This window comes from Indicator indicator, chromosome 21 (genome assembly GCF_027791375.1).
Source record: "Indicator indicator isolate 239-I01 chromosome 21, UM_Iind_1.1, whole genome shotgun sequence".
NCBI classification, from domain to species: Eukaryota; Metazoa; Chordata; class Aves; order Piciformes; family Indicatoridae; genus Indicator; species Indicator indicator.
The window spans coordinates 10,810,027-10,882,115 of NC_072030.1; the positions used below are offsets into that span (position 1 = coordinate 10,810,027).

Genomic DNA, 72,089 nt, shown 5'->3' on the forward strand with positions numbered 1-72,089 from the left:
TAATCAAGATGAGTTTCCAATTATCAGCAGTGTCTCTACGGCCCCTGAACAGGCCACGCCACAAAAAGAAGATCAAATTTTAGAGCTGATGATGTAATACTTCAGGAAAGTCTCTTCGTCTGTCTATGTTAGTTAGCATGTGAGTACTGATGTAGCAGAGAAATCAAATAAAGAGCAGGCATAAAGAACTACACTGTACTTTGATGGAAGTAACTCTTCCTCAATTCTGAACCACCAAGAAAACTTCACTAATTGCAAAAAAAAAAAAAAAAAAAAAGAATGTGCCCTTGAATTCAAGTAACTATGACATAAGCCACAGATTTTTATCTGGTAGAAAAAAATGCTTAAAGTCATAATGAACTTTCTCTCTGGCTGTCTCACTGCTCTCCTACAGCAAAGGTGCAAGGTTGTAAATTCACAAATAATCCAAGGCCTGTAAGTATGGGCTACTACTTCTGAGAAGACTGTCAAGGTCCTTCTTGTGCTTTGCAAGCTCCACACTAGAGTCAAAAGTGCCACTTTTCACTCTCACCTTAGGTATAAGAACTAGAAAAGCAAATCACAGAACTACCTTAAGCTGTTTCACACTCATGATCAACACTGAACAAAAATCATTGGACACAAGTACTGAACAAAAAACTGTAATGTTACTTTTCTAAATACTTACTTCAAGCCTATAAAGCAGGATCAAAATGTCACCATTTTAACAGCTCCTTGAAGTACCACGTAGGAACCAGCCTCAGAAAGAGACCATAATGCTGCATGAGGTGCATTCCCTGCACCTCCTCTCCAGCAGAAGCCCTAAAAACATGGGCATGTTCTTATTTAATAAACTTAGGCCAAGCATCCATAGCAGCAGCTGGTGGTCCCACTTCTCTTCAACTTGTTTGTAAATTTATCATGTTTACAATGTGGGGTTAGCAGACAGGAGTAGGTTGCTTAGCATCAACCACCTCAAAGCTATTCTGCTTTTCAAATGAGGAAAAGCAAGGGTGTGGTGCTCTCTACCTTCTCGGTGACTTAAGAGAGTTAGATATTAAAAAAGCCCTAACAGCCTACTATTTTTAAACCAATCTACCATGAAGTGAAAGGTTTTAAAAGGGAGAATACTGATGAAGCTTAAAGGTATCTGCACCTCACAATCTCAGTCTCAACACATATGCTGTAATTGTTGTCTTAGCTCATTCCAATGCCATACACTCAGTGACTTAACTCCAGGGAGAGCTTTACATATTTCAGAAAACATGTGGTGTTTGCTACAGACTGCAATTTCTTACATTTGACTTGAAAAATGTAGTCCACCTCCCAAATGTACTTCCACTGTAAGTTCTCGTTTGAATCTTCTACACATTATTCATAAGTAGCCTTTCATCAAGCAGTAGCTTTATTTAAGGGAGGAGAAGCTACACTCCCTCAAAACAGTGTTACACAGCCTAACCTAAATTACACAGAAAACCCTCAAATCCCTCTGCCATGCATGGCACTAGTGTCACTTGTAGGTTTAATGTTTTGCTGCTGTAAAGGTAAGTGGAATTTGAAGCACTGCTTCCTCAGCAGACACTTACAGACTTGTGGCAGAGCACCTGAGAGTGAACAGCCCAAAAGCACAAGAATTGCTGATTGGACCACTGCCTACATACCTCATCAAAACAAACATCAGCTTTTATCATCTATTATTTCAACTGAAAGCTTTTCTTTACTCCCAAGCTTGAAAAAGGGTCATGCAGACATGCATGTCTATCTCCTAACCAGGTCACATCACCCTCTCTTTTCCCCCCACCCCCAAAAAAATTCTGGGTTTGGAATAGAGTCAGAAAGAGGCAATGTGCTTCCCCCCTGATAATGGTTAGATCATCTTTAATTCTAGCACCTGAAGTTATACAAGGGTTTGCTTAATAATCAAGTTTCAAAGAACTGTTGGACATTCAGTAAGGTGACAACTGTGCAATACCACTCAGTATTTCAATATCAGGGACCATACTCTTGAATTGTTTAAACACAATCCACAGAACTCAAACAACCATCCACAGTTTAACTAAACAATCAGTTAAAAGTCTTACAGTTTAATAATTCACATAATGGTCAGTCTTTAGTACGGGATACTGAAATCCATTAAACACAACACTAGATTTTACTCTATGGGTGTGTTGGGCAGGCACATAATTTGCCATTCTTGGGTATCATCAGAAGAGTAAGGAGAAGTTTACCACAGTTTGGCAAATCCCACATTTTGTCAGTTAAAAGTGAACTGTGAGAATTAAATACTCATCTTTACATATACACAAGTTATGCTGTGAAAGCATATTTGCTTACAAACATATAAAAATACTTGTTAACTAGTTTGATAAGAAAATAATGTATAAAAGTATATAGCAAAAACATTTAATCATCTCTGACAATGGAAAGATCAAATTCATTTTTATATCACATGAAACAAAAACAGCTACAATTTTAGTTTTCCTTAATCCCTTACCCAGAAATACAAAGGAAGACAATTTGTTTCCAAACAAATGATGTGAAATTTCTTAATAAGCTGAAATGCCTCAATCCAGAATGAGCTCAGGTATTTGGCCATATCCTAATAGTAGTAGTAATCATCCTGTAGCTGTTCTGGATTCATAAAAATAAATACAGTAGACTGTTTTGGCCACTGAAATAAAACTGCAGCATAAATGAGAGATGAAAACTTTTGCTGACAATGAAATTCAGTGTAGGTTTAAGGCTAGCTGAACACTCAAGTCTAATTTAACTGAGGGCAAAAAAACAAAACAAAAAAGCCAATCCACCCCTTTTTTAAAAAGTATTCTCTGTACTTCAATATAGGTCTTTGTAATAGCTAATGAAATGTCAGAAGTAAAAATAAATTAATTCATGAGATACAACTTATGCATGACTTCAACACCTTGTCCTACACGGGTTTGTTTCATCTCCATCGCGAATAAAACTCCACAAGGTGCAAGCTCTTAAGGGAGAGAAGGAAGGAACTGTGGTATTAAAGAAGCAGCCTTAGTGTTTTGTTTTGAAGTCTGCCCCAGGATGACTGAGTCTTCTTCAAGGACTATTCTGCCAGCTTCTTGGACTAAGGCTATTCTGGTGACCACTTTTAGGACATGCACATATAAGGCTAGACCAATACCAGAAGTGATGTAAAATGATGGAAAGAGGAAAAAAAATTAAATCTGGCAGTTGATAGCTTGGTTCTTGGGATTCTCAGAAAATAACACAATGGCAGCCTTTCTTGTCTTTTTCTTTCCGTGTTGGCTCTGGTGAAGGAGGGCACTCTTGTTCTTGAAATTTCCTGGAAACAAATAATGCAAGTTAAGTTCATAGTATCATTTTCAGCCAAATAAAAATAAACATTATACAGTCACTATTTTTACACTTTTGACATTCAAAAGTACTGGCTAAATGAGTGCTAATTTGGGGGGCAGTTGCCTTTTTTTTTTTTAATTAAAGGAATACCATTTTTTACCAAAGGCCAGTCTCAGATTTAATTTTTCAGGTTTGTTTACTGGGCCATCATTAAACCTGAGAGATTAAAGCAAAGAAATTCTCTCTCAAGTACTTATTACATTCATGTAAACCTCTCTCCTAATAGACAGGAATATTTCATAAATGAGAGCACTAGCCAAAGATTTCAGTTAACAGCAGGCAGAACTTTCTCAGGGCTTTTCCGCTATGTTTCAATGCATTTGCTCTAGCTACCCATTAAGGCAGGGATGTTAATTATCAGGTCTCAAGTTGTCATACCTTATAACTCTAACAAGTTCATGAAAAGCTTGGTCTACATTCAATCTGATTTTTGCTGAGGCTTCCATGTATGTGACTTTAAGTTGCCGTGCTAGCTGCTGACCTTCCTCTTGTGTCACCTGTAACAGACATCGGTCAGTGAGTTCCAGTGCAGGCACACCCCCAGCAGGAGATGCATTTGCATGTTAGGGATCTTTATCCCTCAAACAATAATGATCATTTAGTCACAGAGTAGTTTCCATACTGTCCTCATAATACAACTGGAAAACAAATTCACATAACATCATTTAATGAAAGTCTTCACCTGCATTTGAAAAGTTTCTGTAACAAAGACTGCCCCCCTCCTGCCCTCATGGCAGCTGCCTCCTCTTCAGTTCTGCATAACAAGACCAAGTTTTCCTTCACAGGCAGACAAGAGTCCTTCCTCCTCAAAGCAAGTGCTTCAGTCAACATCTGCTGCATTACTACCAGAACTGTGACTACTATTGCTAAACTCACCTTCTCCCTGTTTCAGCTAAATTTAGAGGCTCAGCTTCTGAAACTTTGTAAGTCATGGTGGGGAAAAAAAAAAAAAAAAAAAATCTATGACATAGCAAGATATTAATACAGCCAGTTTTTAGTGTACTCTAAGCTACAAGAGACCTAAAATTCCGTGAGGCCTTCAGGCTATCCAGAGATATTAAAGAAACCCTGTCTACCTCTTGACTCCTTGGGACAAGAGAAGAAAGGGAGATGAAAAGGAATCAATGAGCACCACCATCATTCAAGTGATGATGCAGAAGGCAGGAAGCTAGTGGAACATTATAGGAAGGAGGAGTAAGTCGGTCACAGGACAAACCAAAGGAGATCACTGCATGTTTTTGGACAAAGCAGAAAGTAGCAAGGTCAGACAACAAAAGGCCCCCTGAGCAGTGCCAGGCATGCAGTGCTTCGACAAGAAGGTCGATCACAGGGCTGAGGAGGAAAGGACAGGTTTCAGAGATAAAAGGAAGTACAACAGATCTTGCCAAGACAATGGCTAGTGGAAGAAATGTCAAAGATTACACTGCTTTCACAGAAAAATGTTAAACCAGAGTGTACAGGACTGATATGATGAGAACAAAAAAATAAGGGTTTATTTTTCATTTAGTTCTGAAAAGGCACCCAGGTATTCACATGGATGAAGAAGCTACACAGAAATAGAAATAGGTGAGAACAGAACAGCACCACTGGTAGCACTCACCACAGTGCAGGATACAGAAGTACCTTTTAGTTTGCAGAATACTTTCCTAACAGCTACACACACGGTTTGAGAGCCTTCCTGCACAGCATCTCAATGACTCCTCTATCCTTAGCACCCCCACCGCTACTACATTCACACATTTAGTGCTAATTAAGGGCTGCTTCCACTAAACTATCACTGAGCACTACAAGTTGCTCCCAGCACCTTGTAGCTGGAGTAACTTGGGATGCACTGGCAGATCTCAAACTCACAGAATTAATTTCAGTGCTATTACTCTCAGCTAAAGCAAAAAAAAATACTCTCAAACCAAACTCACACCTAAATCAACTACTGGAGCTGCATTTTTCACTTGCAGGACACCAACAAGAATGACTGGGATCCCTCAGTCTTCCACTTGTCTGAAAACTGAGTGATACTCAAGATTTTTGCTCCACTAGGTAGAACAAATCCACTTTCACCCTCCTCTCTAGTCCCAGATGTGGAAATATCCTCATCCCAAAGGTTCTGAAGGCTGCACTTGGAGAAACACTTGTAGCAGTTCTCTGGCACATGGATGATGTTGCAGAGTCCCCTTAGTTTGCATCAGAGCTTCCAAAACCTTTTCTGTGTCTCTACCTCAGTCACCAGACAAAAGTGAGTTAAAGTACAGATATGTCAGTTGTTGTAACACTCACCCCCTTTATTTTATATCCACCTTCCACAGTCTAATGTAAACCCAGAAACTCTAAGAAAAATAACTAATTGGGAAGGAATGTACAACCCTGAGGAGAAACTGAACCCAGCCAGTGGGTTCACATACCTGATTACTACAGTCCTCACTGTTGTATCTAGAGCACCTCAGAGGTACAAGTCAAACTAATACCACAATAAAGTCATGCAACACTTCCGTAATATTCTGCATTTAAACTATTAGATGCAATATTGAAGCCAGTTACTACATCAACTGTAATTGCTTAATTCCAAATTAATCTGTCAATCTTACAAGCATTTTGTCAAGTAGCTAGTGGTCAATTTTAGTGACCCCAGACAAAAAAAAAAAAACAACAAAAAAAACAAACAAAAAAAAACCCCTCAATTAAAAAAATTAAAAATTGTGTTTGGGCACACTACAGAAGCACCTGCAGTGCCCAATCTGTAAATTAGAGCCCAGAATATATTAGTTTAATTATTGAAGGTGAAGGAAATGTAGTAAATCGGAACACAGAAATATTTGAAAACAAAAATATGAATTTATATCCTATCCTTCCTTCTCGAGTACTACAAACCTTTGTTATGACAGGCTTTTCACTAAGTGTCATGAGACAGCTCGTTAGAAATTACCAGCATTAGAAATTACCAAAACTAAACCCTTTTCCTTGCAAGACCACTGCATTTTGACAGAAATAAAGAGAAGCACAGATATTTCTGGAAGTAACTGTGTGTGTACACATGCATGTGGTGGTTCTGCAGGAAAAAGCTCTTGGGTTTGGTAAGCTTAAGCCTGACTACAAATGGGAACTGTTTAGGACACTTGTCCTTTGTTAGAGGGTATTCTATGATCTTACTGTTTGTTTTGTCTATCATTCATTCACACTGTTTAGACATTTGGTAAAAGTTCCTCAAATTAAACACCATTGTAGGAGAAGTGAGCAAGTCAAACATGGAAAAGCTTATTCCCCAGCTCCCCAGGCTAATAGTCTTATAGTGAAAGTTTCTGTTTGAGTATCTGTGCAAGAATTCTGTGAACATCTCTCACACTTCCCTCTTCCCTCACATCCCTCTTCCCCACACATCCTTCTCAGCCCTCCCTCTTCACTGTTGTATCTGAGAACTGTCAGAAATTTATTAATTTCTCAAGTTTCTATGCTTTCCCCTACCTAGAGCAACTCTACAAGGCTGCCTAACCCAGCACTGTATTGGTATTATTGCCTGGACACTTACACGAGACTAAGGGTCACGTTGTACTCGTGTCAGCAGTTTAACAGTGAAATGTTTCAAGTTTGAGAGAAATTCCACCTCCTTCTGGTCACCCCATAGAGCTCCCTGCACAGAAGCACTGCCCCTTACTGCTGAAATCCCCATTACTCCCAAAGAGTGCATCTCTCAGCCTGATTTTCTGTCTCACGAAGTGCTGCCTGTTTGTGCTTACAGCAGGCTACCACAGGCTTTCCTGTAGGGCTACTTCATTATCCACTAACTCTATTCTGCCTGCTTCTCATAAAACATCACTATGGTACACAAAAACTGTGGTTCTGAAGCACTGACACACAAACAGCCTGACTCACTGTGTTCAAAAGCTGCACCAGATGCCTGATTGCTAGCCACTTCTAGAGCTCAGAATCAGGCAAGCCATGGGAAGACCTGAAGGAAAAATCCACCTGCCAGAGCAGAGGCATCACTGTACTTGCCCATTAATTCTACCACCTCAAGAAGTTATTGCCATACTTTCATAGAAGTTTACAACAGCTAAGAGAAAGGGCAAAATAAAACATTAAATAATTTGGGTAGGCCACCTCCCAGGTCCCTGTACCCATCCACACCCTGGAACAAGCCACCTCAGGCCAAGCTATTAGTGAAGCAGTGAGTCTGGAAGTGTAACTGCTCTTTTGGTAGCTGATCAAGGGGAAAGCATGAGGTTGTATGCCTAGGATCATCAGCTTTGCTCATCAACTCCCTATACATAACCTGAAGTCACATGGGCCTCTCTTTAAAACCTTGCCTTCAAGGTATCTAGCAGCACAGATGATCTTAGCACTAGGTCATTGTATTACTTCAGTCATAATGCAAAAGCAAAAACAAGCACTTCATGAAACCCAAGCACTTTCCGGTTGCAACTTTGATTTTCCTTGAAACCCTGCCATCTGGGGAATGATCAGACTTGACCCAGTTTAAGCTAGTAGTTATCTCCATAAAGTGTTACACAGCCTGCTTTGATAAGTCTGTTCCTCCATCAGTAGTGGTTATTACTAAAACATCTGGTGCTCGATTGAACTGTCTTACTGTAGAAACACCCCATGGTGTTGGAGTTGTAGGGAATTGACCCAGTTAAGAGAAAAACTGCTGCAGAACATCTGCCCAAGGGAAAGAACAATGAGAGGTGGTGCTTCAGTTCTGACTTCACAATCTGTGGTTGACTGGGGAATCCAGAAATGTTGGTAACCTCATTTAATATCATCCAAGGATATTCTAATAATTCATGATTGTCCTCTAGTAACTCATTTTCCTTTATCAACCTAACCTGTGGATACTGAGGACTTTGCCTCCCATACCACAAAGGAGACAAAATTACAAGTCTGCTCAACTCCATTTATCTTTGCAGTTATTACCATAGCAAACCACCATTTCAAACTTCCTCTTTGCCTCTCTTCTTCCAAAGACACCTGTGAGTCCACCTACAGTCTATTACAGCCACCACTGTTTTAGACTACACCACTGGTACGCTCCAATGCTTCACTAAGATCATGCTGTGTCCTTCTCCACATAACAGCTCATGCATATCACCAAAAACAACCTGCCACCACACAAAGATTAGCAGTTGTGCATCATCTGCTGCCAAATTTATGGTATCACAATGAGAGTGTGCTGTAGTGTGCTCAGCTAGAACACAGTTACTTGCATAAAGGTGTGGTCAGACCTTTGAGATACCCAAAAGGTTTGTAAATGTTTAACTCTTTTGGGCTCCAGGAAGATTTCTGTGCTAACTCTATTAAGTATCACTTGCTGATCCAAACAGAGTAAATTAGTTACTTTTAGTTTTACACTCTCAGAAGTAGCAAAGGTATTCTCCATTATGGCAGTGCTTTGCCTTCTGTCTTTCAGAAAGAGATGGCAGATACCTATCACAAGTAGTTTTGCTCTAAAGACTCACACCCAGCTTCATGACTTCCTAAAAATGCTACTTAAATTCTGAAGCTGAATTTGTGATTAAACAGGTTAAGGAGCAAGACAACTTCGTGTGGAGCTGCCAGATAGTAAAAGGACTGCAGAGTGACTCTGTAGCCTGGCTGACTACATTCTTCATATAACCAAAGTGAGGCCTGATACACCAGCATTTTCAAAGCCTGGCGATACCTCACACTTTCCACTCTCCCCAGCACTTCTCACCAAAATGAGGGAGTTCTCTGACTTTGCCCCCACTCCTCCCCATTGCAGCTGCCTATGCAGCAAACCTGCAGCCAGAGCAGGATGACCTTTGCTTGTCAGGCTGAAGTTTTCCATACTTGAGACACAGGGTGGCAGGACTAGTTTTCAGCCAGACTGACAAGCTGATCCAGCCCCCTGACTGGGTATCTGCATTGAGAGTTCTCATGATGGAGCAGAAACAAACTCACCGATGAAGCAGAGACTTTGCCTGCAGTTTAACATCCATCTGATAACATCTGACTGCTTGCTGCTGCCAAAAGGCGAGGTCTCACTTTCTGCCCCCCACCCCAACTCCTCCCTGCTCTGCTTCAAGCCACAGTCCCACCCCTTCCCATGCTTTCAGCGCTGGCACTCAAAATCCTTCTGCAAGCTGATTTAACTCACAGAGGTCCCAGAAAGCCATTCTAGCTCATCTGGTTTTTTTCCCTGTCTAGAGAGATGATTCAACTCACCAAGTGCTTCAAATGAGAGCTAGGGCCAGCAAAGGAAAGAGCAGGAAGGTGAAGTCAAGAGGGAGGGGAGCCTCTCCCTTCTGGGGAATCAAATATGTCAGCTCAGCATCCCCAAACCATTCCTTCAGACTGACTTAAGGCCAACTGAAACACACCACGTGCGGGGGAAGGAGTAGGGAAGAGTTAAGAACACAAAGTAACTGTTTCAGCAAACCTAGAAATGCCTTTTCAACTACAGCTGCCTAAATCCCATCTTAGAAAGGAAGTCAATGATCCAGCAGTTTGCATGCAAATTGAGTGAATGACAGCACCTAGAGTTATGTTCATCATCATCCAAGCAATTAAGGCAATTAAAATAGCCATAAAAAGCAAAAGGAGCTTTGGGGGGGATACACTTTTTTCATGTTCAGATGTAAGCAGCAAAACTGCAAAGTTAAGCAATATGAAAACAGCTGCCTTGAGCCTGTATCAGTCCATCACCAGCTGAAAAAGCAGCCAGGAGTCATTGGTACAAAGGCACTAGGAGAAGAACAGGTGACAGCACCTCCTTCTTCCTTTAAAGGAGAAACAGCTGCAGTGTAATAACATTAGGAGGGTGGAGGAGAGAGAAAGTTGCTGTTTCTAGAAAAGTATCTACAAGATTATCAATTACATTGGCAGGGATCCTCTGAGAACTGAGGCTAATGGTGATGATGTTATTTCCCTCCCAAAGCAGCTGGATCTTTGTCCTTCAGCAATTAGTTCACAGAATGGCTTAGTTTCACCTACACGGTTTATATACCAGCATTTGTGCATAAGATAGAAGATGTTATGTTCCAAGATCTGCAAGGTTCAGTCTGGGAATTTTGATGGGGGCATGATGGTGACTGAGAAGGGAAAGAGCTTCACTTCTGTCTCAGGGCCAGGCTGATGGTTCTGGTCATGTGTATACACAGTGAAGTTACTTCTGATGAGTTGATAAACTCCTTCTATGAAAACTTTTCAACACAGTATGCTTCAGCACAGGTTTTAATTTTGTCATGATCTTTCTACACAGGTTCTAGGGTTAAGAGGCTGTGACAATCAAGGCAGTATACTCAGCAGGAACTTTATTACACTCAAGATTGTATGTAGCATTCACAAACCTCACTGAACAACAACATACTAATCCACTAAAATCTTTAATGTCATTTTAAGCCTAATTTTTCATTGTTCAAGCCACTTTTTTTTTTGGACAGAGAGAAAGATTTTATTAAGCAAAGAACAAAGCCCATGTAAGCACTTGTGGACAGAAACTAAGTCATGTCCTGATACACAAATCATAGCATCACTTACTGTTTAAATCTGTGTTTTCCTTGTCAAACTCTTAAAATAATTACAGCAGAAAAATATACCAATTACATGTTTGCTAGCAAGCTCTAAGAAACATCTTATTGTCTCCAGAGAAAACACTCAACTTCTGACATAAGGTTCTGAAGAACACAAGCTTGATGCCTGTTTCTTTTCTGCTGCTGTAAGATTATTTTCATTTCAGCACAAATCAGACTGATTCATGAAGTATCAAGAGTAAAACAGGAAAAGAAATCGAAATCTCCTTCTTTAAGTCATTCCAAACTAAACTGATAAAGTTTTTTTACAACTAGAGGTGAGGTTGAACTCTAGTTTCAGAACTCACAGTACATGAATACACCACTAATTGTGTTGCTGTACTCCCAACTTGTAATTCTCTAAGTCAGTTATACAGAAGATGAGTGGCCAAACAGAAAACAGTGAATGGCTACTCATTTGTACATAACTGCAGTGAAGGGTGAAAGCAACAGCACTGAAGCCTCAGGACCATTAGAGCTCGTGCTGGAATGCACTCTGCTTGGCACAGCACACTATGGTGAGTAACAGAACGGAGGAATTAGACACGTTCATGCCTGAGTAATCAAGTCATGACAGAAAGCTCTCAACTCTGTACATGAATAGATTTGGTCTCAACATAACTCCACTGAGTCAGGCAGAAGATGTGCTGTATGTGGAATACCATCATGCTTCTAAGATTCTTCATGTACAAAACTGAGTGTAGTTGTGATTCTTGGACTGGATTTAGTATCATAGGATTTTTTTTTTCCTCATTTGTTCCCACTATTTTAGGGAGAAAAACTGAAGAAGAAAGTCAGCAGTAACTAACAGCAAATTAATTACCTGTCTTTGGTGGTCCAGATCTGCTTTATTGCCAACTAGAATCATAGGAAACTCATCACGATCTTTCACTCTAAGAATCTGTCGCTGAAACTTATAGATTTCTTCAAAGCTGTAATGGAATAAAAGGAGAGCATCAGTGCATTAATTCACAGATTCTTGGGTTCTGCAGAAGTTCAGAAATGATGAGTCACCTATGTGAACTTGCCTACTCATGCCACAAACGCACAAACAGCTGCCAGCACTCCACCAGAGCCCACTGTCACTGCATGACCACTCAGAGAACCACTCAACACTCAAACTAAAAAAAATTCTCAAGCTAGCAGTGCACTACGCACAGGACTTAGATGGGATGCAGGGTGAGCAAAACACTGTCTCAACCTAGAAGGACCTGGGTGTCAATGTGCTACAGAGAATCAAGCAACCACAGTCCATTCTGTAAGTACTGACAACTCTGACTAGAATATTCAAACTACAGTCTAGAGACCCTGTGTTCAGAATTCCATCTAGCAATCTCCTCAGCTACTTCTAGGAATTTGAGGGGGAAGCTATCAAAGCTGGAATATTTTACTCCTTGAAGAACAGGAGTGATCAGAAAGCTTTCCAGTTATTAGCTAAGTTACACCAGCTCCTGATGCTGTTCAAGCAGTAAGGAATATTCCAGCAGAGCTTAAGGGAAGGTGAGCAAAGCAGAAAGCTTCTTCAAGGACAACATATTAAACAAGTTAATTCTGCCCTAAAGGAGTTTTGGATAAAATGAATAACTGTTTTCAAATAAACACTGTTTAAGCTGCATCACTACATAAGGAGTTTCAGCACAGATGCTTGCAGATAAATCACACGTCCTTTGGAGCACAGACTTCCCAAGCGCTATATTTACATTCCAGACATATAGCCTGAAGCCATTTACACTTAGATTTGCAACTTAAAATCATTGGTGAGAAAGTTGCCTTAAAAAAAAATAAATGCCATAGTCAGACTATGCCAATCCAGGCAATGCCAATCCACCTCGTCCCTACAAAGCAATCATAAGAAGAAAGGTGAAGGGTATCCCTGCCCACGGCAGGTGGGTTGGAATTAAATGATCTCGAGGTCCCTTCCAGCCCAGACCATTCTATGATTTGATGAATTCAAAGCAGGGTATGCCATTAAGCAGAGCTGGACCTCCATTAAGGTATATTGTTTTATTACTGTCCTCAGAAGTGTGTAGCAGCTGAAGGAAGAGTTGAAAGTTAGCAAGTCATCTAGATTTCTTCCTGCTTCAGAGTTACTTGCAACCACACAAGTGGGACAGACACCTTTAGCAGATAATTCATTGACAGGCAGGGTAAGTCTTGAATCAAATGGGTATCAGAAGAAATATGAAAACTCTGCTCTGAAGGACTTCAGAGAGGAAAATGATATGCATCTTAAATGTGTCAAGGCCTGCTTAAAGTCAAGGCAGCCCCTTAACCAGAAGAGCAAACAAAAACTTCATATTTTTTTAAACAAAACAGGGAGTTCACATGATGAATTGAAGACAAAAAATAGTAATACAAAAACCTACAGTTCTCTAGCAAAAATATTTATGTCAAAACACAAGCAAAGTCTCAAATCCATAGACCCTGATCTCTGAGAGAAGTGCAAGAGTCTCTTCTGGACAGTACATCAAGATAAATTCATACATTTAAGAGCTTTAAGTGTAAGATACAGATCCAAGAGAAACTTAAATATTTCACAGAGCAAGAGTTATTACCATTCTCATTAGGGAAAGAGCTGTGAAATCAGAGGTAACTTATTAGAGGACAGACTGAATTTGTAAAGGGGGGCAGGAGTCAAATCTTTGAATAATTTATTCTTTTTTTTTTTTTGGTCATTTTATTGCTCTTCTGCTGCAACTTGAAACAAGTGGAAGGACAGATCCCTGAGCGCTTCTCTTTAGTAATAAAAGACCAGATAAGCTCAATGGAGAGTTTGAGATTATTTCAATAAAGGACAAGCATCAATTTAAGATTAATTACAACTTACTTGTTTTAATCACTTGACATCAGGCTTACCTTCCTCTATCAGTGACTGAGAAAACAAGCAGAAAACCCTCCCCTGTCCTCATGTACTGCTCACGCATGGCTCCAAATTCTTCTTGTCCTGCTGTATCCAGAACTGAACACAAGCAAAATATTGATTACTACAGTTTATACTCTTATAGTCTGAGAAAGAAAATCCTTCATAACAGGATATTGTGAGAGCTTCTACTATAGATCATAGTTAAGCAGAAATCATTGCTAGGAGATACTATTGGACTTTTGCTAAGATTCCCAACAAGTTCTTGAACTGACCAAGCAATTCAAGACCTACCAAACAATCTGAACAACAAAGTTCGATGGACTTTTGTTAATTCAAACCCAACTGAAGCAGCTGGAAAACACTTAAAAGAGGCCTGGGGATGAGAGGGTTGCTGGTTTGTCCTTCAAAAAGCCACTGACAAGGGAGAACTGGAACTTTTAAAGCAAAGCATTTATATTGCACATGGGAGAGGCAGTACACAACAGCCAAGTGATGTGTTTTTCATTGCACCATGTCACCTAGGTAACTGTCAGGAGTTATATAAAATCTCCCAGCTTCATAGGCACTAAGGCTTCAGGAGTAATTCTTTTCCAAAAACGTCCAATTTAAAGAGAGACACACTAATATAAGGAGTAAGCACTTCAAATCCTGGCTATCATTTTACGCATGGGTGCTGGTGGATGAGCTCAACATGAGCCACGAGTGTGCACCTGCAGCCCAGAAAGCCAATCACATCCTGGGCTGCATCAAGAGAAGCATAGGCAGCAGGACAAAGGAAGTGATTTTCGTCCTCTACTCCTCTCTGGTGAGACCCCATGTGGAGCACTGCATCCAGTTCGGGAGCCCCTATTACAAGAAGGATCTGGATGTGCTAGAACATGTCCAGAGAAGGGCCATGAGGATGATCAGAGGGCTGGAGCACCTCTCCTATGAGAGAGACAGAGTTGGGGCTGCTCAGTCTGGAGAAGAGAAGGCTCTCAGGAAACCTTATTGTGGCCTTCCAATATCTTATGGGGACCTACAGGAAATCTGGTGAGGGACTTTTTAGGGTGTCAGGTAATGATAGGACTGGGGGAATGGAACAAAAATAGAAATGGGTAGATTCAGATTGGATGTTAGGAAGAAGTTCTTCACCATGAGGGTAGTGAGACACTGGAAAAGGTTGCCCAGGGAGGTGGTGGAAACCTCATCCCTGGAGGTTTTTAAGGCCAGGCTGGATGTGGCTCTGAGCAACCTGATGTAGTGTGAGGCGTCCCTACCCATGGCAGGGGGGTTGGAAGTGGATGATCCTTGAGGTCCCTTCCAACCCTAAGGATTATTCTATGTTCTATGAAGAGGGGGCAGGGCCAGCTCCAGGCTGCTGGCACCAGTCTCTAGCCAGGCTACTTACTGTCCAAGCGCGCCGCTCGTTCGTCTATCACACACTGCTTGGTGTAGGAGTCTTCGATCGTTGGGTCATAATCCGTAACAAAGTAGGACTGCAGGAAACAAAGACAAGGCTGTGTGTAAGACAAGCACATGCAGGATACTCACTGAGTAAGATTCTAAAACTGAACACTTGACAGCTTAGGGAAGATGAGCAGGTTTTACCTGCGTACTTGCCACTTCACCTGCAAAGACAGTGGATAACTGTTTAGCTACTCTAGTAAATGCTCATAAATTGCAGAACTTGCCAGCAGAGCCACTGAATTTCCTGGTTCCTACAGAATTTCTACCATTTTCTGGTAACTCCTAGGATGTTCCAGCAGGAAAACCTAGAAACTTTTCACTTCCAGCAGCTTTTAACATCTCTAGCAATTGCTACATTTCTCTGAACCTCTGATGGATTTTAGAAGTTTCTTGGAATTCTTAAAAGTTTCCAAGACTTCCTCTCCCGCTCTCAGAGCCAGTAATTTCTAGGAAGTGTCAGGAATTTCCCAGCTGCTTCTAGAATTCTCTTAACAGTTTTGTAACAATTTCTAGCAACAGCTCAATGCAGCACTAGCCATGCTTATTTTGTAAGCTGAATAAAGTTCAGCAGATCATCCTTGTTCCCAAGATTTCTCTCCTGGTTTTAATAACTTTAAGCATACACAGAAAAAGAGCCCTCCTGAAAGTACAGTAAGCCATGAAATGGCTGTGCTGCCCACTGCCTAAGCACAAGTGCTTCACCAGACACTGCCAGTCTGGTACTTCTCATCCAAAGTGCAGAGCAAAGCACATTCTGGTACATCTTTCTACAGACTGAGTGATCTGGTATTGAATACTGAGGTAACAACACTATCCAAAGATGACAAGGCTAGATTTCAAAGGATGGATTTTTAGCCTGCATGCAGTCACAGCAAACTTACTTTCACCCCAAACTAAAGCACACTGGCAGAACAAATCTGAGCTCTGATCAAATTCCTCCTTTCCTGTGCTCAGTGCAACAGGCACTGGGGATATGTCTACCCTGGCTGTTCAGAAATCAGGTACATCAGGGATGTGTGTACCCAGGTGAATGCCAGTCACTGAAGGAGTACCATCTGTGTGTAAGAGTCAGTCCTGCAAGCTAGCAAGGAAATAGGAATGTTTTTAAATTACATTTTGGCTCCTAGGAAGGAAAAAAACAACCAAAAAAAAAAAACAACCAAAAAAAAAAAAAGCCAACAAAACCAAAACACTTTTTTTTTTTTTTTAAAGAAGGTATCACCAAAAGTACAGCGCATCTCCTTACTGGTGTTATAATCACTAGTTCTTACTGAAGCATCTCTGCCAACACAAAAATTCAAAAGATACCAACAAGACACCACTCTGTTCCTCTAAACTCACTGAAGTCAAGTTAACAGATGTCATGGCAGCAAAAGCAAACTGAAAAAAAAGGAGGAATAAAAAGAACTGAGATTACAGCACTAGCCCACTAATCTCCAGACACATCACTGTCAGTGCAGAATATTTAACCCTGTTCTTGCAGACACAGTTTTGTCAATGAGGTTATCACAGAACCATAGAATGCTTTAGGTTAGAAGGGGTCTTTAAAGGTCATCTAGTCACTGCATTTGTTCTTGTCCAGTTTCAATGAGAGCTGCCTGCTGGCAGTACTTTGTCCTGACTGCTCTCAGCTAACTCCTACAATTTGGACATGGCCACACCAAGTTTCTGCTTTAACAGCATGGGCATGGGTTCCCCTGGAGAGCTCATCAACTGACCAGCAGTCACCTTACTGGAAGAAACACCACCAGTTGTAACACACTTTACCAGCTGAGTAGACTATATATAACCTATGCTCACACACTACAACCTGCTCATCGTGTGGATAGCTACAGGAGGAGCAGGTACAGGTTGCTGTTGATCTACTCATTTAGATCTGGCACCATACTGAAAAACTGCTGACCCCTAAAGCAGAGCCCCTGAACAGCTCTGCCCAGCTTTTTTGCATTTTAAGCAGACATCAGTAACTCATCCTCCCAGGATACACCTACGCAGTAGTCGCAGTCACTCTGCACCGACAGCACCACTGTGTAACCAGCCAGCTACCTTCAGGCAGCAATGCCATTAAAACAACCACGCTCCCCTGAGGAGGATCAAATCCCAGCAACCTGCCCCACCAGAGATAGCTGTGACAGGTGAGATGCTGTAATTCACTCATTTCTCATAGTGTTTCACGTAAGTGAAGTTGCTCATTTCTGGAAGAGAAATGGTTTCTCCCTTGTTTAGAACCCTCACCCATGCTAAGCAGTCTCTTCTCTCCAAACCCTCCCAGAACAAAAACCCCAAACATCAACCCCCTCCAAAAAAAACTCAAACAGACCAGCAGGCACAGGATATTAAATGGAACAAATTTGAAGAGTGCCTATTTGCAAACAGCAGATCAAGGCCACAGAAGATATTGTTCTGACTACAATCTCTTTACCTTGCTTCCTCTGAAGATTTAAAGAGGAAAAAAATATGGCCTTTGAAACTGCTTTTGCCTTTCTTTTTGCCTGCATCTGTGACTCAAGGAGTGCTATCCCGGAGCTTAAGAACAAACCTTTTAGGAATTAATTTATTCATAAAATATAAATTAGGTCTCAGGTCTTCTGTGGCCTTTAACAGTCTTTGAGAGATGGAAGAGACATTCACTTATGTGAACATACAAACATGTATTTAAAATGACTTGAAGAATCTGACTTTAGAAGGAAGGATTCACAAGGAAGGGAATTTAAGTCCTATGTTTCATAAGGAAAAAGTGGTATTAAAAATAATTTTTAAAAGGATGTCTAAAACAGTGTTGCTATCAGTGTATCTAGAATTTGGGGTGCTGCCCAGACTCCTACTCCCTGTGTCTATCCAGCTTCAACTTCCATTTCTCTGAAATTCAAACACACTGTCTTGATTCCTTAGACCTCTACACTGGTAAAATACACCAAGCTTTAAATAAAAGGGAGAATTTGGAATCAATTCATGATCAGATCACCTAAAGCAGCAAGTTTATAACCAAGGACAGTGGATTTTACTCAGAAAGGTCAGAAAACCATAACAATCTCAGAGGGATGCTTTATGTTTTCCCTATTATCTGTCCAAGGGCCAAGAACTGCAGCATGTTCTGTAGTCTCCAAGGCATTTCTGTGATTCCCTCCACCCTTTTTGGTTTGTTGTTGTTGGTTGTTTTTTTTCAAAAAGGAAATTACACACAGAGAGAGAATGCTAGACTAGGTACAGAGACATGGAACAGTTCCTCCCTCAAAAAGGGAACAATATCTAAGGCACCCTGATCCAAAGTCAGCCACATCTCCAATTCAGAACAAGGAGTAAATGCCAGAGCTCCCCCATTTAACAGGCCTCTCCAGAGCAACTTGTCACCTCCCATGAAGATGTGTTGCCAAATCTGCTGTCACAGCCTCTGCAGGAGAGGTTTGCAAGGCAGTTCGCATTGTGGTTTACCTCCAAGCACTGGACAAAACTAAGGTCCCTGAAATAGCTGCTGGTTTTGAAGAAGTCTTCCCAAACTGCACTAGGACTATTTGCAACAGGCAGCATGTCAACCACAGCTTGCAGGCCTTATTCACTTAGGAGTTGTTTAGAAAAATTATGAGGCAGACACAGTGTTTCTCCAGCTGAGCAGAAATGGACCTTACTGCTGCCATGCACGCTGTTTAAAGAACTAAAGGATGGCAGAGCACAACCCAGAACACACCACAAAGCTGTACCCTGACTTTTAAATGCTGTCCTGCAACAGTGGGAAGGTGTCTGCACACCCAGCAAGCCCAAGACCAAACACTAGCTTAAGAGCTTTGTAGAGGTCAAGGAGTTTGTGGCAGAACTGCTCAAAGACTAAGAAGAATGCAATTCCAGCAGATGCAGACCACTGCCAACCTACTGGGTTTAAACTGACACCAAGTCCAGACAAACTACAGGAACAGACACACACCAGGGTGTCTGAACACTGCAGGCTGCCCTTAGGAAAGCTGTCTGTGCAAGCCCGAACGCCTCAAAGCAGCTGACCTGCTCAGCTACAAAATCCACCAAAAGCTGCAGTGGGTGCCTGAGATGCCAGCTGGTACAAAACACACTGGGCCACTCTTGAGGGTGACCTGTTACAGACCAGGCTGCTGGATCTGCCCCTCCAGAAGCAGCTGAGTCTATGACGAATCAGAGGAGCTAAGCCTCATTCAGCTGGCTCCATCACAGTTGGCCATTGCCTGCAGGAAATAATTAGAAGAAACTACATTTCCTCTATGAAGATAGTAATTGAACATACTCTTCTGTTACACCACTCCTTTAATCACTAGTGAAATCAAGAATCTTTCCACCCACCTCCTAGAAGGGAAACAAGAAGCTGAGCCCAGCAGTCTCATCAACCATTCAATTTACCCAAAATATTATGCAATAAGTTTTCTAGGTTTCCTCTTTCTAAGGCTGCTGAGGCAATCAAGCCCAGAGATGGGAAAGCCTGCCAAGGCCACAAGCTCTTTTAAAGAGGCAAAAGAAACAGCCACCAAATCAAACACAACAACAAAAATTAATCATTCTTACACCACCTGCAGCTGGGCAATTCACCACCAAAATCCCTTCCCATACATACATCTGTCATCCTAAAATGTACTTCAAACACATTCCTCACTGGAGTTTCTACTTGCAGTGCTCAGGAGCGATGACACCACTACACTGAGTGCTGCTCCTAGCTGTCCTCCTCCATTTAAGGCAATTGCAATCCCTAAATCATTGTTCCAATCACTTGAGTCTTTTGGCAAGGAGAACATGTGAAAACCTGCCTTCAGTTCATCATCTCCCATCACTGTTATGCTGCCTGTAACATACATAAGGGAATTCCTCCATTAGCTGGACTCATTTACAAGCCCAGGAGTCCCACTCCATAAATTAATAAAAACAACTAAGTAAAGACATCTTACATGCAAAGATGGAGAACTCCAGGGCAGTTTCACAGCTCTTAGGCAGCTTTTATTGGTTACTCTTTGTAAGGTCACCAACAGTTCACAAGCTGAAAAACACCACTGGATTACTTTCTTTTGCACCAACAGGTCAGTTTTAAGACAAGAGAAGTCAGACTACCAACAGGGAGCTGCTATGACCTGCAGCCCAGAGGCTGGTTGCATAATGTGCTTACTTTCCTTTCCACAACACCTGAAGGACATGCAATGAAAAGCAGCCCAGCACAGAAAAAGCACACCACTATGAGTAATTTAAGGGAGTAGTACATGCCAAAATATATATTGATCCCTGCTGTGTCTATAATCTCCATTTGTATTTACTAAATATACACTTGATGTTTCAAAGAGCCACTAGTTGCTTATTTAAATTTTTTCCACGTTTACATTTTTGGTTGCAACCCAGTGAAGGCAATGAAATAAAAGGGTTTCCATCCTCCAGCTTAAGTTACAGACCAGCTCAGGATTTAAATAGAATCTACAATTTCAGCATTGCAAATAGCCCAAAAACCCTTCCTAGCTATAATTAAGTTAGAACTTAAGCCAAACACACCAAAGCTTCAGCTTCAGACTCAAGTACATTCCCAGATACCTGAAATACACGATCTCAAGACTATTTCTAACACTATCATCTCTTCCCTGGGTCTTTTCCTTCTTTCCTCTGCACTTCAAGAACATCTGTCTGTTCCTGTCCCACTCAGACATGAAATCCACTTCCTGACCTAGAGTGGTATGTCTTCACCATACCCATAGAACAAGTAACAGTACCATCTACAGTCTTACCATATGCCACATTGATCAGATCACAAACAAATTAACCCAGAAAAAGACAGAAGCCTGACCAAATTCTCTGCTAAATAGCTTGCTTTCTTGAAGTATTTCTGGCATTTGTTCTTCATAAAGTCAATCAGTGCCATAGTTAAAGACCAGAATTCTAGTGCCCTGGCCACTTAGTAGGACCGTAAGTGGACAGCTTTCTGTTTGAGATACACTGTAAATGCTTTCTCAGACCATGAATTAAGAACTAAATGACTGTCAGTCTGTAACCTTCACTGCTTTGCCACTCATGAAAACCTTACAGCCCCTGCCTTCAGCTCTCCTACCTAAGAAGAGTGACTTGGCAGCCAAGACTATACTAACATGACAGAGCATGACACTGTGCCTCTCCCAGGCTGAAGAGGAGGTTACTCAAGGAGTTTTAATCACCTTTTCCAGCTCTGTCCCTAGAGGGGCACAAACAGGTTCAATGTCACCACAGACATGTTCCTAGAGGATGGGTGTCTGTAACCTGCCTCTTCACTCAAGCACTGCACTGGCACCAATCCAGAACTAACCCACCTCATAGAACTGGTAATCAAGCAGAGCAGTCACTAGTATCTCCACATCTGTAGAGATTAACTGAAGAACCTTCTTTCACACCACACAGGAGGCTTCTCAAGTAATTTCTTTAGAAATATTTGAGTTGGCTGATGAGGGAACAAGGAAAACATGCAGGGAAAAAAACTTGAACTGACTTCTGGAAGCAAACTTAAACCCAGACTGCATTCCAGAATAAAGAAACAGACACAGTAAAATACACAAATTTAGTATTTTGCAGAGCCTCATGCACTTGGGCCACAGAAAAAAAACAACCACCACCAACAAAACAAAAACACACAAAAAGAACCCCAAAACAAAACAAAAAACCCCACAGCAGTGATTAGATAGCCTTTGACAAGCTTGTTAAATACTTAACATACAGAGAGACACTGGGGTGGTGGACTGTGTCCAGAAAAGGAGGGGTCTGCAGAACATCTCTTATGAGGAGAGGCTGAGGGAGCTGGGATTGTTCACAGAATCACACAACTGACAGGGTTGGAAGGGTCCTCAAGGATCACCTAGTTCCAACCCCTCTGCCATGGGCAGGGACACTTTCCACTCCATCAGTTTGCCAAGAGCCACATCCAGATAGTCTTGCAAAGAGAAGCCTGAGAGGAGACCTCCTTACTCTCCACAACTACCTGAAAGGAGGTTGGAGTGAGGTGGGTGTTGATCTCTTCTCTCAAGTAACTAACAACACGACAAGAGGAAATGGCCTCAAGTTGCACAAAGAGAGGTTTAGAGTGGATATTAGGAAAAAAACTATTTACTGAAAGGGTGGTCAGGCATCAGAACAGACTGCCCAGGGAGGTAATGGAGTCATCAGCTCTGGAGGTGCTCAAAAAAGATGCAGATGTGGCACTTGAGGACATACTGGTCACAGCAGTGTTGGGTTGATGGTTTGCCTTGATGACCTTAGAGGTCTTTTCCAAACTTAATTATGCTATGATTCTGTACACTGCCCCAAGAGCAGGTGTTCACTGGCTGGTGTTGGGGAGCAGGAGACTGATGCTGTTGGCACTCCCTGCAAAGGGCTGGACACTTCACAGAAGGACTGCAGGAGCTCCCTACAGCAACCCAGCATCATATTATACAGCAGAGCTTAAGACAGCATTGAACATGCTTTGCTGGCATAAACACTTTGTAGAACAAGGAGAAATACTCCAGTGTTGAGCAGCAGGGAGAGTGGGGGACCAAAGGTCTAGCATTATGCTGATAAACCCAGACTGCAGAGGTAACAAACAAAGCACTGGCCCATGCTACAGAAGGCCAGGTGTATTCTCCTCCAATTACCCCACATTCATACAAATCTCCAAGTGTTATTTTCTTTTTGCTACCTGAACAGTAAAACACCTTTTCCTTTCTTTCAAAAAATGTAAGTTAAAAGACAGTGAGGGCTGGTAAGCAATAGATGATGCCTCTCTCAATTTACCCCACTTCCCACTGTTCTAATGTATCCTGCCAGTGTTGTTATGGCTCTCCAGGGAAACAGATGGCACTTGTAACTACAATTACTGCAATTATCCAGTGATGTGAAACACTTGATAATTTCATGAATAGTGAAAACTGAGACACAAAGAGAGAAAAGGATTAAGCTGGAAAAAAAGTTACAGTGAAAGAAAGATGCTGTGAGCCATACACAAGCTACACCGTTTGGAAACTTGTACACAAGTTGCAAAGTTCTTTTATTTGTTCCTAAAGTCCTAGTGTTGGATATAATACTGGTATTTATGATTAAGTAGATGCTTAATCAAATTTTAATGGTTCTGTTAAAGAGTAATAATGAAGAATACAAAGTTCTTAATAACTCAAGGAAGCCTCAGAGTGCATCCACTAGATTATCCCCAACACATTAATTCCAAGACAGAAGAGATACAAATCTCAGATTCTGAATAAGATACGGCAAGATATTTAAAAAAAAAACAAAACACACAATAAACCAGAACTTACTTGGTTACATATTTCCCTTAATTTTTTATGCAATGCAATGATTGTCGAGAGCTTGTCCTTAATCTGGAAACGCTAAACAAAGTACCAGTTAGTCCTATTATACAGCCACATTCTCCTCTCCACTCCCTGCCTTTCACACACAGTGATCACTGAACAAGCACATCAAAACATGAATACTGTCACCTGTGTTCAATTCACAGACATATTTATTGGACATAGTCAAACATAACCCAGCTCTTTTCTTTATAGGCTTTGTTGTGGTCACTACCCAAAGCACCTAAAAACAAAACTAACTTCTTCCCTTCATATTGGGAAATATGAATTAGGATAGAATAAGCACGGGGAGAAACTGGATAGAGGGCAAAGTGTCTTCAATCTGAAAGCTAATACGCACATCTGAATTCTGTTGATACATCTTTAATTTTCCTGTTTCTTACACTTGAACTTTGTAACCTTATCCAATGATGTTCTCCTAGATAGCAATACACTGGGAAATTCCACAGATTTCACCCAGGGTTCAGCAGAAACCATTCACATTAGGGATTTAAGAGCCACAATGGTTCTGGACCATCAACTGAACTGTGCAGGTCACACAGTAAACTAAGATTAGGGCAGATGACAGATTGAAATCAAACTGACTTTTGTGCTCTGAAAGGAAACATACATCAGCTCTTTACAGATTTCAACACTTCCAAAAAGCTGCCTGGTAGTTTTTGGCCTTGCCGTAATTGCTACTTTTAATAATGCAGCCTTACCTTCTCCAACCCCACTTGAGCTGCAGCATTACAGAAAGAATCTCCCTTCTTTTACCCCTCATGCCCTTTTCACATCCTGCCAAGCAGTTAGGGTAACTCTTGTAAAGTGTTCATGCAGCCTCCACACTTGAGTTATGCACAGAGTGGGTACTGGTTACAGTCATGTAGCATCAACAGAGATGAGGAGTGGGGGATTTTAATATATATTTTGAAATGTATGTGAAGGTATTTTAAATACAATCTTCCTTAAAAAAAAACAGTAGATATCTTAAAAAAAAAAAAAAAAAAAACAGGTTTCACCTATTAAACCCAAACTGCATCTGCACTGTGCTTGTGCCTCCTTTCAGTTGCTATCTTACAGCTCTCCATGCTGGACATCAGCTCTGCATGAGCAGCTCAACAGCCCTTGAACATTTGAAAATTATAAATCAGAGGCAAAAGTCAAACCACCCCGAAACACTCACATGGAGACCTGTTTTAAGCAATATATGCATTAAACTTTGGCCTACTGAATACTTTCTGGTGATGCAGTTTTCATTACTCATGATCAGAGAATGTATGCTTTCACTGTCTGTTAAGACTTTGTAATGCCCCAAATTAATGCCTTTTGAATGCCAGTAAGCACCTACAAAATTCTTTGAAGGTGGCTACGCAATTTCTCAAGTCAAAACATGTCTGACTGTAAAATGTACTCTATACTGCAAGCACAGATGTGTCTTGATTTCTTTTTATTTCTTTTTCTTCATATGTACAAGATATATGAACTTACCAAGTATTTCATCACCCTGATCTTGGCCACTTGCCATTCAAGGAATGCTTAAAATATTCACTACATACTGTCTTTCTAGCCATAACTTTATCAGGTTCAGATAATTTTCAACATAGGAGCTCACACAAGCTCTTGAGGATGAACTTAGGTTTAAAGCTCAAGAAGCCCATGATATCTTTTTTAAAGTACGTATCTGATTTTAGGATCTGCATATAACCAGATAACAGGGAATACAGCTATGAGCAAAAAAAAATGTTTTTAAATCTACTCTCATACACATGAAATCATTAGATTATCTCAAGATATGTGGGGCAATGTAAAAGCTTTTGATTTATGTATCTAAAAACAGCAACAGAGTAAGACAACCAAATAGAATAGTTCTTTGCTTCAGGATCTTCACAGTGTCACAGTATAATAGAGGTTGGAAGGGACCTCAAGAGATCATCAGGTCCAACCCCGCTGCCAGAGCAGGATCACTTAGGATTGTCTGCACAGGATTGCATCCAGGTGGGTTTTGAAAGTCTCCAGAGAAGACGACTCCACAACCCCCCTGGGCAGCCTGTTCCAGTGCTCTGTCACCCTCACTGTAAAGAAGTTTCTCCTCAGGTTCAGGTAAAATCTTCGATGTTCTAGTTTGAACCCATTGTTCCTTGTCTTATCACTGTGAACCACTGAAAAGAGATTGGCCCCCTCCACTTGACACCCACCCCTCAGATATTTATAGACATGGATGAGATCCCCTCTCTTCAAGACTAAACAGCCCCAGGGCTCTCAGTCTCTCTTCACAGGGGAGATGCTCAAGTCCCCTAATCATCCTCGTGGCTCTCTGTTGGATTCTGTCCAGCAGGTCTCTGTCTCTCTTGAACTGGGGAGCCCAAAACTGGACACAGTATTCCAGGTGTGGTCTCACCAGGGCAAAGCAGAGAGCCACCTAAACCAGCCAGCAACACACGCCAGGTTAGAGGCTGTGAAGATACCCACAGCTTATTAAGAAAAAAGCCACTTCACAACTCCTAGAGGAACTAAAATGCAGATTGGGAAAGTTAATTCCATGGAAAAAAAAAAAAACACCAACTTGAGGAGAGAGTGCAAGTATTCAGGTCAAATCTGAACTTTTAACATAGGTTCCAGTTGCAAACAAATTGGACTTTTCAGACTGTCTAGCCTAGGTTATGGACATTTCAATCCATACAATCACATTAACTCAGTAAGAAGTTTTTCCAGCCCAAGCAAGCCAGTAAAACAAAGCCTCACTTCTGCAACCACAGTAAATTTTACTAATGTTAACTCCTACTCCAAATTTTAAGCACCTGAAAACATTCAAGCCCTAGGACTCCACAGGAAGGTAAGTACAAGCATTTCTGAAGTTAATGCCTGCCTTATTCTGAAAGTAGGATGTAAAGATCTGTGTTAGGTAGTAAAGAGACTTTTGCAACGTTTCAGTTCTCTACAAAGCCAAGTGCTATTGTATTTGTAAGAGCTTAGAAGTAGATGTGTGGCTTCAACCACAGTTAATCACAAAGAGCCAAGCAGAAAGCCTGAGGAAGGAAACCTACAACCTTTGTTTACCATAGAGGTAACAGCCAGGTTACCCAGTGTATTTCACCTAGAGCCTGTTTTCTAGAGTGATTTCTTAGGATTAAATATCTAAATAAATATATACAGATGGAGGACAGTATTTCACAATACAATTGACCTACATTGGCAACATCCTGCTGGTGGAAGAGGAATGTTTTTTACATCTCCACCCCTGACCTTCCACTATGGCTTCCTGCTGCTTGTAGCACAATTCAAATTGCCATCCCCCATCCAAATACCAGCCAACTGCAAACTGCCTTTAAATGTCCAGACACCTCAGGGAAGCTAACAGTGTATCAATAAAAGTTTTCCCAACCTAAAGTTTCCCCCTTAACTCTGATAGGTATATTTTTATAAATATTTTTAAGTGTATAATTTCCATATACATATGCAAAGTGACAGGCAGATTGAACCAAAAGAGCAAAAGCTTTCAGAAGTTTTCAGCATACCACTTGTTCTGTTAGAGACACACAGAACACAGGTAATTAAAGGTAATTAAAAGTTCAGATGACCCTTTTGGAGCTGGTAACACACCTCATTTATGGTGTGAGATCATTGTAGCCATAGACAGCAATACACTAGTTCCTGTCCATAGGTTTCTTTCTATTACCACAACTTGGACAACATCCAACATGAAAACATTCAGCTTCATTAGCAAAGTCTGAAGTACTTTATTTTTCAAAGATTTATTAACTGATCATTAGAAGCTAATTATTTATGAAAAGGCTATAAAATAGCACTTATATCTAATGAGAACTATTGTGTCAGAAGATAAGCATAGTTCCAATAGCTTTATTTGACCAAATTATGTATTTCTTCAACTCCAACCTTTTGGCCTGAGACTAGGCTGTCTAGACCCATTTTGCAGACTACAGGCAATTACCATAATCTGTAAGTTTTCAAAGTGCTATAATCAGAAGTGCCAAGAATGCTGGAATGACAGCTCTAAGTGTTATTTAGCCATCTATTTTCATTAGCAAGCACAATTATTACTAGCCTTTCCCCCAGATCCTTGCCCAACTAAGTAAGCTAGACAAAACAGCTACCTTTAAGACAGCTACCTTTTAAATGAGAATGAAATAATCTTCTGCCTACCGAGGACATAATTAACTTCTGCAAAGTGTGTTATTCATTCTGCAGTGCCAATACCTGAAGCTGCACAATGCACACCCAAATCAATCAAAAGGAAAACACACTAGGCACCTTCTCCTTAGAAAAGGGTATCTGAACAGCTTGCAGGTGGCAAGTTACCATCCTGCTAAAAAAATACACTAGTGATCACCTGCTAAACACATTTTTAATAAAGCTGTTTTTCTTCCCCACAAGACACAGCATGAAAGCCATTCCAAACGAGGCTGATCAACTCAACACCTGCTAGCCCCACATTGCAGTTTCAGCTGGCAGCTCAGTCAGGAGCACCCTCCATGCCAAGCACAGGTCTTTCTGCACATCTGTATCAGTCATCACACTGTATTCTAAGATAAAAATGTGCTTTCCCACCTTCTGAAACCATTTCTCAGAAGTTTGTGGCTAAGCAGTGAAACCTCAGGTAGGGGGGAAATTTGTACTGGTCAACAAGTGTTTGGTTTTTTTTTTTCCAACATCTGTACTTTCAGATCTGGCAGCTTCAGGCAGGCCCAGCACAGGGGCTCCCACAGGGACCAGGAAGGAGAAGAGAGCACCTACGTGCCAGTCACTCCTTTGTCCAGCAACAAGCTCTGTAAGCTTAAATGTCCCCTCTGCAAAGAAAAAAATTTCAAGAGATGCATATTTCAGCATCATATTTTTAACCAAGACCCACCAGTAACAAGTACTCATAACCTTAGCTTGGGATTTAGAGCCAAACAAGAAAAGCCTTAGAGTAATTTTTGCTTTGTCTCTAACTCAGGTGTCAGGTTAATCCATTTAATTTTGAGAGTGAAAAGGAGGGAAGGAGATTTTTGCCAAGGTAGGGCAATCTGTGCAAGCAGTTTTGTGCTAGGGCAGTATGTTCAGATCTTCCTGTCAGACAAGCAGCACCTTTGTTTTGTTCAGCTGCTTGGGTACTGGGTTCAACAGATCTGATTCTGACAGAAGGGAAGAAAAAAGCACTAGCTTTGGTCATTGTCAACCAAACTTAGCAAAGCAACGTGAGAAGTTACTCCACCCCTGAAGCAAGACATTCTACCCCATCTCAGCAGAGATACCTGACACAGATTTCATGATGAATTGAAAATCACAAGTATGTTAAACAGAGGCTAGTCTCACAGGTGTAGACATTGCTGCTTCCTAAGTTGGTGGTTCAAATTAGACCACTATTATACCAAAACCACCAGGTTTTTATAAGGACAAAAGATTAAAAACCCAACCTACTGACTTCCAGAAAGCTGCAGTGTGGACTTGTGTAACTGAAATCAAGCTTCAGGTGGACAAACCACTCTGAACAAAGTAATACTGAGCATTTTCCGTCACAGATCCCAGCAGAGTACAATGCTGCTTTTTCCAGCCTAATCAGTGCTTGCACACAGTCTCTCTCTTACTACCACAGCACCAGATTTCAAGATCAGAGGTATTACTCCTTCCCATCTGACAGCAGAGCAATTCAGAGTGGTTTTCTCATCAAGTGGTAAGCTGCAGCGTCGCTTGGGACTATTTGCAATAGGAAACGCAGCATTTCATTTCTGACCTCTCACAAGCACAGCCACGTGCACTGCAACTTTTATATTACAGACAGTTTGCTGAAGTTCCTAGAAGAAATACAAGGGTAGCAGATAAAATTTTATCCTAAAAAGAAATGAAAAACACAACAATAAAAAGAACCCAAGCCAACAGACTCACGGTTGGGAACGCTTAGAAGTTACTGTTCCATGTTTTGCACCAGTGTCCCACAAGTCAACTCAAACAGACTGTCCTGCAGGAGCTCCAACCCCTGTATTCTATGTCTCTTTGAGGTCTGTGCCCATGCCTGTACTACACTTACATCCACACCTCAGTGGCACAAAGCTGAATTCACTTATAAACCAGCAAATTTACAGGCTAACACCTAAACTTTATGTACAACCTAACATCTTCTGTGCATCTCACCTCCAATATGTACTTGCTTATGCTTAGCCCAAAAGTACCAAACTGGACACTATGTATTTTATTTGAATTATTTTTAAAGTGTGCACAAAGTTCTATCAGAATCACAGAAGAGATGAGGACATGCTTTCCTGGCAGAGGATGCATGGACAGCCCTCCCTTTCATTCCACCAAGCAGCTGGCTGCCCACAGGCACACCCCAAACCATTCATAACATTTACTAGGGAGGTTGACAAGAGCAAGTTCTTGAGTGGCATTATCCTTCCAATTAAGAAAGACTTTAAAAAGCACAATGTGACTGATATTGCCACAACTTACATATGGGGAAATAGGCACAGACTCAGATTCCAGGAACCAGAAACTATCTGGTTGCTAATCCTAACACGTGAGCAAGATTTCATAGTGCAGAATTGGTTACAAGCACTGTCCTGCTAAAATTAGCTTGGTAGCTGGTCCACAGGGAAAAGGAAGAGATCCTAAAGACCTAAGTAAGCACAATTCAAATATTCTTTAGGAGTGGCAGAATTTTCAGCCTCAGCAACTTCAGCTTTTGAAGTCAGAAGACTGTCAAACAGAAATATGCTTATGTTTCCAAATTTTATTAAAAATGCTTTAGCTTTCAGTATTCAGGCTACATATTTAAGCAAGCATAAATGTCTATCTTTAAAAAGCATATTTACCAGCAAAACATTTGCTTATACTAAAGCAAACCACAATGTTTTCTTCCCCTTTGTCTCTCTGCACCTGCAGGTATAGTACCACTCTTAGTCAGCACCACCCCAAATCATAGGGCAGGGAAACACGTAGGAAACTCAGAGGAAGCTCACTTTTTGCATTGACACCACATAGAAGAGAAAAAGAGATAATCAACACTACTTAACATCTATGGCATTAACAGTGTTAAGATTAATATTTCACATGACCTTTGAGATAGAGGACCTAAGTAGTTAGGTGTTAATCCTGTCTTTCACACTTTTAAGAGAATTTATCTTAATAACCTAGACTATTTTACTTGAGTGAGAATATAATTTCCCTCAAACCAAGTGCTGCTATAACCAAGGCAAATTAAATATCACCTCCATCCTCATTCATCTAACAAAACCCAGCCACACAGTATGATGAAGAAGAGGCTTAGCAGACCTCAGTTAAGATCTACTTCACACTATACAATGCCACAAACACCAGTTTTATGTGCAAATACCTGCTTTCACATTAGAAAAAGCCACATGTTACAAGCCACATCAAGAAACTGCAAGCAGACATTCTAGCAAACACCACACAGAGTCAACAAATGTTTTTACAGTAAGGCCATTTATGGTAGCAGTAAAGAAGGCACATGAGAGTGGAGCAGTTTTACACTGAGCAACATCACTTCCCATGGTGAAGCTGATTGTAACTACCAGTTAAAAACATTATCTGCATTAAACACTATATCCAGGACCCTTCCAACCCAGACCATTCTATGATTTCCTAGAGTTACGTACACCTTAGGAGCACTGGAAAGTAAGGTGTGATATTCTCTTCTTCAACATCCTGTTTAGCAGTACATGCGAGCAGGTTCTAGAGTAGTTCTCTGCCCACCGTTTGTGAGAGAGGTTCCTCCAAGAGGAAGATCAAATGAAGAGTGAACATTATAAAAAGTCTCATTCAGAAGCATACCTAAACTGCTAAAAGGCAACAGTTTTATTTCTTGGATGAGCTGGATGCTCAACCAATCCCTGAGCTCTCCAGTGAAGAGCTTTTCTCATGAAATCATGGGTGTTGCAATTTGTTGTTTGAAAAACAAGTGCCCCTCATATCAAGTGAGCCATACATGGCACAGCACTGAGACAATATTCTCCACTGTTGGCTCTGTCATCTAAAGCTCGTCAACACAGCTCTGCTTAAGTGATTGGTTAGCAAGGTAATGATACAAAACAGGCTTTAACATCAAAATGTTCACTCTGCAGTATAGCAGCAAACACTCTGGAGACTATTAAATGACTCTACAGACCTTAAAACCATTGAGAGAATGCAAACTTGCAAACTCCCATCAGACCTACAGGTGCTCATCCTCCTGCATTCTTCCCTCACTCTTTATGCAACCCTTCTGAGAGGTATGTCCCAAGGCTTAGCAGACTCCCCTCTCCAAAGGTCTTTCATCCCTTCTGATACTACCTTACCCTTTCACACACTTAGCTGCAAGGAAATGCCCCACCTCAACTAGAAGAGGGCAGAAGCACCACCAGTTTACAAACAAGAGATTTCAGTTCAGGCAAATATTTTTTTAGCCTTTTCCAATACTGTGACTTTCTAGACTGATTTAAACATGTTTGAGCCCAGTTTTCCGTTTGCACTTTTTACTAAAAGAAGCACAACTAAATCTTCACAGCCACCCATGTGTCCACACTTCAAGGACACCTCTCAACCAAATTTCACTTAAATAGATTCAATCATTATCTCACTTTCCTGATACTCCTGTGTTGACGAAAGCACAATCTTGTATTTTAGCAGGCTTTCAAGTTCTGAGGGAAAAAAAGGGAGGCACATGACTGAAAATGTAAAGGATTTGTTATTTGCCTGCACTGTGCTCATGTTGATCTGTTCATCAGCCCATCCTCAAGGCTGGCAGGCTTCTGGATTTTCAGGCCTGTTAAAAACTGAAGGTTCAAATTCAGATATTTCAGTTTAGTAATACCATATAGTCAAGATGTGCTCCGGGGGTTTCCAGCAAGGTGATTTCCCTTCTGTCCCCTGTGTGTTCTCATTCTTGCAAAGAATTTGCATAATTTCTCAAATAAACTTGTTTTCTAAACTTACAAGCTGCCCACAGCCTGCAGAAAGCCACAGATCACATGAGTTACCTCATTTGCATCAGACGACACATGCCAGCTTCTCTATGTAATATTCCTTTACAGGCATCCATTGAGGAGAAAAGCATCACTAGGTGGAGAACACAGGTGTACCTCAGATGCATGGGGAAAAAAGCATGGTAAGGGCACATAAAGCATCAGTAAACTATCTAAACCATGTACAAATATGATCAAAACAAGGACAGACAGACACTAGTGAATAAAACCACTTCATCATGCTAGTCTTATTTTCCACTTAAGACAAGCTGGTTCCACCACCTGCTGCTGTTTCTCTCCAATTTAATGATTATTAATTTGTAACAAATATTTAATGAAGTAAGCTGCCTTCTTCAGGGCAGACTCTGCAAACAGCTATTGCCACAACAGCTACTCAGTAATTTGTTCACAATTGAGATGTTTTGCTTAGAAAACCCAACAAGTTACTTCTGCCAATATTCTTAGAGCAGACAGCAAGCTCAGAGGATACTAGTATGAATCCATCAAGCAGCACATATAGCATTAGATTTCTACACAGGCTAGTAGTGACTTACAAGAAAGGTCCTTTTTATTTATCATCTTAACATGACAAATCAAACTTAGACTATCAAATGACATAATCAGCTACACTATACTGGTTTACAGTCTTTCAACTTGACAGGTCCCACAAGGTTTTCCAGGAGGGAAGCCATTACTCCCAGTATGTAACCTTGTTGCTTTTGGATGCCTTTTAGAGCCCTCTAAACCCATCCATCCATTCCCCACCTCATTCCAGGAGGCTATAATCCAAGTGGAGGCTGATGCTAGACTACAGAAGGGAACAGCATCAGAAAAATTAGCTACCCCATGCAAAGCATAAGAAGAACAAAAGCAACCCAGGAGTTTCCATAGCATGAAGTAGAGCAATACTAAAATCCCCAAACAAACCAAGTTCTCCTCTCTCCAAACAAGTTCACACTGACAGAAATTGAGCAGCTAGTAAAACAAAATTGCAGGAGCTCATTCATAACTTGTACAGAAGAGAGGAACTCGTGGTGAACTAGCCAAATTCACTGCACGCTGCAGCCCTCTAGCACTGTAAACAGGTGAAAAGCACTCAAAAAAAGCTTCGTCGTACTAGTAGGGAAGATAACTTCAATCGTCTTGTCCCGAAGGAAAGAACATACAACACTTTTTTATTACAAAAACCATCAGATACAGCAACTTCTCAATTCAAATTGTAATGTGCACTATTCTTCCCTGGTCACTTGAAGAACAGCTTTAAATGAGTGAGAACATCATTATCTGATTGTTTCCTTGAGCAAAGAACTTAGGCAACCTTTTTTGTTTACAGGTATGAAGAGGCAGTAGTACAGTGAATGCCATCTTAAAACTGCAAGTGGCAGGCAAAGACCTTTAATTTGATTACTTTTCAGAAGAAGGTTTTAGAAGGCACAGGGTTTGATCAGAGTAGTTATTGTGGTTTTTTGGTGTTGTGTTTTTTTTTTTTTTTTAAACCAACTACTGCTGTTTCCGTTCCCTTATTCTACTGAGTAGTGATCTTGTGGTAAAGGCAGTCAGTGAAGAGAAAACAGAGTGTGGAACGCACAGGCAGTCAGCTTTCTGCACTGAAACCACAGGAAAGCACATTAGCTTCTCTCGTTTTTATAGATTAGAAACAGGTTCTTCAACTTCATCATACTTAGAATAATGGACTATTCACATTTCCAGTAACCACAGGTGAAGTCTCCAGGCAGGCAGCACATCAGTACAACAAGCAGAAGCCCCTCAGAACACCTTATCTTCCCACTGGTTAACTGGTGCATAGCCAAGGGTGAAAGCACCTCTGAACACAGCTCCGCCAGCTTTTAACAGGCAGCAAAACTCAGGTTATTGACAAGGACAGGGTGGATGCTACCAATTAAAGGCAAAGTACTTTCTCTTTTGAGCTTCCTTCGAGCATTAGAAACACTGGAGCCAGCAGGAACAGGGAGGTGATTGTCCCCTGCCCTTGGCACTGGTGAGGCCACACCTTGCATACTGTGTTCAGCTGTGGGCCTCTCTATATGAGGAGGACATGGAGTTGCTGAAGTGTGTTCAGAGAAGGGCCTAGACCTTCTGGCTCTCTACGAGTCCCTGAAAGTAGGTTGGAGAAAGGAGGGGGGCCAGCCTCTTCTCCTTGGTGGCAAGCAACAGGACTAGAGGAAGTGGATGCAAGCTGCACCGGGGAAGATGTAGGCTGGGTATTAGGAATTACTTCTTCACTGAATGGGTTATCAAACATTGGAATGGTCTACCCAGGGCTGTGGAGTCACCATTCCTGGAGGTGTTTAAACAGCATGTAGACCTGGCACTTATGCACATGGTTTCGTGTTGACCCTGTTCTACTGGGTTGGAAGTTGGACTGGATGGTCTCAAAGGTCTCTTTCAACCAAATATTATTCTGTGTGACTCTGATTATAAAGCATTTTAATTGAAATCATAAGTCTTGTAGACTCATTTCCTGTGCATGTGTTAAAACACCTTTGATGACCAAAACTCAAAACCGATGAGATGGACTGCATGCATCACAGACTTCAGCAGAACCAGGATCACTTTTTTTTTCCCTTCAGAAACCAAGCCAACAACAAAGTCCTCTTCAAATATGTTTTGGCACTGACTGCCTACATGCTTCAGGTTTAGGAAATGATTGTCAGATCTTGAAGGTAAGACACGCAAACAAACCTGGGGATACCTTCCTGTGAATCACTATGGTAGTCCACTGCTAGGAGAGCAGGCAGCCACTGCTTTGTGACAGCATACACTTAAAAGTGCTAGTGTGGAACCTGCCAAAGGGCTCCAACAGAAAGGTGTATAGTCAGTGATAAAACCAGCATACACATGGCAGGCTGCCCAGCAGAATCAAGCAGCACAGGTTGCCTTCACTAACTACAATCCACATTTTCTAGATTTAGGAGAAGGTGGGAGTAGCAAAATCCATTCAGTGAATAAGTTACAGAAAGATGATAAACACCTAGCCAAATAGTGTTAGGCAATCATAGTAGCATCTCATAATGACTGCTAACACTGGGGAAAAGCTGACATACTTTTACATTTCTCAGGCTACTCAACTGGCAAGGAAGTCCTCATGTACAAACCAGCTAACTAAAAGTACATGCCCTGCAGGAAATTTTAAACTCTTAAGATAAGCTGTTCAGCTGTTAGAAAACTCAGCCTCAATTACCTAGTCTGAAGCAAGTGGCTGCACCTTAAATTATTCATCTTCTGCAATCACCCTGAACAAATTCTTCCAGATGACCACCTTCCCTCACACAGGGGGGCAGCCAGCCACTGCCTTTTCCAGATCACCTCAAGAGATGCAGAGCTTTTGTTTATTTCCTTCAGAGCCTCTGTAAATTGAAGAAATGCAGAGAACACAGAATTTCAAGGTGCAATTTTAGGTCTTAAGCTAGAAATATCCAAAATTCTTAAACCCTGAGCAAAATCCCTAACTCAGATTTTAAAATCCCTAACTCAGATTTTAAAATCCCAGCCATCCAGTCAGCACAGGTCAGACTATTTTCAAATTCTACTCAAAGTGAACAATTTTATTGCCATCTTCCTTTTTTAGGAGAAGAAATTCTGGTGTTATCAGCTGAAATATTCAAATCCTCCCACAAAACAAGTCAAAGCAGCTATGGAGGAGGGGAAGCCACTATTAAAAATGTGTGGAATGTAACTTACTAGGAAGAAGGCAGATAATACTGGGACAAGGAAGTTGACTACTTCAGTTCTGAGGCTCTTTTTCCCTCCAGTCCTACCAACATTGATATTGGGCAATTTCAAACTTATAAATATTAGTGAATTTCATTAATCTTTGTAGAATACACATGATTAAAAACTCCTTTCATAGAAAAAAAAGAAAACACCAACCATTAACAACTCCTTTGGTTACCTGAAACACAGTATATCTGTTCCAATGGGTGCAAAAAACTTTGAGATAGCACACAAGGTTTTTAACTACCTCAAAAGCTGAGCTTTGTTTTGTCTTTTTTTAAATTCAAAGAATTTGAGATGTGTGCATCAAAGGTATACCTTTCCAACAAACCAGAAACAAAGCAGAAACCCCAAAGGAGACAAAATGTTTTCTGTTAGTACATTCAGGCCACAGATAAAGGAAATTCAGAAATTTTCCAGGTTTTAAACATGCTTCTTCCAAGTACGACACAATCTGAAAATGTCTCCTCACACAGAGTAATGCTCTCAGAACTAACACTCAAGGAGATCAAAAGCTAACCTACTGACAGGTAGTGAACTAGCTTTCAGCCCTTGTGGTCTGAGAAATGCACAGACACCTACTGCAGCTCAAAGCCTCAGAGGGGCCTTAACATTTCCAGATGAACCCAAAAGAAATCAAACTTCCTGCTCCATCAGCAGATCTGAAGTCTAAAGTCAGAAGCACATCAATTGATCAATCCCCTGATTGGGTAACAGGACTCACTCATCAGTATCATACACAGGAGGCATTTTGCAATTCTTGTGTTTGCTCTACACCATAAGAGCAACCACTCTTAAGTCTCATTCTCCCTCCTCTTGAGCAGAGCTGGAACTTCCCCCTCGTTGCACAAGGCTTCATGTAGTCGTACACACATCTTCAGTGGCTAACCTGCTGCAGAAGCTGCTGCTTGTGCCATCCCTCCATGACTTGTTCTACCTGTGCACAGGTCTCAGCTCCATATCAACTTCAGAGAACTTTACCTGAGTTTTTGTGATTACTTTAACAGCATCACCTTGATGGCTGAAGCAATTTGACAGAACCAGTTAGGAACTGCACAACTGCTACAAGCAGAAGCATCTTAAATTATCCTGTCGGCGGAAGACTCCTTTTCTTTTAATGTTTAATGTTAAAAATCATGGTCAAAGAGTTACAGTGAGCAGCCCAATTCCCTTCTGATGATTCTAGAGTACCTCCAGATGATCAATCCTTTCATAATCCAGGTATGGAATTCAACATACACATTCAGTTACTGCAGCAACCTAACAAGATGAGAGGTTTAAGACTTTGTACTTCAGCAGCTGGTAGTATCACTTGTACAACATGAAATAATACTGCCCCAAAATCTAGAGAAGTAGTTAAACCATACACAAGATGTACAGTGGGTTAGTATGCCTTTCCACATAGTTTAAAGGAAGAGACACTGGACTTGAAAGAGCCAGAAACCTAAGCATGTGAATCAAATGCTAAGCAGTCAACAGCACTGTTAGTTGGTGAGCACCTATTAAGAGCCAGCATTAAAAGCAGCAAGGCAGGATATTCAATGTAGTCCACCCACTGGATGTCACACGCAGAACACTCCATTACTAGAAACAAACAAACAAAAAAAAACCCTACCCCACCACATACACCTCAGCCCTACAGAGATGGAGCATCTCTCCCCATGGTCTGAAAGGTCTCATTTAAATATTCTCAGACAGTAAGGCAAGATACATTTGGCTTAACCTACACAGTTGTTTCACCTTCCTTGTGTACCAAGCTGGCTTTTGGCCTCACAGTTCACTTTCAAACTTGAGGGCGTGGAAATGGTTTCAAACATTACAACAAAGTTTTCTGAATTCATTGCAACAATACAGAAGCGCTGCTGAGCGCAGGAAGGTATCATCCCTGATATTTCACGTCCCCAAGAAGGATCTCAAAAGTTGAGTGAGAACTCTCAGCAGGGCAAGAATTCAGTTCACAAAGAGGAAGAACATCAGTTAAAGGAAGTCAGAGTATGGGAAATCAAAATAATACAGCATCTGCATCTTGGAAATCATAATCAGGACACGTGGTCAAGATTCAGATAACATTGTTAGGGGTCTGGGAAGAGGCAGGAGAAGAAGATGCAAGAGCAAGGATAGTATGTTTGTGGAGGACTTAAAGACAAATTGGAAATGAAATTGCAGGACAAAGTTCACATACACTCATAACTGCATTCTTAGTAATGCTGGGTCATGCAGTGCCAGAATCCTTTTAAATACATCACTGTTACTTTATTTGGGTTTGTTAATGAAGACTGCTTACTGAGCTAGCAGAGGAAAACATCGATGCATTTTTAACAGGCTCTTCTTCCTAAGTAGTAGAGTTGGCAGCATGTACAAGTTTATTATCAATACCTACTTTTCACATATGACTTTAAAGAACCTTCATAAAGGGAGAGATAAACACAGAAATAATAACTATTAAGAACATGCAATTTAGAAACCTCCTACCTCAAGCAGTACACACTTACTTACCTTGCCAAAGTCTAGTAACAGAAGAAACGTAGCACTTTTCTACCCAAAGATGGTGGATTTTTCACACAATCACCAGCATTCTACCACTTCATGGGATACCTACTATGTAAGACACAAAACATCGAGATTCGCTTGCAGGTTTAAAGATTTGTATCTGCTAAAATGAGGAATGCTGAAAATGCCCTGTGGTACAAACTGAGCAAATCTCACATTGGTAAAATCACCTGTAGTGATTTTAAAATTTCTCCTTTCCTACCATATGTAACTAGTGACTCAATAGATTGTATCATTGCAGTTACAGAATACTCAGACCAGGGCTGGAAAATACCATTTCCTTGCAAACTGTGTGGAAGCCCAAGTTTTTCTGGCTTAGACTTGAGGAAAGTGACACACTTGATGGTTATGAATATGTGTACAGCTAAGGTTAATCTGCTGGGAAATTATGCTTCTCATAAGCCTTCTGCATCAGGATCTCTGTAGAGTACTCTAGCCATTACTGTTATACATTTTTTTGCTTGAACTGTAGCAGTTTTGTGTGTCAGTGCTAACATCTAGTTAATTATTAATGCACACTAGTCCTAGCAGCTAGTACTTTATGCTTTCTTTAGTAGTGCCCCTCTGCATACATTCCTACCATCTGAACTCACTCTTATCTAGATTCACCAGAAACTACAGTTTACTTTCTGGACAGAGCTGAGAGGCTGGTGCAGGTCTGGCAGAAGGAGCAGGACTGGCAGATGAAGCTGTTTGCAGGGCCGCACAGTGAGACAGACAGGGTAACCGATCCCAGCTGAAAACATTCCCTGGTTATTTTTAACTCAGATGGCTTGTGGGGTTCCAGTGAACTAGCTGGAGTAAATAGCTGGAGTGGTGAATTGCTGTGGCAGAGTGAGGAGCTTCTGAGTGTTTTTCCTTACTGGTAGTACTATGGCACATCAAATTAAACTTTCAGTTACAGCAAAGCCCTGTTTCTTCAGACTTGAAGAGCAAAAAACATTTCCCAAGCCTTGTGCTTCCCCCCAGTGGCTGCCCCTTCTAAAAATCACACAGATGATCAACTTGCCCTCACTGTCCAGACCTTTCAGTTTCTCCAGCCACACCAGCATGCCACTTTGACCTGCAATGGCTTCAGCAGAGCCCTTGCTTTCCATCATGGTTTTGGGGAGCTCCACACAAGCCTCTTCCAGAGGCACCTTCTCCTTTTCAGTCCTTTGTGAGCTTTTGTGCAAACACATTTCTACGTTACAAAAGTTTACCACCAAACTTAATCTTTCAACAAGATCTCCACCTGTAAGGAGAGCTTATGGCAGTTGCGCACCTAACTGAAGAACTGCACTACAGCCCTCCCCAGCAACCCCCACCCAGCTCAGGTTTGAGGCTCTGCATATACTTAAGGACAGCTAAATTGCAAGTTCTCCAGCCTTTCCCTTTCCAGCAGCAGATAAGAACCCCTGACCTCACTTTAATGAAGGGCAGCCTTTGCACACAATGCTTGATTAGTCGCAAGATCAAACAGGAGTACGTGACCACCTTTAACTTAACCATGAACAGCCCATGCAGTGCATTCCCGCCAGTCCTCTTAGAAACAACCACCTATTAAAAAAATAAAGTAAAAGAATAATTTTAACCTCATGGAAACTCCATCTAGAAGCAGTACTGTGTTATCAGGCAGTTTACACACTGGGATGTGACTAACAAGTGTAAGCACAGTGTGTCATTGTCAGAGAATAAGAAAAGACAAAGCAAACGGATTAAGTAAACATCCTTTCTGTCTGTCATCTATTTCAAGTAATAAAGGTGTAACAAGAGGAATGAAATGTTTTCTTGTGTGTTACCTGTTCTCACAAAGTGCCTTACAGGCTATCCCACACCACACTTAAGCTGCAGGAGAGAACATAAAAATGGGAGAGAACAGAAGACTCTGGGATCCAACTCAACTGAATTTGTAGTAACAGACTACCAACTACTATCCACCATTGCTTGTTGGCATTATTTATAATTAGGTTTTTCAATCTGGACCCCAGTCAATCCTTTCAGTTCAAGTTTGTCTTGGTTTGTTAAAGTTGCATCCAGAAATCTTTGGACATGTTATACAAAAAAATAAAATGGGAAGTTAAATATATTAAAAACAGTAATTTTTTTTTTGAAGGAGCAGTTATAGGCATGACTTCAGTTTTAGCGCTGGTTTGATGTACTTCTTGGAACAGAACACATTTATAGTAAGTGTTGCTTCTACCTGGACATTACATGTTCCTTCAATAATGCTTACAGTCATATTTGAAGATAAGAATACCAAATGAGGGGAGTTAAGCCACCTGAACCATCAGAATCAATGGAGAAGTTATCCACTTGTCTCAGTCTAGACTTGGACAATGACTAATATAGTTTTTTTGCAGACCTTCCTATCTTCCTACTAGCTAGCCAGAAGCCTGTTACATTTCACTTCACAGAGCTGGTATTTATTTTCAGGTACATAAAAAAGGAGGTCAGTCACATAATTTTCAGTGCTGGTAACACTTCTGGCAAATGCAGACAGGTTGCATAAGGTATACAAACATGAGCTATTCAGGTCCTTCAAAATGCTCTGAATAAAAGGGTTCTACTTACAAGAGCCACCCCTCCACCACCACTACTGCATATTGGAATTCAGAGCTTCAGCCAAAACCAGAAGCAGGAGCCTCTCCCTCTAGCATGGGAAGGAGGAACAGGGCTATGGGCCAGCGGCTGCCTATTCATCCCCAAGAGTGCAAAGGGCATGTCGGCCAATAATCTGGGAAGCTGTGCCAGCACTCCTTGTGCAAGTGGCAGTAGAAGACAACCTGATAACCAAAAGGTACATCAATATTTACTTGCTATATAAAAGCAACTGCTGCTAGGGGTTAACATGTGGAAAGGTGCCTTATGACTGCACTGTGGTTATCCCAAAGGAATTTCACTTTGGGAAAGGCTTGTAAATTCCTCAAAACTGGAATGATCTGTTTCTCAATTTAAGCACTACTCCAAATTTATGAAGCCAGCTCAGTTCAATCCTACACCAGACATGAATCCGCCGCATCCCTGCTGGCTAAGTTACGGTGCATTATGCCATTGCTAGCTCTACCAGAGCACTAACATGCAAACCACTCCTTCCTTCTTGCCTGCAAGTTAAGCCTGAAGTCATCTACTAAATTTTCCAGGCTGTAGATCTACAACTAAGCAGAGCGAGACAAATCTTTTGTTTGGTAGCAGTGCTCTAGGAAGCAGGGAGCCAAGCAGCTCAAGTTTCACAAGAAGTGTAACAAGCAGCCCTTATTATTCCAGGTGACTGCATCACAAGTGCTTTGTTTTGATTAGGATTTTTATTTCCCACCTTTAACCTCAACAGATGCCAACAATCAGTGGCTCACTCTCCTAAACTGTGTTTTGCCACCTTGCATTACAGTGTACCAGTTAGGGCAAGGAGGCCCCACACTTTATCAAAACATAAGCAAATCAGCACTAGTGTAGCCCTGCATGAATCTGCTCCCTGGAATTCGTGGCATTTTAGGCCTTTGATTTCTTATGTGCTTACTTGAAGAACATTTTTGTTGACGGTCAGAAACAGTTAGTCAGAGTACCTAGGAACTGCAAAGGGATTTGCACAACCCCCCAAGTCTAGCAAACAAAAGTGGTACATGAAGACATCAGGGCCTGTGGAACACCAGCTGCACTTTCAGTTGTTGCTTTTCAATCTGCTTTACTCCTGTATTTCAGAGCTTTACCAGAAAACTCAGAAGCAGCTATTTATCTTGCCCAACAGATATATCAAAGATAAAAGATACTTTGAGAGAACTCACCTTCAGCTTTATTGCTAATTAATGAGAATTAACAGTCCCGTGAAAGTATCAGCTTGGAAAAGTAAAAGGAGGGAAAACAAGTCTGAAACAGCTGCTCACCACCCATCTGCAAGTCATATATGCTTGCCTTCAGACAACTGTCTGATACTAACATTTGAAGAGTCAACAAATCAATACATCCAAATCATTTTGCTACTTATTAGAGCAGTAAGTTCAGTTCCTACAATACTTTTCCTAAAGTAACAAGTTCTGATATTTCGCAAATTAGGCAGTAAAAATCATGCTTGCAAACACAGCATGAAATGAGTAAACACCACCACCACCCCCAAACAAACAAAAGAACACTGAACACCTGCATACAATTACACTTTATATACACAATGTGTTTTAGCAGTTTCAAACATGTCCACACATTACCAGGGTTAACATGAGGCTGACTGACAAACTAAGCTCAACTCAGCCACACTGAATTACATCCAGTCAATACCCTCTCAAGGTTCTAGCGACATTTATTAACTAATACAATCTTGTAAGTCACCAACGTCTACTCTGTATGCAAAAATATACACGTCAATGTCATAAAACAACAGCTACAGTTCTATGAAGAGGAAAAACAGTGTGACAAATAATTTTTAACAGCTCTGATCAAAAGCATCCATTATTTTATGGAGCAGATTTGAAAGAATAAAACATTAGTGGCTTTCTTGCACTAGCAAGAACTAGCTATACATTGTTCAGTTTAACAGAAATAAAAAAAAAAAAAAGGCATGAAGTGGCAAATGCAGAATGCCCAAAAAAAAAAAAAAAAAAAGCAAAACCCAAAAAACAGAGGGTGATTAGGTATTTGCTAGGCTGTACTCCCTTTGACCAAGGAAACCTGAATACTACAAAGGGCTGAGTTAGAAGGGAATGTGGGGTATTTTGTGACAGACCTCTGCATGACAGCTGGAGAAAAGCTATTGTGGCAACAGCTGTGTGCTCTGCACAGCTCATACTCCCAAATACCTCACCCTGCTAAGGGGCCAGTTAACTGGCTGCAAAGCATTTTAAAAGTTTTCTGCCTCTTGGGATGTGAGCGTGATGGATTGTTTGTGTATGTTTTAAATAATAGAAGGAATGTTTAGTTCTATCACTTGCAGTTCTAAATAATGGCATAACGTTGAACTAGCACTCTCTGCTGCTTTCCTAAATTTTATAGCTGTGACCAAGTTCTCCTCTACAATTAAAACATCTTCACTTCCCGTCTCAACTGTGCACAGACTCGACAGCAGTAAGTTCATATATCATATCCTGATTTAAAGGAAATGATTTGATATTTCCAGGATGAAATCCTGGCCCACCAACAGCAATATTGAGCTGTGTTTATCTCCCTAGAGGAAGAATTTTGAGGAACACACAAGTTATCTAACCACTGAAAGCTTTCATCTGCTAATTTGTACTCTAAAGTTTCTCCAAGTTGTTAAATGAACTTCTGACAAGCGAACCCAAAGACCGCAAGCAATTATATACAAGCGGTCAGTTACACTTCATATACCATTCCCACTGCACTAACTAATTGGCACAACAATGCTGAACCCAGTACATGAAAGAGCTTTCATTGTATGACATGGGCTTGCTTGCTCAGTCTCTTTACAAAAACGTTGTTGTCTCAGCTCAGATACAGGCACAACAATCTTTAGGAACTGATACGCTCGCACACAGGAGCCATGCTGATCACTGCCACAATAAGAGCCCAACCTCAGCCAGTACTACTCTTGTAAGAATGAATGCTCTGTTTCCCCACCAACACCTAAACAAGGCTGGAAAGGGATGTGCTGTGCACAAATCCCAGAGAGCTGGCAGCGGAAAGAAGATGGACCGGTTCTTCTTATATCCTCATTCCTCTTGTTCTCATTTATTTCATCTGAAATGAAGGAAGAGTTTCCCCATTTTCAAAGATTTATCCCTCTTCATCATTCAAAAACACAAAGCAAGTCATGGCACATGCTTTCCCATATCCTAGCACCATAATATTCTTGTTTACTGGAAAATAATGAGCAGCACTGAAGTAAGAGTAGTATCTCTATTTGAGTACTGACTAACTGAAAAATTAAATAAAAGATTATAAGAAAGCAAGACCAAATGTGGAAATATTTGCTAGTATCTGTAAGAAGAACCTTTCCTTTTTAAGCTTCAGAACTGAGTTGGTGACAGCCGTATTTTAAACACAAGCAACAAAGAAGCAAAGAAGAATTTAAATCCTTCACTGACATGAAGATTTGTCATGTGGAGAGAGCTAGTGCTGATCCATGTTTTGCTGAAGGCAACTACAAGTTTGCCACTTAATCCGAAGAAATTCCAAAAATTAAGCATGTGACTTGTTTGTAATCAATTTTAAAACAATTTTGAGCCATTTCTATGCCGTCTCAAAATAAAAACAACCCATCTGGCAATGCACTTGCCATACAGAAACTACGTGAGTGGCTGCATGGCATTGCGCACACTTGATAACATCATAGCTTGAAGAACTCAGGAAGGTACTGTGGTATATAAATAATACACCAAGCCTCACCTCTCATTGCTTGTAACTACACAGCAAGGGTGGAAACAATATAAAACTCTTCTCTACAGTACCTGAGATTCTGCTCAGAAGGTCTTTATCTCCCAGCTACTTTTTTTTTTTTGTCAAAAGGTTGAGTTTTCTGCTAAACGCCACTTTGTGGCTGCAAGATTTAACTTCAAGATAAAGCAGCTGGGAGGGCAAAAAGATGTAGATAACTTAATACAAGCTGACAGTAAGTTGTTTAGAAAAATTCACCCTCAACATGTCAGCTTAACACTACATTGCTGCTCCCTCAACATTATTTCAAAGTGAGCTATTTCTTTTTGTGCTATTAATTTGAAGAGATCTTTAGATGCGACAAAGCAGGCACAGGTTCCTCTTTTGCAGACACTTGCTGAAAGACAGGTGTCAAGTCACAGCAATTGAGCCAAACATTTTATTTCTACAGGGGCATAGCTCAAGCTTTTGGGTTAAAGAATTCATTTCTACCAGCACTCAAATATTTAACTTATCCAGCACTTGGGAAAACCTTACTGATGTTAAAATAAATTAACATCTCACAGCATCAGGTGTGCTCTGTACTTTTTTTTTTTAATCTTCCTTTTGTTTTTAATAAAAAATTACAGATTGATTTATTTATGGTGGAGTCAAAATTACCCAGAAGCCTTTAACATGGCTAGGGCCTCCAGGGACCCTTTTAGCAACATTTTCCAAGACAGCAGCATCTCAGACCTGAAGCCACATCCAGTTGCACACATTACTGTCACAACCAATTTAGATGTCCAGATGAAGATGCAGGCAATATCACCTAAAGAGGCAGTACCGTGTTTGAGTGAAAGCCACTCTAAACCAGTTTCAGTCAACCACAGTAATTAATTATTTCCTTATACAAGCAATCATAAGTTTGATCCACAGGCTGAGAGGACTGCAATTATTCCAGCCCCCATCACCTTCAAACAGCAGCACATCAGTATCTCACCAGTCCCTGACCAGCTATCCCACAGCACCTCTACAACAGTATTTCTGATCCACCTCACACGCACCATTTAAGCTGATTTCCAAAGAACTCATTCTCCTGAAGTGTCAGTTACTGTAACATCCTGTACAGTACTGGATATACCACACATTTAGTTATCCAGTTCTTAATGCAGATTCTGAAAGTGCTGTTGTCTACATAGATACTCAGAAACTATGTAGAAAGATATGCTGCAGAGCTTAAGTTCTCAACACACGGTTAATGCCAAGGAGCACAGAGATGCATGCATTGTTGAAGAAAATCTCAAAACATAAATATTCTGTTTGCTATCAGATCACCTGTCCTAACAAAGTATTATTTGAGAGTACCATTGCCCTAAGCATTTAAGGACAGGTTTGCCTTGCCGCCTAACAGTCTGTCTTAAGGGTAGGTAGAGTATTACGGTGGAATTAAAGAAAAACAAAGTCATTCTCTCCAGATCTGCCACCGGCAATGCTAGCAAGAGGAACGTAAGCAGTTGCCTCCTCCTTCCACCACAAACAGCACAAGTGGATGAGGAACACCGGTACACGAGCTGAGAGCAACAGGGCAGAGAACAAATAAAGAGGTATAGCTGCATTAGTGGCAGAACAGTAAAAAACGACCCTCTCGTCTGACTAATACTGCACAGTTTACATCACCTATTTTATCACGCTTTTTACTGGAACATGGATTTAAAAAGTTCAATTATCTAGAAGTTGAACCATCAACAGCCAAGGGCCCAGGGGCCGTGGGCGCTGGCTGCTCAGCGGACCCGCTCCACTTACAAAGACTTCTCCCCTCCGGGGGGCCGCAACAGCCCCTCGCCGGCCAACACCACAGGCGCAGCTCAGCCCCGGGACAGCTATTTCGGAGCTGGACGCCAAGTGTCACTGCTCCCTCGGCCGATTACCGCGACTGCCGCTTCCCGGGCGGAGCGCGGAGCCGGACTCGGCCGCGCCACTGGGGAAAGCCGCCGGTTCCAGCACCTCGGCCACCCCGCGACCCCGGCGCCTGGCGCCCCGACCGGGCGGCGCCAGGCTCGGGAGCCGCGCAGCGCGGCGGAGGCCCGCTGCGGGCCGGAGCTGGCGTCCGCCCTTCCCGCCCTCCAGAACCTTCCCGGGGTCTCGCACCGCCCCGGGGTGCCGCACCCCAACCGCTGCCCCAGGCCCCCAAGGTCACGTTGCTACCTCCCCGCCCCTGGCTTCCCGCTTCCCCGCCCGGCAGCCCCGCCGCCACCAGCCCGCGGCGCCTCCGGGAGCTGCCGCCCGCCGCGCCGGCCCCGACACCCCCCCCGCGCTGCGTGCCAGGCAGCGCCCAGGCCCCGGCGCCGCGACCGGGTGGCGCGGTTCCCCCTTAGACGCCGCGCCCCTTCACCTGGATGAACTGGATAGTGAGCGCCGACTTGCCCACGCCGCCGCCGCCCACCACCACCAGCCGGTACTTCTCCTGCCCCGGGCCGTCCCTGCAGCCCGCGGCCATCGGGGAGCCGAGCGGAGCCGATCGCGGCAGCGCCGCAGGGTCCGGCGCCTCTCAGCCTCCCGCCCTCCTCCGCTTCCTTGGCACTCCGATGCTTAGGAGCCGCAAGGCCTCGCCGCCGCCCTTGCGCTCCGCCGGCAGCCCCGCCGCACGGTGCGGTGCGGCAGCGCCGAACGGACGAGCACCGCCCGCCCCCGCAGCCAGGGAGCCGCGGCTACAAATGGCCGCCGGGGGGCGGGGCCCGCCTCATCTCTATGCTAATAGTGCTCGCTTATTTATTAGTGGGCGGGGCATCACCGGCTCTAAGCTAATGCGGGCCAGCATATGCATGATGGGGCGGGGTATTCCCAGCGCTAGGCTAATGCAGTGCACATATATTCATGAGGAGGCGAGGCCTGTGGCACTGCCCCTCAGCTGTTCTGCGGAGGCCCTGCGAGCAGGAGAGTGCTCCGGTCCGGCTTCTCGGCTCAGTTCCCCTGTGTCTGTAGCCTCTGGGGTCTCCTCTCTCCTCCTCGTTGGCTCCCGGCCTTCCGCCGCCGGGTGCTTCATTGCGGGCACTGAGTCACTTTGAGTACCCAGTAGGTGGGAGGGAGGTGTTGCTGCTCCTAAATTGAGATGTCTAGCCAAGGCACAGAGGGGTTTAAAACTAAAGCGTCATTAATGTCAGATACAGATTCACCGGGAGGGACACGGGGGGAAAAAAGACAGAGACTTTAACCCTTCTTTACTCTTCATCAGGTCTTCATGTGACCAGGAATGGGTTTCCCACCCACTTAGGCCTTTTAGATCAAGGCCACCCTGTCTCCGAGTGTCACAGCCCCGTGTTTATCCTCGTACATACATAGTCAGAGGACTGTAGTTGCAGTCCCGTTGGTCCTCCATACCTCTGCTACCTCTCTTGGGGAAAGGCTACTGCTGTGATGATCTATGTATCTGGGTCATAATTTACTGTCCAGTATGTTCCTACCTTGCAAATAACACCAGAAGTAGTTGCCATACATGAAATCTGCTGAAGGGACTTGCCTTGCACAGCACTGGGGGTGTGTGGGGAGGCAATCCAGGGAACCTTCTGCTTATTTGCCCAATAAACCCAAGCTTTCTGCACTGCACACACATTTTGGCTCTGCACAAAACAAGGTGAGGGTCCCACAAGGAGGAACCTTCTGGTCACAACAGCCCAGTCAGTCAGCACTGACCCAGCAGCTAGCAGAGATCCACAGGGAAAGAAGGGTGTGGAACTAATTAAGAGCTAAGATGGTACCAGATACACACATGGGGGTAAATCAATGATGTACCCACATCCTTAATTCCACCATTTCTTAATTTGTCATGCTGAACTTTGCAATTCTTTCACTGGATTTCTCTGCTTAAAACAAAACAAAACCTTAAAACCAAAACCCACACAATGAGTAACATCTTTCAGCACTCATTCTGTCTCAGTGGAGAGGCAGAGTGTTTGACATCCAGGAAATAAACCTTGTGAGTTAATGGGGCAATTGTATCAGAGAGAGGTGAAGGAGCCCCTTTGTCACTGGAATTCACAACTGTGTTTTGGAAAAGGAATTCCAGGACTCAGCCCTGTTGGCTTGGTATTCTCCTGTAATGATAAGCTGCTTTTTTCACATCCACTTCCTTGTTGCCCTGGCAGATCAGAAATAAGGAACAACTCACACAGGAGAGAACACATAGCCTAACATTTTCCAGTTCGGAAAAGAGATAAGTGAGTGGGAGATATAACAGAAGTCTGTAAAGTCCTGAGCAGCACAGAGAAGTTGAACAGTGAAAGTTTCGAAATAGGAGAACTAAGGGGCACCCTTAAATTTAAACAAACCAAAAGAGATACTGTTTTCTGCAGACAATCATCAAAGTGTGGAAGCTGCTGCCTCAAGAGGCTGTGGAAAACAAAACTGCATCTGAGTGACAAAAGGTTAGGCAAAGTCAAAGAGCATAAAGCAGCTACTAAGCACAGTAAGCAGGGACACTGTTTTGACTCAGGAAGTTTCTAAAACTCTGGCAGCCTGAAGGCAGGTTGACTGTGAGAAACCGGTTACTTTACTTCTGCCCTGGTTCCAGTGCTCTCGTGTACAAGTCACTAACTGGCCCACTGTCAGGATCAGGAACCTGTGTGAGTATTAAGCCAGCAGGACAAGTCTTCTGATTCTTAATTATGTTTTCTTAGCTTAAGAAAAATTAAAAGTACAGACTATGGTGAAGTGAAACTGCTGCCAGTTTATTGAGTATTGGGTGTTTTTTAATAAAAATAGTTACGATCTTATAGTTGGCTACTAGTATGGAAACCACTGAACTGCACTGTCAAGAGTGGCAGTGACAAGAAAAGCAGATTTTCAATGAGTTTAAAGAAACATTGATCTCTATGTAAACTATTGCAACAGGATATCTGATTTCTTGGTTCCCAAGTACAGAGATGTTAATAGACTAAAACCTCAGGTGTTCAAACATCTATGCATAATAGTAATTTTAGACGTGGAAACAGTTGTCTTGTACTCACTGTGCTGCCAATGGACAGAAACTGGAGCCTCTAGAGGTGTGTACCAGGGCAGCCAGAGCAGAGCCAGCCCCTGGAAGTGCTCCCTGTACCCTGAGCCCTGACAGAGTTTCAAACACCTTGTCTTTAGTCAGGAGCAGCCCTAGCTGTGAGACTTGGTTTCATGAGACAAAGAGTCTGCATGTGATTAAAGACATGGAGATGAGGATACCACACACTCCAAGTTTCATTTCAGGATGAGCTAACCTGGGAAAGACTGCGTGGTGAGGTCCCAAGAAGGTGAAGACGAGAAACTCGTGATTGATAGGAGGTGGTAGGGGAAGATGTTTCAAAAGGGGATTTGTATGGTCAGCCAGGAAAAGGAGTTTTGCTGCACCAGTTTGCATATCCCTAGGGAAGTAGAAAATGCAAGACTTCATAACAGAGAGGAAGAACTTGAAATACCAAGACCCGAGATGATGAAGATATGACCAAAGTTTTGATGAAATGCCTGGGAAAGAAAGTAGAGCTTTTAGAACTGTTACCCAGAAAGAAGCTGCGTCATTTCAGGTCTAGCCTGAATATGCATATTTAAAAAGAGACAAAATCAAGAATGACATCCAGATGGCAAGCTTGAAAGAAGGAGCACCATAGCGCTTTATATAATGACAGGGGGAAAAAAGATTTCAGGAAATGCTTGGGGGAAAGATCCAGAACTTTATTTTACATTGGCAGTCTGGCAAAGATGTGGGTTTGGAAGGTTAGAAGACGAGTATGAAGTAAGTGACATATTGAAAGCTAAAAAGTGCTCTGTGAGAACATAATAGTTTAATTAAAAGAAAACTTGTTAACAAACTAATCACAGGGAAAAAAAATCACAAAAAGCTTTGGGACACAAGTCAGTGTGGTAGGTAACTTTAACACTGAGTTATTCCACTAATTTAGGATTATCTACATAGCTAATAGTGGCACTTGTTTATTTACCTTGCTCAAATAGGCCTTAAACACCAACCCTCATACCATGTGGGTATGGTGACCTAAGGGGAACCATGCGCTGCAGTTCCCACCAAGAATTCCATTGATGACCACAAGAAGACAGGAGGAAACCAGCTTTCTCGAAACCATAAAACAAGTTTGGGAGAAAAGTTATAAACAATTTGATTTTCCTTGAGAAAAGGAATGTAAAATCTAGCCCAGAATAAAACAGGCAATAATTTTTGCTGTGTCTGAACAAAAAATGTGAAATATTTGTTACACTTAAAACGAGCACCCAGAAACCAGAAGAAAAGATAAGCCATTTTTTTCCTCAGACAGACTTACCAGTTTCTGAGTAAGAAATAAACCTATTTTCAGCCAAGCACCTACAGCTTTTTGTAAATCTTCATCTATTTTTGTATCTACCTATTCCAGCAGACTGCAGTAAGCACTTCAAAACATGTCACTTTCTCTGAGAGTGGAAATTGATGTACAAAGGAAGAAAAACTATGCCCCCCTACTTTTGCTTTCTCTGCAATTTGTTAGATGAGCTTGTCAATGTTTATTAATTACCATGATTATTTTAGGAATTTAGATATGGTTATACCCAGTAATTACAAAACAATAACATCCCAAAATAAGAGAGTAAAATAGACTGTGTATAAATAGGCTTTTTAGACAAGCTTGCTTACGTTTATGATGGTATCTGTTTCCCCTAACACTTATATAACTGCACTGTGCAATTAACAAGTGGGAGGATTCATTGTTTTAGAGAATATACCAGCATCAGTCAGGAGCAATCCAATCTTGATTATGTTTTTCCCACATATAGCCAGATATTATATATTTTTATATACCAAAAGCATATGTAAAAATATATTTCATGATAATGCTAGGATAAAAAAAAAAAAGAAGCAGGAAAGAAACTAGTACCTTTTAGACCTTTAGACCCCAAAATGTGAAAGCAAGCCCAAAAGGAAATTTGTCCACAAATCACCTCTAAAGCACTACTTGCAAGAAGACCCTGACTGTAGTAGAAAGGAGAGTACACCTTTCCTGGCCTCATTCCAGATACAGTGAGTAACTAGGGGTACAGCCACTGGTTGCGACACACAGCAGCCCTCCAGCCTGAGGGCCCTCCAGAGCAGAGCCCATGCTGCACTAGGAAGCATGATGCCTTCATTCCTGGAGGCCAGTGAGCCTCACACGTGCCCTCAGTCACTGTTCATGTTGCAGAGAGCTGCCCAAGACTATGACAGGAGTCCTCATGGCATCTTCTGAGACCTGTCCCTGGTCTGGAAGGATAGGGAAACGCCAGACTTTGCCAGAGGAGGTTGTGTCACAGTGCCCATACCATGGCAGACAACTGTATCCATGATTTCCCAACACAAGATGTGCTGAGCGCTGTCTCTCAGGAGCAAGCAGCTACCATGCAGCACCGGAACGTGTCCCCAGGGCCACAGAGCCCTGCAGCTCCTGACTGGCTGCAGTGAGGCCATGAGTGCTAAATTCAGGATTGAGAGCTGAGGTAACACCTGCTTGTCTCGCTGAGCAGCCCAATGGTGCACATGCCACATGCATGAGGACAGTCTGAGGGATTTGCAACCTGCCAGGCTCACATTCACACCCCAGCAAGCTGCCTCTCATGTCCTACAGCAGGGGAGCCCCCTCCAGCATGATGGTGCTTGGCAGCTGAATCCACTGCACCCATAACCTCCACAGGCTGAGGGGCTTCACATGGGAATGAACCTTCAGTGCTGTGAAAAACAATCCTGCAAACCCCATCTGGATTTCCTTGGCCAGAAAACTGACCTTAATCGATGCACACAGCCACTTCATGTACCACAGGCCAACCAGAGCCTCTGCTCTGCATGAGACACAGAAACTGGGGGGGGTTTCTTCGCTACCAAAAAGGCTAAACACTGTTGGTTTCCTTTCCCCTCACACAGGATGTAAGAAACTTATTTTCCCCTGACGCTCATAAGCCCATTTGCTTTCTTACGTTTATGCTGTTCCCACACAGTCTTGAGAGACAGGCAAGAGAATAAAAAGATGGTTCTTGTGTAGGAAATGCCTGGATACCCAAACCAGCCTCTGAATCTCATGCTTGGGAACAGCCAGATTTTTACATGCCTTTTGTTCATGCATGATCCTGCTGCCCCCAAAATGGAAAGAGGCAGTTAGCTTTTACCAGCTGCCCCAAGAAACCTCTGCCTTATAAAAAACCTGAGGGTTTGTGAGCACATCTTAGCTGGCTTCTGTTGCTGTCCTGGAGTTGGTAAGACAGTGCTGCCGAAAGAGCTATGATGTCAAAGCCCTGTTTCCAGAACTCACACGGAACTTCTACACCATTACTGCTCTTCTAAATCCACTTATTGTGATAGTTGGGCTTGAATAGAGAAAGAAATGGTGAGAAGTTTCTTAGGTTGGTTGAGCTAAATCAGATGGGCCTGGCAACAGGTTTTATAAAGGACATAGTGAGCAGTCTCTGAGCCATTTGGTGGCTACCCTTAGCACTCAACAGAAGATGGGTGAGAAGACCAGGAGACTGAAGAGGATAAATATTTTAGAAAGGGGGAAAAGGAAGAGTAGAGAATTATATCAGTCACTCAAATCTCATTTTCTGGAAAGAAAAAAAAATAAAAAGGATCATTAAAACAAGTAATCAAACTATTTGTAAATAGCTGGAAGAAAATAAGGAGGTAACTGACAACCAATATGTTCTTCTCCAAGAAGGAATTGTGTCAAATCAAAATATTTTTCTCCTATGATCCATTAACAGGCATTTGAGTAGGAGGAAGCAGTATGTGTTCTATATCTTGATTGTAGTAAAGCTTCAGATACTGTCTTTCACAATGTCCTCATGAACAGGCTAGCTCCCCATGTTGTGTTAGATGGCAGCACTAAAGCAAGACCAGGGCAGCTGGAAATACTGGACTGGGTGATTTTCAGTGGTTCATTGTCAAACTGAGGATAGTACCACACAACTATCCAGAAGACCTGACATAATCTAGTATTATTAAATATTTCAGTAATAAGCTAGATGGTGAACCAAGCAAGCACAGGTCCTGCATTTCTAGGAGCTGCATGCTGGGGGAGAAAACAAGCCTTCTGAGTGACCACTAGAATGAAAGAAAAGTTCAAAAAAGAGAGAACTCGATTCAGGAACAGCACAAGCATCGGTCTATATAGACAATAATTTGTGGTTACTTGATCTTGGTTAAATGTATCTGAGAAGATAGAAAGAAACCAAATATTTACTTTACTTGGCACTTTCTCTCTTTCCTTGCTATTGCACACCACCTGAGCTACAGCAGACTCTTCTTACTTACATACTTCCAGACATATCCTGCCTTGCATTTTAGTTCTCTTGCTAACTTAGGGTGTAATTTCCACGATAAAAGCTTGTATTACCATTTCAGTATAACTCCTTAGTATGATGACCTACATTTCATTTTCTGCATGTGTCCTTCTTATGCTGAGATCAAAGGAGTGCTAATGATTGAGGCACTCTGGTCTTACTAAAATCCCTGTCCTGCTTTCGTGCTAAGGTGGTGTGTGCATGTGCTTTGCAGCATCTCTTTAGCAAACTGCCAACTCCGCTATTTCCTACAGACTCACTTTTTGTAAGGCCACTCACTTGCAGCCTCATTTCTGTTTCTCTTTACCCTTCATGACCTGTTCCCATGGATTAATTTTCTGATGTGATTTTTCTAGAATTCACTGGCCCAGCATTTCTGTCCCTCAGCCAGATGCAGGGAACAGTCTGGTTGATTCATAGAACTCTGAATCCAAACAGGAGCAAAACACACCAGGAATTCTTTACTGAAATGCATGACCTTGAAATAGCACAGTTCTGTAGCACAGATGGAGTTTGCCAGATGTCTGAGACTGTGAGATGACAAGATTAAAAAGATTCAGTACTTCAGAGTAGTTTGAACAACTGAGATTGCAGTATAGGACCGAAACACTGAAAGTAGGTTTAAACAAGCACATATACACGTGGATCCATGATTTTGGTGCCCAGAGTGGTTTAGTCACCCTGCACTTACCTGTACAATGCAGGTACATCCTGAGGACAGTGATAGGTTTGCTCTTCATTGATGTGAGATGTGCCATTCTTCCTTGAACCATCAGAACTGGTCTGGTGGCAATAAACTCTCTGTTGCTGGCTGTCCAGCGTTTGGCTCTTCAAGATGCCATGTTCTGATCCCTTGGTGGTGACTGAAATGAATGAAAAATAATGTGGGATCAGCATCTAACCAGCAAAGTGGCCCTTTAGAACACTCACATCATCTTCTATATTTCCAGTGCTAGAAGGAAGGTAGTGTTTTAAATCAGTGCTGTTCATACAGCAAGGTCCTGTCAGTGGAGCTTTTCACAGATACATAAACATTCTTTGTTCAGCTAAAAGCTTTTTGGGGACATGAATTTCTTTAAAGAAGATGATTGCCTTTCCCCATTCTCTTTTTCATGCAATCCTACCACCAAATTGCCACATTTCTTCATATTTCCAAGATGCCCCAACAGTTGAAGCTTCCCTTACGGTTTTGATTGACACTCAGCTACTGACCATGGCTACCCATTAAACATAACGGGGCATCACTACTGCTAGTAAAGGACAGACTAGTCTGTCTGTGTTTTCAAATGTCACAGCTTGCTGAAATCACTGTCATGGCTGTGGCAAAACTCTGTTTTCTCAGCCTACAACTTCTTGCCTCAGCACTGTCATTTCATTATGTAAGGTATAACGGAGAAGATTCAGCAGTTCATCGCCCTCAGACATGAGAACTGAGCTACCAATGTAAAAATCCTGTAAAATGTGTCTTTTTCTCCTGTCTACCATTCTTCCCATTTTTTCTTCCCATTCTGTGGCCAACTCTTTGTGGGCCAACTCCATCTCTATTGATTTCCTCTGCTGGTCTCGTCCTCAGACTCTTCCACCAAGTTCTTCATCCTAGCAGTCTCATCACATCCTTATGCAACTCTGCATATGAAGAACGGTGAAATCAGCTCCCTTTCCAGCCTCTTCCCATCACAGACAGCCCTTTTCATGATACAGAGTATTCTGAAGTGCTACTGAGTGCCAGCTTAAACCCTGGAAGGGTTTTTTTCTGGAGCTCAACAGACACACCACCTGAGTGAAACTGTTTTATGGCTTGCCCTCGTTTAGGTATGGAGAAATAGGAGAGCAAGAATAATTGCTGGAGATCAGAAAATAGGCTGTTTCAGAACTTCAGTGATTCCTCCTTCTCTCGTTTTCCTCCTGCCCCAATCTATATATCTCAAGGAAATCCTATATGTGTAGCAGAACACCCTATATTCAAAATACCTTCTGCTTGGCTCCGATACCCGATATTCAAAACACCTTCTGTTTGGCTCCAGAGCTTTTTTTGTTCAAAGGTGATGTTAACAGACTTTGCCAAATCTGTCAGATTTTGACCAGTGAGGCCATTTGCCAAGAAGATGAAAAGCACTTGTTCAAAGATGTAAAATTACTTTGTACTGAGCTTTCAGCTGAAGAATCGACATTTAATTTTTCATACTTGTTCAAGTTGGCTTTTACCACCAATTTAAAGAGCCATGATTAGTGGAACATACTGGTGGATTCTGTAGCAGCATGTTGTAAGACCCAGTTTCTGTCACAGGGGAATTACCTTCTAAATAGACAGAAAGAAATATTATTATCCCATTTGCAGACAGGGCACTCAAGCACAAACATGCTAAGGAATACGCCCGAGGATATGCGGAAAGCCTACATCAGTCAAGTGAGCCATGCTGGGGAATAAACAACACAAACCCTTTCCTTACTCCATCTCCAGACACTCTGTATCTTCCTTTAAATCAGCCTATTAAATTCACCACCACCAGCACCACAAGTGAAGAAGCTGTTGAAATATTTTTGTTGTCGATTTCTGTGCATGAGAACAAGGGACTGAAGTCAACATGAATCAATGAGCCCAATGTCTCTGCTGGAGGAATTCACTCTTTTAAAATATATCTAGTTTTCAAAAAATACATTATAGAATCATAGAATCAACCAGGTGGGAAGAGACCTCCAGGATCATCCAGTCCAACCTATCACCCAACCCTAAGCAATCAACTAGACCATTGCACTAAGTGCCTCATCCAGTCCTCTCTTGAACGTCTCCAGTGATGGTGACTCCACCACCTCCCTGGGCAGCCCATTCCAATAGGCAATCACTCCCTCTGTGAAGAACTTCCTCCTAACATCCAGCCTATACTTCCCCTGGCACAACTTGAGACTGTGTCCTCTTGTTCTGCTGCTGGTTGCCTGGGAGAAGAGACCAACCCCCACCTGCCTACAACCTCCCCTCAGGTAGTTGTAGACAGCAATGAGGTCTCCCCTGAGCCTCCTCTTCTCCAGGCTAAACAACCCCAGCTCCCTCAGCCTCTCCTCATAGGGTTTGTGTTCCAGGCCCCTCACCAGCTTCATTGCCCTTCTCTGGACACGTTCTTGTTTGTTTATGTCCTTAAACCACTGAAAAATCAGACTCCATCTGACAAGTCAAAAATGTACCTAGTGACTGAAGAATGGGGGAATTAAGGTAAAAACAAACAAGCCAGCTTGATAACAAGTGCACAGTAAACAACCCTTTTTCTGCAAAGGAGACTTTTCAGATATTTCCATGACATGTTGTTGCCACTTGAAATGTGGTGCCTTCTGGTGCTGTCTCAGAATATCTGGCAGAACATGTTGTATGTAATCAGACGCTTTTTTTTCAATGGCTAATTTTTTTTTTCCTTTTTAATTCTGTCTTCTCTGATAAGCATCACGCAAGACAAATGTTCCTCTGCTTGCTAAATAATTTCCTTCAGAAAAACTGAACAAACACATCTCTAGGATTTTCTGTTACTAGCACCTCTGACTCCTATTTTTAAAAGTCCATAATACAATAAAGCAAATTTTTAGGATGCTTTGGCTCGCTCTCAAATCTTCTACTGAAGGAAAAGATATTATATATTAAAAAAAAAAAAGAGTAAGCACACAAACTAATAATGGAACAAATTACAATAATCATTAGACTTATGATTAAATCTAAATTTCTCTTTCTGTTAGTTACATTGAATAAACAGTGACACTGAGGAGCTTACACAGTAAGCCCACTGAAATGTGGGCATTCACCACTCACTGAATTCAGTCCTGTGCTTCAAATGGCACTTCCCTTCACTCCCTTGTGGAAAATGAATGCTGATCACCAATATTCCACCTAACTCTTATCCACCTAAATAATTTCTTGGCTCCCCAGGAAGGACTTGTGAGTGATCATTTTCCTGAAGCATTGGCAAAGTTATGGCCTGATTTTAACCAGCAGTGTTTTAAAAAGCAGGGGATGAGAAGGAAAGCAGTGGAACTGGAAATCAGCAGAGACAGCACCAAATACCAGATTCAGTGGTGGTGAGAATGTCTGTAAGGTGTCTGACCCTGAGGTCAGCACATCTTCCCTGGCTGTGGCACAGCTTCTGCAGGAATTCAGCAACTTTTTCTCACATTCTCACATCGGTGGGAAGCTGTGTAGGGAAGTACAGAAAGTGACCCCCAGTTTTCCTGGCTTCTGGCATCAAGTCTAATGCCTTAGTTCTACACTTCTGCAAAACAGTTTGCAAGAGGCAAGCAAATATTTGCACACTGGGCTCCCCATACATGAAAACATTTAAGTCCTTGCTTGAGCAGTACCTGCTATCAAGGAACACCATAAACTAGGAGCGGACCAGGAGACTAAATTTGGCTATGCTGAAGTCCCTACAACTGTGGTGTGCCCTGCCGTACTGTTCTGGACAAGATGCTTCTGGTTCCTTGGGCCAAAGAACCATGCATGATGTTCAAAGCTCTGCCTTCCTGCAAGTTGTCTTTCCACTTGCCACATCTCACCCCAGCCATTCTCTCTGGTGTAAGGCCTTCTACACACAAGCTTTTTGCTTCTGATCACATTCCTGCCTGTTGAAAGTGACACCATAGATCTGCTGTCCAGGCCTTCTCCCAGTGCTGAGTTTGGTCACAGATGGAGGCAGAATGAGAGGCTTCACACTGCAGTCTCAGCAACTTCTCTAACGGGACACACAGGATGAAATGGCTCTTCTGGACAACCTTTTTCTTGGGGAAGTTAAAGGCACTGACTTTCTGAAATTCTTTTGCCTTTATAATTGTTTCATCCCTTGCCAGCTGAAGACTCTGGGCCAGGGAGATGAGCTTGGATCAGTGGGTCAACTAGCAGCAAGATGCACCACTTTGAAATGCAACCTGCTAGTACCACCACTGCACTGCATGGTGGTTACACCTCAAAGCCTTGTGACCTCCAGGTCCCACCAGCAAACAGCCACACAGGCTGTGGTGGACAAATCTAACACAAACAAAGTAACAATTAAAGATCCTGAGGCCATCCTCCAAATCTTCTCTGCTAGACTGCATGAGTTAGAGGTATCATTGAAACACCCATGCCACCACGTGTTCCCCATCTGGCAAAGCCCAGTCTCACATTCACTGTCCATCCCAGAGTAGCTGCAACTGGTTTGTCAGTAAGCATTGGTGGCCCCACCAACACAGATTTACAGACATCCTGGCAGGCTTCACTGGAAGACCTCATGGTACCTCTGTTACCACCTTCTCCAGTCTCTGTTCCAAGGGGATGCTGAAACCTTCTTTCCAAAGCAGGATCATTCACAGTATGAAGTGGATGAGGCTGAAACCCCCCTGTGTGGTTGGGTGATGAGCCCACACCCATGTAAGAGTGGAGACCAGGGCCAGCTTAACCAAGCTAGGAAATGCTGTAAGTGGAACATGCCTTTTCCCTTTGACTGCAATATGGCAGGTCCTGATTGACAGACCAGACACAAATGTGCAAACTGCACAAGCTGCACAAATCAATGCAGCCTTGATGACTGCTGTGTCCTACATGGCTTCTGCGAGGAAGTGGCTGAGCCTTTCTATCTGGGCCAGGAGATCCAGGATTAGTTTCTTCAGCAGCTTTAGGTCCATGCTCTGCAGTGTGTTAAGTAGCTGGAGAAGCTGGATTGCATTTCCTAGAGGAGGGGGTCAGGTTTGCCTGCATTGTCCACTCAGTCCCCAGGGCAACCTCAATCCACACTTCTTCCAGGCAAGCATGGTTACTGTGACTGTCTCTGTCCTGGCCTTCTGTGCCTTTTTTGACCTTTTGAGCATTCTGGCATGTGGCTGTGACTGCTGCCTCCACAACCCTCAGGAAACATCACAGGCTGAGGGCTGCATGTTTTGTTGAAGCGTGACTGACAAGTGACTGTGCCATGTGGTTCAGGAAAGGGGGCAGCAGGAGGAAAGATTTGCTTGCTGTCTGCTTCTTGGGAGGCAGTGGAGAGAGTGGCAGAGGAAATAAGGTTGTGTAAGCAGTAGGGAGGGGGGAGTAAGGTTTGAAAGCAGCTAGAAAGACAAGAGGCAGAACCAGCTGCTGGATTCTGCAGGACAAAAGGAAAAAAAAAAACAAACACCCTTTCACCAAGTAAACCTTCTTTCCCCCTCTCCACAGTGACACAAGACCTTCTGTCTTGTCCTCTCCTTTATCTCTAGAGAAACTAGCCGGTTCTCCCCGTACCTAGGCTTTTTGCCAACTGCTCTCTTCATGGAGTGGTCAAGCCTTCTGAATCTCATGAAAGACCCTCTGCACCCTCCATCTTTACAGCCTACAGCTAAAGAGGTCTCTGAAGAGAGTGGGGACACAGCTGACATTACTTTTCCTCAGTTAACTGGCCCAATGGGCACTTCTTGAGAGCAGAACTCAGTGGCTCTAGAGGGAGCCAGAAATTCCTGGCAGAGGCTGCAACTCATACCCACCAACAATTGCAGGATTCTTTTCATGGTGTGGCCCACTTGCTGCTCTGAATGCTTTAGGAACAGGTACACAATAAGCACCCACATGAGAGCAGTTTGGGTCCCTCTAAGAAAGATATAGTCTGAATGCACCAAAACGATTCTGTGTTCCAAACCAGAAGGTAGCACACAGGGACATGAGCCACACCATCACTCCAAACCCAACTCTATGTGCACCTGCAGCTGATGGCCAGCATGGCAAACACAAATAGAGCTGCTGCTGTAAGGAAATTACAAACCAAGGGCAAGACAGTGGTGTGGTCCCAAGCTTAGACAGAAGCAGCAGACTCCTGGCTACAGCCTGACTCCAGACTGGATCACAGGCACAGTCAAACCAAGTGTCGCCAGGACCATTAGCCATCCCAGAGAGACCAGGAGTGACAGCCTGTGGCTTCAGCTGCAGTCTGCAGCAGCGAGAGTCGCTGTCCAGCTGTGGCCAAGGAGGCTCCTCCACAGCAGCAGCACTGTGTCTGAGGCAGGAGTAAGCAAGCCCAGCTTGCTCCTCAAGAGAAACACAAGAATCACATCACCAGAAATCGTTAGACAAAAGGAGTGGTCTGTTCATTTGGTTTGGATTTACCTGATGTTAGTGACATGACAGAGACTGATGTTAGTACTGGCACTAAGCTTTTCACACTTAAGGCCAAAACGATAAAAAGAAACTTTGGCTTCCAAGTACTTCCCTCAAGCCCTGCCTTTGCATGTGCTGAAAATGCTTCTTAGTTTGTTGAAAGCAAGATTTCAGGCTACACATTTGACCCAACTTCTTTATAATTCCTACTGGCAGAAAAGTAGTTTCTCATTTCACTGTAGGAAGTCATAAAACCAAGCCTGTCATTCAGCCATGCCCTACGGGCTTTTTAGGCTCTTCTTTTGGCACTTGTCTTACAATTGGAGAATCTTTCTGGATAATTCAGCAATGAAGTGTTAATGCTTTTCAGGGTGGGGAGTGAGGGGTAGGCTTTTTTTTACACAAAGAAACAGAACAATATCTAATGCAGACAAAATTTCAGTTTTGTTCTTTGTTGACCCTTTGTTGTGGTGTATATCTGAGCAGGGATTCATCCTCACCACTTCTTCCTTTCCTGCCAGTCTGGATTTAATAAGAAGGTGCAAAGACTATCTTTTCTCACTGTTTGGGAATGGATTTGACAGGGTTGTAGTCATTACACCTACAAGCAGCATGATTGTATTATTTTGGTGTTTCAATACACAAAGCTGCCCTAGGGATAACAGTCAGGTCTAAGTAATGTACAGATAACAGATGGGCTCCTGCTGCCTATTTTTGACACTCCTTAACGGTGAGAATTAAGATCTATGGTGCTCGTCTTTCAGCTGATAACATCAAGACAGGCTGCAGTGACTACACAGAGGCTTCCTGAAATCAAATTGGTCTCTGGGCAAGCACAGTTCATGTGGAAACCACTAAATAATAGAGATTTATACCTGCTGCTTAAACTGCAGCTTATATAGAAAGAAGCCCTCTTTACTGCTGGATGATGAAGCTGTAGTTGATGTCTCTGGTTTGGTTCTGTGATAAAGGGTCATGCTTTTATTAGGGGTATGGACAAGAACTCCCAACAGCACTTCATAGCTATGCAAAGATGTAATCTCCAGTGGAAAAAAAAAAAACCAGCCCTCACCAAATAATTAATCTCACATTCCACTTGAGATCTCTCCCACACAAGTGGGGGAAGGTGTGTCATGATTCAATTCACTGCCAAAACAGCACGACGTGGCATTTCTTACTTTAATCGTCTCAACAGATCATGCTTTTTTTTTTTTCCTGTAAGAATGAGTTAGTTTTGAGCTCTCATCCTTGAAATACCAGGGTGAACTTGATGAAATGCAGTTTACCTTCACTGAATGACTAACAAGAAGTTGGTGCTGCGGGAAGTAGAGCAGACTGCATGCTCTCCAGGCAGCTAAGACAGCACTGTGCACTGCCAGTCACAGCCATGCACTCCTGTGTCCTTCAGTCTGTGTCCAGCATAGGACAGCAATGGTCTGTGGCAAGTGGTAAGAAGAGAAGACTGGTAGTGAGATCCCTGAAAAGTCTGGATTTTAAGGGGGAAACCCTAGGGGAGATAGGGTGACCCCACCTCTAGGAGCTTGAACCAGACAGACTTTCACCTTCACTCTCTTGGAATCATGAGCCGTGAGAACAGCCATAAGCATGTTCTTCAGCTTCAGGTGTCTCATGAGAGCATCTACACCCAGCATTGAGAAGAAACCCTTGCATGCCTGCCACACACCTTACTTTACACCTGTAACGTACTCATTTCTTCACTCAGTGCTATTTTTTTCCCTTAGAAATGTCAGAAGTAGTTTTTTGTATTAGTAGTTACAACTCAGCACTTACCTATTAGGGACACAATATTTTCAAAGAGGTTCACATTAAGGTCATAAAACCTTTGCAAAATCTCAATGCATTCAGCATGTACTTGTCTTTTATAAGTCAGTCTGGCTTTCTCAACAGTAACAACGAAGACAATTAATTCCTGGTTAGACAATTACCTCCTTAAAACACTGGATACACATCCAAGGCACTGAAATGCTTTTGAGAGAAAGGCACAGGTGCCCACATGTGGCTACTAACAAGCTGTTGGATTTTCTAACCATGCAATTACCGTATTAAAAGAAAAATACATGTCACTACAAAGTCAGTTGTAGAAACAAATCAAAGTAAAGGGCTACAGGTTTCCAGATTTTTCCTCACTGAATGATAAACATGTATCTGATCACTTACTGATATATATCACGCTGAGATTAAGATGAATTTGATTCGATCTCAATACTGGGTTCCTGAGCTCAGGGGATCCATGGCAAGCACAATGAATGAGGAAGTTGGAAACCACAGCAAGGTAAGTCAAGTATTCAGCAATTCACCCTGAGAGTGCTGTTTTATCTCTCTCTTGTTAAGGGATTAATGCAACACTGATTGAAATTGGTGAAGATTTTACTGCAGAGGTAGTAAGAATTGTGAACTATATATTATGGCAGGCTTCTGCAGTCACTGTGGAGGGCATGTGAAGAAACAGGAAATAAATTTACTTTGTAAGTGTCCTAGGGTTATCTGCAAGTGATCTGCTGGTTCACACAAAGTGCATTAATTCTCCATAACTGATGAACAGAGGCAATTCCCTTTCACCTTTACACTGTGCTTCAGCAGGACAAGCCACAGGTCACATGCAAAAAGATTTCTTCAAGGCAACAGAGTCGCTCACCTTATCTTAGTCATCAAAAATGAACCCTGCACTGTTACACAGACCTCAGGTCCTTCCTGTGACATTGCCACAGGTGGAGTTCCAGCTTTTAGAAGCGGTATTCACACTTCACTGTTGCAGTGAAATGTTTGGATTTATTTCACTATTTTATTATTATAAAATAATACTGACAGATGTAGGTACCCAAGACAGCAGGCATTCTGAGGTCCAGCAACCAACAGCAATATATATTTAACATTTGTACAGGCTGAGCCTAGGAGAAGTGAAGCAGAAGGACAGAGATTCAATCCACACATCTTTACAGACCAAAGTCTCATGAGTCTCCCCATTCCAGACAGCACCTGCCAGAAGGTAGTTTGTTCTGGTTGCTCATGAGCTTCAACTTCACCCTTCCTTAAATAACACATGTAACAGACAACACCAAAAATAACATGCCACCAGCAGAATGAGAAGAGCAAAGAATAAGCCCACAGCACATATGACAGTGCTGAAGAAATGTGAAAGGAGAGCTGCAGACTGGTTTGCAATAGCCCTTTACCTCCACTTGAAATCCTGGAACCATAACTTAGCTAATATAGCTAATAACTTAGCTGTTCTTTAGGGATAAAGAAGAGACTTGCTTACACTGTACTTGCAGTAATGCATTCAATAAAAAACATTTCTTGCCCACCCTTTCACAGATCTCTAGTAAATAGATTCTATTTATCTTTCCCACCTAGTTCTTATTCCTGCCTCCCTTGACACTCATTGTTGTCTCCACAATCAAGAGTCACAGCATTTGATGCATCTCAAGCTGGGCAGGAGAAGTTTAGGCTTGATTTTAGAAAGAAGTTCTTCACAGAAAGAGAGATTGCCCATTGGAATAGGCTGCCCAAGGAGGTGGTGGAGTCGACGTCCCTGGAGGAGTTTAAGAAAAGACTGAATGAGGCACTTAGTGCCATGGTCTAGTTGATTAGTTAGGGTTGGGTGATTGGTTGGACTTGGTGATCTTGGAGGTCTCTTCCAACCTGGTTGATTCTGTGACTCTGTGATCACTTCACTAGTGCTCTTCAGTTAAAATCTCACCAGAGACATCCCTCACTGCAAAACCTCAGTCACCACTCAATGGGATTATTGCTGACCTGCCTTCATCTCCCAGACCCCTCACAGATCTTCCTTGCTTCACCCTAGGCTGGTCACAGTGGAGCTCCAATAGAAAGTCATTTTCCCCTTCACATTATATTGGAATCCACTCCTTTCAAGAAATTCTTTTGCTGGCCTTCTGCCTTTTGTGTTCATGTTTCCCAGCTTCAGTGACTGACACAGGTCTCACTTCCATCATCATTGCCATTTCTCCCTTTCTTCCTTTAAGCTTTCCTAAGCATCTTTTCTTGATGAAGCCTCACATCTTCGTCATCATCTCCTTTCTTCAGCTAAAACCAAGATTTTGTTCAAGCACTTTGACAGAAATATGGTTCACAGAAGGGGTTTTGAGATCATAAATGTCTAACATCAGAGACCACTTATCAGTCTAAGACACTATCTGTGAAAATGTGTCCTCAAGCTATGTTTGATATATCTGTAAGACCCAAAATAGGAATAACTAAGAAAGGGAGTAATTGCTCAGAATTTGCAAGGGCTGTAGCAGATGCCAGGGATAAAAGATGGAGATGTCAGTAATCAAGGTTAGATTCATCTGCCTGACCCTTCATAGCCACATTTTGCACTGAATTCTCCTGATGCTCATTACCACCAACAGGACAAAATGGGAACCCATTATCCCATAAGTTAAGGTGAATAGGTGTGATGGGAATATTGCCTGAGGCTTGTAGTAGCTCGATTTCCCTAAGCAAAGAGAGGCAAAAGGTGTCACACATCAGCAAAGTATGAATGTGTCCTGGGACTTCTCCTTGTACAGTTATTCACACATTATCTGTACCCCAGAATCTTTTCTTAGGCATTGACAAGCTTGGAGAGAGAGAGAGAGAGAACAAGATGTGAAAGTTTGGGATACTATTAAGAGCATGATTAAGGGCCAAATGGAGGAGGAGAGCAATGAAGGGACTGAAACATGGGAAAGGGTGTCGTAGGTTAAAGTAATTTTAAGTACAAAAACCCCAAAACAACCAAGTGGGAAGCTAGTGAACATGAATAGAATTAGAGTTGAAATGTAAAAAAATAAACTCCAAACATCCAATTGTTCCAATATATATGATCATTCCTATCATATGCATAGTGGGAATAAAGCAAAGACATCAGAGGAAAAGAAATGGAAGAGTGCAAAGGAGACAAGAAAGACTAAATGAAGTGGCTCTTTCAATACAGATCCATCTAACAGTTTTCCCAGTTTCACTAAAATAGACCATTAGAAGCAAGCAGCATTTTCCAGAGGGAAGCTGGCTATTAAATAAAAATAAAAATATTATCAGCTCTTGCTATAAACGATCCTTGTCTCTATGCCCAGATATTTTGCCTTTGGGAGCAAAGCAGGCTTTCTCCCCCCATCTGCTGTTCTTGGAGAGATTTTACAGCATTCCCTCATGGTGCCTCCCCACCCTTCCAGTGAAGAACTTGATGTAGTCTGAGGCTATGGATAGATTGTGCTAAATTTTAGAGAGGGGAAAAAAGTATGACAAATTTGGTTCTAGAAAGTTAACTTTCAGATCATCTGCTGCCAGGTTCCATATGTCTGCCAGGTTACTGTTTTAGTAAAGGTGCTGCCTAGGAATATCAGACACAAATTAATAGACTATTTCTGAACACAAAATAGAGAGAAATAATGCAAATGTCACCATTTCTAATGGGGGGGGGGGGGGGGGGGAGAAGAGGGAAATAAATAAAGCTAGCCAAATCCTGTGCCCAGCTCAGATATTTTCATCACAGAAGATTGCAGTCCAGGAGTTGATTCTGGCACAGGAGAGACACCCAGCAAAAAAAGTCAACAGGGGTAAGCAAGAAAACAGGCACTAAAAAGTGAATGAAATCTATCAGGAAACCTGGACTTTGAGGACTGCTTCTTATTTGCTCACCTCCTACCTTATGAAAGCCACAAAAATGGTCCCTGCAGTATAGTTTGCCATAGGGCCTTTTCCTTATTTCCATTTGGTTTTATTCACGGGGAGTCACTCAAGAAAACAGAAAGTGATATTAAAGTTTATGAGGAAAGCATGATAGAGTTCAAATTTTAAACAGACTTGCAAGTGAGGCTTACCCTGAACTCTTCACTGGAGGAAAAAGGTGGAAACTCCTATAGTGTACTGCTGATAAAGCTCACTGGGTGTCATAAGGGCTGAACCAAATTGAAGTCAACAACATTGAAGAGGTTCACTGGAATTTTCTGCTTTTCTGTTGAAGGGCCTTCCAACTAACTTCTGCAGTTCATTTGGTATGGGGTCCTATAGATCTACAGACATTATATAATCTTCCCTAATTACTATCAACCATTACTTCTTCACTATTCATCATTTTTTTCTACTCTGGTAGATTGCCTGTCCTCATTTTAATCAGTCAACTCATCCCATGAGTCAGAATCTGTATAAATGTCAAGTCAATACTTAATTCTGTTAGGGTTGAAATTGAAAACCTTATCTCATAAACCAAACTACATTTTGCAGTCTGGGCTCTGAGTCAAAGCCAGGTGACATGAGGGGAAGCTCAGCAAACCAGAATAAATTCCTGGAACATTTTGTAAGCGAATGACAATAAATTGCATGTCTCACCAAACTCCACCTCAGGTAGGTCCTTGCCACCCTGCACTACAGGGCACTGTTTAAGACTTACCATTTCCAGTAAAGATTAATGTTTTTTGTAGGAACTTGAGGGATATTCTGCATCTGTTACTGCTCTGCTCAGTGCTGAAATGCTTAATGAATTTCTTGAGCTATCTAGAATAGTATATTGTCACTCACTTACTGGAAAAGTACCAGGCAGATTATCAAACTAGCCTCTTTTTTTTTTTTTTTCCTTTTTAATATATATATTTTAAATTAATAACTGAGGAGACACCACTTTTAACTGCAGGCAATTTCAGTAATCATTAAATACACAAAGATCACAAGTTATAGAGCAATCAAAAGGAAGCATATAAAGGTGCTTTCAGACAACAGTAGGTCCTGAATCTACAGAGATTTTCTAATTGCAAAGCTTCAAGAGGACACCATTTCATGATTTGGCAGGAAGAGCAGAGACTTGTGCTCCTGCTTGGATGTTTGCTGGGAACTCAGTCTTCCAGCATACTGACTTTTTTTCATGCTGGTTTAGATAGATGTAAGATTGAATTTACAGCTAAATAGGTTTCATAATATTAGTAAATGAGGCTGCACTGCTCTGTATTTATAGTCTTCTTGGAAATGCAAGATTTATCTGCCCTTTCTGAGGCAGACATCAATGAACAGACAAAGAACTCCAAGCCAAACGTTTTCTGGAAAAAAAAATATTTTGTCTTTTTTTATGCAGGTTCAGGTTATTTTACTTATCCTAGATGTGATCAAACAGAAGCACTAAAACCATTGGGGTTTGGAGCTACTGAGTACCTGCACTTCCTGTAAAGGAGACACCTAAATAAGCCAGCTAGAACATGTCCCTGGATGGAATCTGTTAACTTCCAAGAAGTAAGCAGCATTTCATGACTTCTCACAACCCCTTGAGTCTCCTTTACAGGCACCAGTAAGGAAAACACAAACCAAACAAAGTGAGCTGGAAAATATCATGGTTTCTCATCTGAATAGATCCCACAGCAGAGCAACTGTGACATTTAGAAGTGTAATAATTAGGTGAATACTGAGGTCTATCTGGAAAAGTGTTCCCTCCTCTGGTGGCTATTGGGTCCTGTAAATACTAATTCAGGTCATCAATATCTGGGGAAAGATTGTCATTAACCATACATACATACATACATAAATGCTTGTTTTAATACCAAACCCTAAAGCAGATCCATAGACTTACAAAAACCCTTTCTCAGATACCAGTCTTCAGGTTTTAGCATGAACTTCAATAAGTGAAGTCCCAAGGAGTCTTGAGGCATAGCCAGCATGACTTTGCAAGACCTCCCATCCTGAGCAATGGGGCATAAATTTTTACTCCCTTAGACATAATAAAACCTCCAGTATTGACTGCAACAAAACCTAACCCTTCCCTCATTTTCTACACATCACATACTGGTAGAAACAAGCTTGAGCTTGAAGGGTCCTTTCAGTAAGGGAAAGGAGATGCAGGACTAAAACTGAAAGGGGATGAAAGTTCTTGTTTTGTTTTACCCTGTGCTAAGCAACCAGACCCCCCACTGCTCACTCTCCTGCCTTCAAACCCCCATCCTTCTAGAATGCTGCAGAGATCACCTTCAGCTCAGGCCACCTTGTTTTATGAGACGTAGAAGCGCCCCTCTGTATTGGAGCATCCTTGGGCTATTTTGGGGGTTGGGAGAGGGCAGAGACTGTTAGAAGTCTCAGATAGCTCTCCCGAACAGAGAGATTCAGGAAGAGGGTGTTGGCTGTAAGAGCATAGAGTGACAGTCTGTGCCCAAGGAAGGAAAACGGGCTTCTCAAATAAACAAGACTTGTTCCTAGCAGTATCTTTCTCTTTCACTAGTTTCTCTTGAGACAATCAACAAATTCCTGATGTTCTTTTTGTCTGGATACACACATCAAAGAAGTATCAATATTAACAATGCTTTTTTGTGTAGCAGGAAAAGAAATGTCAGGACAGCTAAGCCAGGAGACATACACATGCTTTGCTTGTCCTGAAGTGATGGCAAAAAGCAGGTGGCAATAATCCCCAAACCCCATTATTTAGAAAGGTTTTGTCCCTTGATTATCTGCTGTGCTGTGACTTTTATTCTGCTTCTGTTGCATCAACTCACACATGATCAGTCAAAAAGAAACAATACTGGTTTTCTGTTTCTATAAACACCAAAAGCTCTCTGTGAGCACAAAGGACCCAAGAGCCACAGGTTCATTCAGCAGTCCAGACCTGCAGAGATTCTCTGTCGTTCTGCTCCCTTTTTCTTCCTAGCAGAACAGAACAAAAACTAGATTTACACCCTGAAAGGAAGAGTCACCCAAGGGTGTGCTAGGACCTAACAGACCTTTTGCATCTCTCATGTCTGATTCAGTGCAAAGAATGCAGACCTATGAATCATGACGCTGAGCTGAACAAGCAGTGACATGGCTGAAGCCAAAAGCTCTCCAAACATTTCCCACTCTACCCAATGCCTTGTCATAGGCATATAATGAAGAGAAAAGGATGATCTTTGAGACAGAAACACAAAAGAGAAGGTGGTGTGCCAGCCCTATCCCTCCAGCAGCAGGTTTCCATACACAGGTAGCAGTCATTGAGCTAAAGACTATGTGGGCAGGGGATAGAAAAGAATCCCAAACTTGGTGGGTGGAGGAGCTGATTCATGTTCTAATCATTTGTGATATCCTGCAGCCATAAGGCCAAACGCTTTCATCTCATCAGATCTCATAAGCTAAGCAGGGTTAGCTGGATCAATATTTGCAGTGGAAGGTGTCCAAGTGGCACCAGCACAGGCAGGAAGCAGTGCTGATGAGAGCTGGGCTTGACCCAATGCTGAGCCAGAACCGCAGCCGCCTTCAGAAGGAGTTACTCCAGCAGCACTGCCACTCCTTACACAGGGCTGTCAAGGGCAGCCCTGGCCATGTGTGGTCAACAGAAGCTCCAGGCTTCTTTCTTTCTGAACAGGGTTTTCTGATACCTTGTTCAAAGTCCAGCCCATGCAATTGCATCCTCACTCCTTGCTGCAGCTGCATCTGGAGTCAACACAGATTCCCACTGCTACCAAATCCCATGCAGGTGCCTGGGTTCTCTGTGTGCTGATCTCATGCAGTCCAGAACCACAGCGATCCAGTTCTAATTAACTTTACAAATTTAACAGGCTGAGGCTGCTAAACTTGGTCTGAGATCTGAGACTGATTTCAATAAAACCTAAGGATATGCTTGAGGAATGCCTTGGTTTTCTTGAGCTGTTGTCTCCAGTTAAAAATAACATGCCAATAGATAATGCTGAGTTTGAAATGAGGATCTCTGCATATGCATCAGCCAATTTTGTCAACTTTGGGAATAACCAAAGAATTCAGGACTGAAAAAATAAGAACAAGTAAAATACAGTTGTCTCCTTGTTACTGAAACAAACCCTAAGTCATATATTATCATTGTCATAAAAAAGCCTTCACTGGCACAAAGAGACTCAGTGCTACAGCCTGCAGCAAAGATACCATTAATAAAATAAAACGCATCATTCACAAGTGCAAGTGCTTCACTTTAAAGGCAAAAAATAGGGAGAATAGGACTGTGTGTACTTGGATGAAACAGTACAATCTGTATCAGTGTACTGCACACGTCAACACTGCTCATACAATGAATAGAGGAAATGCAACACAGTCAAATAACTTTATTAATCTTCTGCACAATGACCTGCTGCTAAGCTCATATAACCAATGGCCTACATGCTATATAAGATATCAGATTGCTCTCCAACGAATAAATAAAATTCCACAGGAAAAAAAAAAGAGAGAGAGAGAGAATGAAAGCTCAGTTATTGGTATCTTTTAAGGCCAGTGGGCAAATATTTCAATAAAATGCAAAATTACTTGAGGCCAGATATGAGCACATAGAACTTTTTGAGCATAAGAAGCAAACTCCTCTTAATAACGATTTCATCCAAATTTGACACACCGTTTTTTCTTCTTCATGCAAATCATCTGGATGTAGGATAGAATCCCAGCAAGTAGCTACACAGAGAGGAAAAATGGAGGTACTGAAGGAGCAGCCATCTCACTAACAGGACCATCAATACTTACCTGACAGTCAGTCCATCCGTAACTGTAAACCAGGCACAATGCTGCTGCTTGTCCAGAGAAATACATAAAAAAAGAAGTAGAAAGTGTTATGAAATCAGAAGGAAAAGCAGTGTGGATAAGAGCAGGTGATGGAGATCTAGGATGCAAACATGTAGGAAAGCTACATTAGCTCTGCTGGCAACAGAAAAGTTGCTTGTCTCAAGGACCTTATGGCCATACTTTTCAACTGAGAAACCAACAGGC

At 42.2% G+C, this 72,089-nt stretch overlaps 1 protein-coding gene across 1 annotated transcript; it reads right to left on the reverse strand.

Moving 5' to 3' along the window:
• Positions 1-1,840: 1,840 nt before the first annotated feature.
• RRAS2 (RAS related 2) lies at positions 1,841-47,504 on the reverse strand. The gene is made up of 6 exons (XM_054390697.1): positions 47,400-47,504; positions 15,146-15,233; positions 13,749-13,851; positions 11,716-11,824; positions 3,751-3,869; positions 1,841-3,298 (listed from the first exon to the last, which is right to left on the reverse strand). Exons 1-6 carry the CDS (start codon positions 47,502-47,504, stop codon positions 3,211-3,213), a joined length of 612 nt encoding a protein of 203 aa, XP_054246672.1. The 3' UTR covers positions 1,841-3,210.
• Positions 47,505-72,089: the final 24,585 nt, after the last annotated feature.

Bases quoted from the DNA above. Each gene is read 5' to 3' on its own strand.
- RRAS2 (XM_054390697.1), bottom strand. From the start codon at position 47,504: ATGGCCGCGGGCTGCAGGGACGGCCCGGGGCAGGAGAAGTACCGGCTG. The intron at 13,852-15,145 runs GTAAGTAGCCTG...GCTTGTGTTCAG, and splicing joins ACGAGCGGCGCGCTTGGACA to TTCTGGATACAGCAGGACAA. The intron at 11,825-13,748 runs GTAAGCCTGATG...ATTCCATTACAG, and splicing joins TCAGTCACTGATAGAGGAAG to CTTTGAAGAAATCTATAAGT.